Below are 63994 nucleotides of genomic sequence, written 5' to 3'. Positions count from 1 at the left end.
ATTGGGCTCTTCTCCCTGGTAATGCATGACCATTTCCCTTTAAATGTAGGTGGGTCAAACTGTTGGTCTCCAAATCAGGTCCATCAGATCTCACTCGTTATGGTTTACACATGCAGCCTATTTTTGATACATAGCATTCAAAAAATAAACACAGCTCCATTTACTGAAATCTATCTCATTATTTATGATTATAGATCTCACTCCTTAATGTTTTTTTCAATTTTGGCTGCTCTGACAGTATAAAAAGCACTGTACTCATTCACAATTTTTTTCTGTGTATCTTTGCTCTTGTTTTAAGTTGATACTTGAAACCGCTCCCATTTACTTCACTGTGCAATGTGTCTGTGATGAAACACAGTTAGTTTGTCAGTAACACTAATGTGCTACTTCCTCCATTTCCCGCCCCTCATTGATTTTCTCTACTTTCCTTCTATTTTTTTTTGCAGTGAGTTGTAATTCTTCCCTTCCTAATTAACTCACCGGAGAATTGCAGGAGCTTTCTGTATTCCTTTTTACGTTTGATTTCCTTCAGTTAAAAGTTCAAAAACCAAACTGTACTAAGTAAAATGTTAATTAACACCGGTACAAAATAAAGAAATATCCCTCAAAGCACAGTAACAATTAATACAATTTGGGCAGCACTGTCCAGATATGAAAAATATTTGGAAAGAAGGTATGAAAGCTTTTAGTCACCCCTCCTAATAACTCCTTCTTTGGCTTGGTGTCAATTTTGTCTGATTATGTTTCCGTGAAGTCTCTTCGGACTATATAAATGCAAGTTGTTGCTGTTGTTACTCTCATAGGCCCAATAGTCTAAGCTGTAAACGCACAATGCTACAGATACCTCCTCACCATGTGTTGAAATCAAGTCTCATTGTATGGTTTCTATAACTCATTCTTTCCCGAATCCCAGTACCTTGCAATGCCTAAATATCCTCAGTCATCCTTCTTCTTACAATCTGCAGGCTTTTAAAAAATTGCGCACTTTTAAAAGAAAAGGCTTTAATATGGTTTTGTTGAATTGGTATACCGCATGTAGTCTACAAACAAAAATAATTGTAAGGAGTCTTACAACGCCAGGTTATAGTCCAACAGCTTTATTAGAAATCACAAGCTTTCGGAGGCTTCCTCCTTCGTCACCTGACGAAGGAGGAAGCCTCCGAAAGCTTGTGATTTCTAATAAAGCTGTTGGACTATAACCTGGCGTTGTAAGACTCCTTACATTTGTCCACCCCAGTCCATCACCGGCATCTCCACATCATACAAACAAAAAGCTCACTGTATTAGTTATCAATATAGTCTTGGATGAAGGGTGGTTCTTTAACCCATTTAATCACCCTTCCGGAAAGAAAGACTTGCACGACCTCAGAGTGACCCAAAGCTCTTTACAGCCAGTGGTACTGAAGTAGAAACATAGAAAACAGGAGCAAGAGTAGGCCATTCGGTCCTTCGGGCCTGCTCCACCATTCAAAATGATCATGGCTGATCGTCTAACTCAGTACCCTGTTCCAGTACCCAGTGTTGTAATATAGGAAATGTGTCCAACCGATCTCCACAAACAGCAAATGTGATAATGACCAGATAAAATGTTTTTTTTATTGATATTGGTTGTGGGATACATACTGGTCAGGACACTGGGGAAAATTCTCTTCTCTTCTTCGAAATGGTGCCATGGGTTCTTTTACGTCGAGCAGACGAGGCCTCAGTTTAACGTCTCATCTGAAAGTCGGCATCTCTGACAGTGCAGCACTCCCTCAGAACTGCACTAGGAGTTTCGGCCTAGATTTTGTGCTCAAGTCTCTGGAGTGGGACAACTTTCATAATTCAGAGGAGAGAGCGCTACCCACTGAGCCACGCTGATACTTACCCAATTATCTTAAAGCTGTCCCAAATATAGTGAAGCACCAGTGGTATTTAATTTTATAAAAGTAGGCTAATGGCAAACTATTTAAAAGGTCTGTTTTAACACTGGGACTACAATGCTTGCAAGGGACTAAAACGTTACTCCTGGGGCCTCAGATTCTCATCTCTCTGCAGGGTGTAATGGTTTGTAAATGGACTGAAACTGCTCCAAATGGGTCCAAGTCCACAGCACAAAACACTTCCTGGTGGCAGTCCTAAATTTGCCTTCCGTCAGTTTCCTTCTTATCCAGTTTCAATCAAATATGCTGCATTATCATGGGGCCTAAACCACATCACTAAGTTTGGGTTGGATGTGGCCTGTGGGGTTGTCGCTCTGGCTGCCTACCTCTCTTCCACGCCATTGTCTGCACCCGGGTGGCCCTGGGGGAGAACACGGTGTCCGCTGGTACACTTAAGGCCTTCCGCGACCGGTGGGCACCGCAGGGACTGGAGTGTGTAGGGGATAGTGAAAATAATATTATTTAATTTGAGAAGTTTCCTTTGTCTTTTGTATGATTTGGGTGTTTATTAGTTGTGCCCCTCTAGAAAGGGGGGCATTTTGTTAGATTTCTTTTACTTGAGTTGATGACATTGGGGTACCCCAGTGTCTCCTTAAGGGTTTAATTAAAAGAGGCATCATTAAGTTTGGACTTCTGCAACTAGTGGGCACCACAGGGACTGGAGGGCATGTTGAATACAGGTGACAGTATTATTATTTCATTTGATAAGTTTCCTTTGTTTTTTATGATTTTGTTTTCTATTAGTTGTGCTCCTCTAAAGGAGAACAGCGTCCACGACACCACACAACCCTGCCACGGTAACCTCTGCAAGACATGCCAGATCATCGACACAGATACCACCATCACATGAGAGGACACCACCCACCAGGTGCACGGTTCATACTCCTGTGACTCGGCCAACGTTGTCCACCTCATACGTTGCAGGAAAGGATGCCCCAGAGCATGGTACATTGGCGAGACCATGCAGACGCTGTGACAACGGATGAACGGACACCGCGCAACAATCGCCAGACAGGAGGGTTCCCTCCCAGTCGGGGAACACTTCAGCAGTCAAGGACATTCAGCCACCGACCTTCGGGTAAGCATACTCCAAGGCGGCCTTCGAGACACACGACAACGCAAAATCGTCGAGCAGAAATTGATAGCCAAGTTCCGCACCCATGAGGACGACCTCAACCGGGATCTTGGGTTCATGTCACGCTATACGTAACCCCACCAGCGAACAAATGTTATCTGTTTTTAATATAACGGGTCATTTGCTGTCTTTTCTATGTTTCTGCCTCTCTCTGTTTTTTTTTGGTAGTTTGTATATTTGGTGGCCTTTTAGGTAACACCTCTCTGTCTGAACACTGTGATTGCCTTGGCAACGGGCAGTTGGAAAGACTATCTGTAATCATCAGGTATTGTTCTGTGATTTATAAATGCGAAGGGTTCGAGGATTTCATTTCTACAACATTCACCTGAGGAAGGAGGAAGCCTCCGAAAGCTTGTGAATTTCAAATAAAATTGTTGGACTATAACTTGGTGTTGTAAAATTGTTTACAATTGTCAACCCCAGTCCATCATCGGCATCTCCACATCATCCTCTAAAGGAGGGCACTGTTGTTAGGTTTTTTTTGTTTGATGTCGCTGGAGCAACCCATTGTCTCCTTATGGATTTTATAAGAAAAGGCATCACTAAGTTTGATAATCAATTAGAAATAGACAGTTATGTGGAGAGACTAAAGAAGCTGGGATTGTTCTTCTTAGAGCAGAGAAGGTTAAGGGGAGATTTAATCGAGGTGTTCAAAAATTATGAGGGGTTTTGATAGAGTAGATAGGGAGAAACTGCTTCCACTGGAGGGTGGGTTGGTAACCAGAGGACACAGATTTACGATAATTGGCAATAGAACCAGGGGGCGATGAGAAGAAATGATTTTTTTTTTACCCAAGAAGTTGTTATGATCTGAGAAGCACTACCTGGAAGGGTGGGTGGAAGCAGATACAATATTAACTTCCAAAAGGGAATTGGCTACATATTTGGAAAGGAAACAAAAAAAAATTGCAGGGCCATGGGGAAATAGTGATTGAACAGAGCAGGCATGGGCACGATGGGCTGAACGGCCGGCCTCCCTCCCTCTCAGTGCTGCGAGACCCTTTTGAGGCAGGAAAACTACATCTCCCAGCGCGCACCGCGCCCAGAGTCCCGCCATTCCACAGGCCCCGGATGGAGGGTTGCCGGGGAAACGGCTGACGTGAGTGCGGGAAGCCCCGTAGCGCTGCGGTTGTTGCGCAGTTTCGGCGTCGGTTGGGATTTTTCCCCCCCCCTTCTTCTCTCTCTCTTTCGGCAGAAGCGCACGCGCCAGGAGCGAGGCAGAGCGCGAATCGAGCGAGCCGAGTGACCTCCAGCCGCTTACCGACCGGACCAGGAGCTCCGGAGGCAAAACCAGAGAAAACGGGCGACCCACACCAAGAAACCGTCGTACCATCAAGCCACACCGACAGCCCCGTTTCACCCCCACCCACCACCACCACCACCACCACCATGAACAACCAGGGCGGCGACGAAATCGGGTAAGAGAGCGGGCGGGCGGAAGGAAGGAGCGAGCGAGCGAGCGCGACTTAGGCCCCAAAAGCCTTCTCTTGAGTTTGGAGACGATCAAAGTTTTTTTTTGAAAAGATACCACCAAACGTGTGCGCGGGCGGCCGTTAAGAGTGCGGCAAGTAACGGCTTTGGTTTTGTACCGAGTTTTGACGGGAGGCCGGCGGGTTGAGGATCGAGGAGCGGCAATAAAACCGGAGGGCGCCGTGAGCACCCCGGGGTGGGGAATGGCGCCTGGAAAGGTCAATGTCCGACCGGGGAGGAGAGGGAAAGAAGGAGGAGGAGGGGGGGGAGATAAACTCGCGCTTTTTTTAAATTCCGTTTCATTTTAAACGTGAGATTCACCCCCCCCCCCCCCCCCCCACCACGCGGGCCTCGAGTCTCGGGGAGTTTCTTACGGGCGAGCTCGCCGGGGCCTCTTGAGGGCTTCTTGGCCTCCATTTCCCTCACCCCGGGGCCCCGCCGCTGAAAGTCTTTATCTCTGTCCCTCTCTCTCTCGAAGGAGTTGTTTTTAGATCGGGCCCGAGGCCGCGTGTTGGCGGTAAATTTAAACTACGGTGTGTGGGGGGTGGGGGAGGGGGTTGTGGTGGAGAGAGCATGGCGAGGGAGGCAAGAAGGCCACACACGTGTGACCCGGCAATAAGTTTACCCCGGGGATCGGGTCATCATCAAAGTCAACTTTTTACTTTTATCCCCATTTACGTCTCCACGCCACCAAAAATATAGCTAATATTTCAAAAAGTTTGATTTCTGGGAGGAAGAAATCATTTAAATCCTTTGAAATGTGCATGTTTAATTTTCATTGTGGGTTGGGGGGGAGCAAATTAAAAGTCGGCTGTCTTTTTTAAGTCAAAGAAGCAGATTTAAACGTATGATTTAAACCGAACGTGTATCATGCTGGACCAACCCGCCAGTTAAAAGTGCGTAGAAGCTAATTGATGTCTGCTAAAGCGTTTAATTTTAGGGCTGTGGCATTTTCTCTTTACGCAGTTTAATAGTCAGACAACTTTTTTTTAAAAAAATTGAGATTTCACTTTTTTTCCCCCCCAAAATTAAAATATGCACTTCTGCTAATTTACTTCCACCGAATGCCTGTTACAAAATGGCCCTCTATCATTCTGGTATGGGGTATTTATGCTTGGTGCTGCACGAATGAGTAATTGGTATAACTTCCAGAATAATTCTACACCCTCAGAGTCCACGTGAGTAAGAATGGTACTTTCTAAGCAGCTCTTCATTTTGCCCGCACATGAGAGAAATAGGTTGATTTGAGATGGTATGCAGAGTTGTCCTACCCCCAACTTTGTTGCCAGTGTTTAGGATGTGGATTTTTTTTGGCCTACCTGATTTAGGTAACCAAACGCCCTGCCAAGTAACCATGAGAAATGCTCAGCTCCCAATATTGGTGGGAAGCTGGGGCCTGGAGTTCCACATCTCTGGTGCAAAGCACGGATACACCAAAGTATTAGTGTTTTGCTATTGTGAATTTGAGGTGAGTAATTCATACTCAAGTGGACTCAATTTCTGGTTTGTCAAACAACCTTTTGTACTTTTACTGAGCAGATTAGTGTGTATTTTTAAAAGTTCATATTTCTCTGATTTGGTGCTGAGATCTGTAAAATTATGTTTTAAAAATTATTTTTCTTGTTTCCTAGAGTCATGGTGAACATGTAAAAGGTCCAAAAGATTCTTCATATTTAAGAGCATGATGTAACTCAACTTTTTGTAAAGTTACAAGATTATTTTGATTCAACAGTTCACCTGGCTTAATGGAAGAATTGGACAAAATATTCCGTGACTATCTTTTTAAAAAAAAAAGTGTTGCTAGCCTGTGAAAATAAATTTTCTGCAACAGCACAAACCCCAGTAGCTACCAAAGTTGCACCAATTGCACTTCCATTGCAAAACCAGTTCTGCAAAGCCAGTTACAGCTCCCAGTGCTGTAGACACTGCTGCTTTCTACAACAATAGTCTCAAACAATTGTATGTGAACTTTTAACATTGCTGTTTGTGCTGTTTTACTTGGGAGGGTGGCATACAGACCAGTGGAAGCAAAATAACCATGGTAGTGTGTACAAGGTGGGTACAAAGTATTCAGTCCTCTTATATAACATGGCTATCTCCAGCAACAACCTTTTATGTTGCCTTTGATATTGTGCTTCTGTCTGAGGCATAGACTGCTACCTCTTAGTACATGTGATGAATTGTATTTTTAAATCAGTTTAAATTGGATTTTCTGGAAGTCTGGGCAGGGGGAGGGGGTCAGTCTTTTTTTTGGGTGATTACAAGCATTCACCAACTGTCTTCATGGTTTATTTAAACACTTATGGCCCATGGTAGACTGTTAATTGGTCTGAGGGGTCTCCAATGCTAGTTCTAATTGACAATCTAAAATGGCTTTGTTCTGAAAACAGCACAGTAAGGTAACTGTCTTCAGGAAGGCATTAATGTGGAATTGTAACCTCGTCTTTGTGCTTGTTTTTATTTAGATGAATGGCCAGTTCAGTCATGAATTTTGCAAGTAGGTGACTGAGTGATTTGTCTCCAACACTCCAGTCCTTGAAATGCAGACATTTTGTCTTTAGGTTTCTGTATGCTTGGTAGCTTTTATTTTTGAAAATATTTTCAACTTCCTTTGTTTCTGGTTAAACTTCAGAGTGCCAGAGATATATCTTGGGGCACTCACTTGAAGTTCATTTTTTTTTTCAGGTTAGCGAGATGAAGGCAAGAGACTTTGTAGGGGAGAGACAGGGAACTTAATGTTTTTAAGGATCACTATCTCAAGTTTAATATTTGAAAATTAACTGAAGTTTGTGTCTGTTATTTTCTAAATTTGAGGAGCAATAGTTATGTCCCGGAAGCACTATTGTTCCTGTTTAATACACGAGTTCTCTAGTTTATAGTCTAATCCCGGAGCTGATGGTGTATATAAAAATCTACTACATTGTTTTTGAGGGATTTGAGAAGACCTGTGTCCTTCCCAGTAAGCTAAATATACCAACACGTTTATATTTGACTGCGCAGCAAGTTTGTATTTTATGATTCATGACAAAATATATTGTGTATATGAAGTCATTTTAGATCGTAGAGAATGATGGCTCGATAAGGGGCTGGTCTTTAGAGCAGAGCATGATCGAAAAAGGCTCAAACACATAACATAACCGCTTTTACTTTGTTGGTAATGGAGCTACCTGTAGCAGTGAAGTAACTTGGGTGCAACTTGAGCATGCCTGGTTACTTTGCTGCTACTGGCAGCTTCATTACCAACGAAGTTTTTAAATATGAAACATACCTTTTTTGCTAATAAGTAGATAGAAAAGGCTTTATTTGCTGTATTGCAATTCTGTGAAATAGATAATCAGGTTATATGGAAAAAATTGCTGTAAAATCAGTTTGAGATACCAGCAGTCTGGTGTAATTTTGTTTTTAAACCATTTTCCTAGCTCCATTGAAATTTCAGTTGTCTTTGAAACTCTTAATTGGTGCCACAAATCCAGAAAGCGCATGCATTATTGTTTGAGCTTTGAGCTCTTTGCGCATGGATAACTCATAAAATGAATTTATTTGATACTATACCAATCTTGGATTTTGAGTACTGAATAATTCATAAAATATTGCTGTTTTTAAGAATATGGTGATTAGCCTATCTCAAATTGAACTATGCTGGACAGTATCCCAGACTATAAAGATTATATTAAATTTCCTTCAGGCCTACTCCCTTGCTTGCTTAGCTGGACCCCAGGGGTTTGGGCCCCCCCCCCTCAAGCAATACAGAGTCTGACACAACTTTTTCTGCTAGCGGCAAAATGGTAAAGCCCAGTGCATCCAACCACATAGATTGTATCTGTGACAGCCTCCTCAAAAGGCTGGGAAAATGTAATGGTGGATGTTCTTCTTGGGGCTCTATACTCCCCCGTCATAGCTTTTCCAACAGCACAGCATTACTCGGAGATGGAGGGATAGACTGGTAAGAGGAAAGATGGTGTGACACTAGGTACTGGAAGATTAGTGACTCAACCCAACAAAACACCTTGCTTCTGAAGTAGTGCACCTGGAACATAATGTATATGTGCTTCTGTAAGTGCTGTGAGAAAATTGACTTGGTTGGTTGCTGTCTCGCTTCTTGTGTCTTGAGAGTTCAACCCTCACTCCAGGACTTGCACGTGTAATCTAGGGTGTCAGTTCAATGTAGTTTTTTTTGTGGGGGGGGTGCTACATTGTTGGATGTTCTGTCTTTTGGATCAGATATTAAACTGATCTTGTTTGGGTGGACTGTTTCAAAAAATAAGTTGATTGTCTTCACCAACATCACCAAAACAATTTTTTGCAATCCTCTCGTTTGCTGTTTGTGGGATCCTGCAGTTCATGCACTGGCTACAGTGGTTACTCACATAGCAGTGACTACACAAAGTGCTTTGGGACATCCTGTGGACATGATCAGATGCTATTATAAATGCAGGTTCTCTTTTTAAACAACCATCATTATTTAAACCAGTATAAAATTTTGAATTAAAAAATATTCTCTGCGAACATTGCTTATCTTCAGTGCTAGTGCAAAAACAGACACATTTTGCTTTGGGGCTCTGAATTCCCAAAGGTAGATGACTGAAATGTTTATATAATAGTGCTTTAGAATTGAAATATGCACCACTGCTTCAGATTAATTAAATGGCTACCTGGGCAACCACTTGGTTTGTCTGAGTATCCAAGAACATTTACTTGGTGTTGAAATAAAATCCTATTGACCCTGGGTAAACTAGAGTAGGGCAAGTGCAGTTCTATTCATTTGTTAAGGAAAGGGGTCAGAATTATTCTGCAAAAGAGCAGTTTGTTCTAACTAGTTAATCTCTTGTGATCATGCACATACAGAAATAAAGCTTGTCTACCTACTCGTATTTTCCGGTACCATTCTTTGTCTACCTCTCTGGCTCGCAGGCATGTATATCTCTTTGACTCTCTAAGTCTCAGTGTTTCACTGTTGATCTCCTATTTTTTGTATGAGTTGCCACTTACTGTCATATTCTTTCTACATCGGTATTTATTTGTGAACACAACAAATAATTCAAATTGAAGAACGAGATCACCAACCGAGGCAGCAACTATAAATATTGCCTAAGCTAACCTGTTGGTGACAATTTTCAAAATACTGGTCGACATGAGAAATCCCCAATGATTTGCTTGCACATTATAGAATGATAGGTTTGGAGTGTTGTTTTGTCTTACAACCTGTTTCGTGTCCATGCACAATAGAAAGAAAAGTTCCATTTTTATAGTGCCTTAGGATGTCAGTGTTCTACAACCAGTTATTTTCTTTTGAAGTGCAGTTACTTATGTAGGCAGATTTGGCAGCCAATTTGTGCACAGCAAGGTCCCACAAACAGTGAATGAATGACCTGATAGACTGGTTTTGGTGGTGATGGCTGAGAAATGTTGGCTAAAACACCGGGGGAGCTCCCTACTCCTCAAATACTGCTATAGGATCTTTAATATCACCTGAGTTGGAAAGGCCCCAGATTAATGTCTTATTCAAGAGATAGCACTTCTGATCTAGCAATCCTTAGTACTGCACTGTAGTGTCAGATTAGATTATTTGCTCACCTCTGTAGTGGGGGTGGAACCCATAACCTTTTTATTTGGCTACCAGCTGAGGCATACTGACAACTACTGGGTCAAGCAAAGCAGGTGTTTTCAGATTATTTTATATTCAAAAAAGTTACTGTATGGTAGAAAACTGCTTAACATGCATGCAAAAAGCATTTTTAGGAGCAGTATATTTATTACATCCAGTCGTGCAATTCGGGTTATTTAGTGTAGCAATCTGGAAAGTTTACTATGGCTGGGCAATCCCTAAGTTAGGGATTATTCCAGTACAGCAAAATAAAAGTACCAAAAAGTGAACGTCTGATGTGAATAGGATTGGGCTAGGCTGCTGTGATATTCAAAAGAAAATAACTGGTTGTAGAACACTGACATCCTAAGGACTGGTGGCCTTCTACTACCTGTAGAGTGTATCCCAGTACGATTTGGCACATGTGTGAGGTGAGAAAATGTATATAAAAAATGCACTCTCTAAACACAGTACAAGTTTGAAAAGACAACTGTGGAGGGAATTCCAGTGTGTGGGGCCTAGATGGCTGAATATATGACTACCAATGATGGGGTGAGAAATACACAAGAGGCCAGAGTCTGAGGAAATGAAAGTTTGGGGGGCTGGTGGAGGTTAGAGATAGGAGCACTAAGGCCATAAACATGAGGATGAGAATTTTAAATTGGCTTCCCCAATGCCAGTGGATCAGCAAAGACATGGGTGATAGTTGGACAGGACCTGGTGCAGGATAGGATACCTCTGGACTGGGACTTCAGTGCAGTACTAAGAGAGTGCTGTATAGTTGGAGGTGTCATGTTTTGAATGAGATGCTAAACCAAGGCCTCAATACCAGCGGGTACAGGGGGACATAAAGGATCCCGAGGCACTATTCAAAGAAAGGAAAGAGTTCTTGTTCTGTCTGACTAACATTTATCTCTCAATCAAGTTTGCCAAAGTAGATTAAATAATCTGTACATTAATTTTTTTTGTGTTGCTATGTTTAAAACTGGTCATTAACAGTAGCTTGGGAGCAGATATTTTTTGATATCTCTTAAAATAGTAGCATGCAATTTCATTCTAATAACTGGATTCGTTCTCATGTCACTTAAATTCAACGGAATCTTCCTAGGATGCTTATATAACGAGTAATTTTAGAATATAAAACTGAAATAACTAATGGCTGAGACATGAAGTGTTCACTGTTTGTGTAGAACAACTAGGTTTGTGATTGAATGTTTCTTCAGTTACTTATCATCTTTTATAAAATTATAGCTAATTATTGCTTAATTTGATATTTTTAGGGGAAAATTTGCTTAATAGAAATTGCATTAAACATCCAATCTACAGAGTAATATGAACTGAACATTACATTCTGTAGATTGAGACAGTTGGGCACATGGAATTAAGACTACTCGTGGAGGGTGAACATCACTAGTTGGTTTCAGTGGCCTGTTTTCGTGTTGTAATTTTTATGCATGCGTGTAATGGGAACAATTAATACGTAAAGTGAGAATGTTGATCATTGATCTGTCATATCTTGGCACCAATTTTAAGTGCCATATTATCATTTCTATACAGTAGTATTCCTGTCCTGAAACCCTATTGCATATAATCTCTGTATTAATGTTAAACTAGACATAGCAGGATTGTTTCTGGAAAATGCTAATGCTGTTATTTGTCTTTTTATTTCAGGAAGCTGTTTGTTGGTGGTCTTGACTGGAACACTACACAGGGTAAGTTGTGTGCTCTTCTCCTACTTGTGCTAATTCATTTACCGAGTGGATTGAAATCGAATTAACCCATTTTGTTAACTGAATATTGTGTTTATAGGGAGCTACGTTGCATTTGTAGCCAAGACTAGCAACACGTGTTAGCTCGTCGTACAATAATCTGATTTTTATAAAAATACACCCATATGTTTAAAATGTATATTTTGCTAGCTTATTTTATTTGTAGGTAAGGCAAATTATAATGCTCTTCCAAAGAGGAAAAAATGATTTTTATAGTGTCTTATAATGCCAAAATGTGTCTAGGTGCTTCACACGATTTCCTTTTGAGCGCAGTCCCTGGTATATAGGTAGACGTTGCATCATTTATGTGTGAGTATCGCCATTTGTTTGGAGTCACAACAACCAAAGTTAAAAGACGACTTTTAACCATGGTGTGAGTGGAGGAAAAAGAGTATGGTCTTGAAACAATGCATCTGTGATTCCTTTCTAGTCCAGTGGGGAGGGCTTAGCCACTCTTCTATTAATGAATGTTCCATGCTGTATGCAATGAAAATGATGCCGTATGCCAATGTTGGGTACTGTAGGTGAATCTTTTCCAATTTAGGTTTTTTTCTCCATGCGTATCTATGGATCTCTCTTCCCCCCCGCCCCCCCCCCCCCCCCAAATGTCTGGGCTGCTGCACTGAATGGTTGGAGTGACAGCTGCATTGCCTATTCAGAACCTTCAATTTGCAGTCCTGTGCTTGGATCTCAGAACTTGATGATGTGAAGTGAGCAACTTGAACACAACTACCCAATTGCTTTTACTCTGTGTCTTCCTATAATACTTTTATATACCAACTTGTAGATTATGAAAGACTTTCTTTGCTGTGAAAGCTATTGAAAATGAAGAAAAACTGGATTTATGACTTAATTTTTATATTTTTAACAGAGACTCTTCGTGACTACTTTTCCCAATATGGAGAGGTGGTCGATTGTGTAATAATGAAGGATAAGATGACGAATCAGTCTCGAGGTTTTGGGTTCGTGAAGTTTAAGGATCCAAACTGCGTGGGTACAGTACTAGCTAGCAGACCTCATAATCTTGATGGAAGAACAGTGAGTTGATTTTTAAATTATTTTGTTCTGGTTGAACATGAGAAATTTCTCATGGTTATAAATAGGATTTAAAATACTTCTTTAAAAATGCGAGCTGGTTTCCCAACACTTGATCCATCCACCCAAAAAATATTAAACCACTCATTTTCTTGTGGGCATCTGCCTTGTTTCCTTTTCTCAAGCCAATCTTTAATCATATTCCTGACAGTTATTCATATAATTTGCAAGTTGGAAACTTGGAAATTTCGCTGATATATTGAATTCTCTCCTGCTATATCTATTTTGTCTTGAAATAGAAATCTTGCTACATGAAGCTCATCATACAGATCATTCGATTGATGAGGTCCAGTAGTGTGTCTTGCAGCTTCAAACTTACATGTCTTGGGCTACTTGGGTCTAATGTTCTTTGGGAGAATCACGAGGATTGATTTGCAGTGACTACTGGCTAATTAGACAATCGTTTTGAAGTACTAGGGCTATTCATAGCAATTTTTATAGGATGATTTTAGATGAGCAGTTAGCCAAGCACTGTTATAAAGTTTCATAATGTGCAAGCTTAAAACACAATTGTGATGTACAGAAATTCAAATGTATTGCCTCATTAGGTGTAAAATACCATTCTCCCAATTTAACAATTGAAAGCACTAGTGAGACTTTTCTGCCCTTGTTACAGATCCCTAAGTTTCCTGGTTTTGAATATTCTAAAATTGGAGTGAGGTATAGTCGATGGCAGTGGAGTAAAATTGCAGTGCAAGTGTATTTGTAACAAAATTCTATACATACTTACGTATTCTGTCAGAAAATTTTTCAGGAAAGTTTCAAATTCTCCCCTTTTTGTGTAACGATAGAATTTTTCTGTTTGTGGTGATCTAAAATTAGTTTTTTTTTTCATAAGTAGATACAGCAACCAATTTCCACTCCTGAAAAAGGATCATATGACATAACTTCTATTGCATCATCATCAAATTTAATTCCATATCCTGAAGACTAATGTGTTTATCAGATAAAATATAGCATGGAGTAGTTGAATTGTTTTATGGGTTGAGATATACAGGTCACATCTCAAATAACCTTGAAAATTAGAGTTATACTGGCTAATCTCCCTAGAAATTATTTTCTATTGATTTTAAGGTATCTTTGGTAAGTCTGCCATGGTCATTTTTACTTACTAGAAATAAGTGACTGACTGTTTTTGTACATTTTTTTCTATTTGCATTTTCATGTAATATGTTTGTTTTTAATTTTTTTTGTAGATTGATCCAAAGCCATGTACACCTCGTTCCATGCAGCAAGAGAAACCGAAACCAAAAGAAGGTGGTGGATGGGGAGTAAGTATTAGGCAGGAAACACTATGCAGTGGAGTTTATGCTGTGGTCCACACTGAAACCGCCTGCTCTTGCTGTACTGAAAGCATTCTGATCTTTCCTGTTAGCTTGTGGGTTTCTTATAAATGGTTTTTATACATGAAGATGGTGTTTTGTAAACTGTCACACAATTGTTCTAGTAGAAACCCATTCATATGGTGTTCATCCTTTGGGGAGGGGGAAGAAAAGAGAAGATATCAGCTTGTGTTTGTTCATGTGTATATCTAGGTTTTAAAAACCAGCATGTTGGAGTCCCAGTGCACCATGCCACAGAGTAGGGCTGCATCCCTGGTTTAGCCAGTGAGGTTAAATGTCAAAAGGAAGCTAATTGCTCCTTAACTTGCAGGGAATGAGATAACCCAGGAGATCATCTGTACTTACTAGCAAATGGCTTCAGGGAGGCACTGAGAGGCCTGGAATTAGGCTGGTTTGGGAAGATATACAGTATAATAGTTTTGAGGAAAAGGAAGAAAATCTGATTGCTATCAACAAAGTTGCATTGGAAAGTTTTACTTTTAATACATTTTTTGCCTGATAGTGTCTTAATTAGTAGATATTTCCAGCCTCACTTTCGTGGTGTCAAAGGATGAAATATCAGCCAGAGAACTGACAGGAATGGCCAAGAACTGATACTTTCAAAATTCTAGTGAGAGCCATCACATTCGTTGGATATTTTAAATATGTATTTGCGCCACAACCATGTTTGGGTCACAGTTATATTGTCGCCATTTTGTAAATAGATTTTTTTTTGACTTTGCAGAAAGGTTCACAAAACCAGAGCAGCAATAAATCAAAGAAGGTATTTGTTGGTGGAATTCCTCACAACTGCAGTGAGACAGAGCTCAGGGATTACTTCAAAAGGTTTGGAGTGGTGAGTAATTTGTCATGTCAGCACTTGTCCCTAATTATTTGCAGCATGATGAAAATGTTTCTTTATATGGTCGATGTTGAGCTTAGGTTGTCATTTGAGTTCTATACTGCAGAGATTTTAAAAATATTTTCCACAAAGTAGCCACTTCAGTTGTTGCAAATTGGGGGCATGTTGAACGAATGGGTTGCTGTTTAATATTCTGTACCTTTGATATAAACATTGGATATTTCATGGTAGACTACAGGGCCCTAATCCAATTTCCTGGTTGGGAGGGAGTTGTTGAGGGAAACTTCAGATGACATTAAGGTTGTACCTTAATAGTCTCTCAAATCCCGAGATTGAATTGCTATCTGTACCCTCCAGTATTTTGTCATGTGGAATTTTTTATTGATCTTTTGATGGAAAGGAGCCATAGTGCAAAATGTGAACAATGGTCCATTAATCCAACAACTCCCCTTCTCAAAATAAGACATATTAGTAGGGCAAACCTTAAACTGAAAATCAGCTGGGCATGTGCAGATCTGTCCCATTACAACTTTTCTATAGAATTTTTAAGTATTGCATTTCTTTTACCAAATGAAATCTGCTGGCTCATTGTTTCTCTATTTAAGTGAAAAAGATGAACAAATATACCTAATTGCTATCTGCAGAAACTAAAATGTAGATGAGGGTTGACAACAGGGCCACGTTCAACTGTGACGTCCTGTGAGATTTGATAGCTTGCTGATGCTCACTGTTCAGGTTTGCACATGGTAAGTATGATCCTTGATGAGATGCTGAAGGACTGCCAGTACTTGTGGATCCGTACTTCAGTAGGAATCTATGCCAAACTTTGGGGCAGCAGAAAACATCTTTCAGAATAAGCTGCTCTGATGAATTGCATGATGTGATACAAACATTTTCTTGTTGCTGGGAGACATCATTTTGTGAATCTATGCTTGAATTATAAGTTGCAAAATGTCTATTTCTAGCAATTAGACTGCAGAATTATATGCATCTATAATGCAACTGTGCTTAACTTCAACTGTATAGTAAGGTGAGCACTTCGTGTAAATTATCCCCCATAGTTAAAATCTCCAGTATTTCTGCTGCCTGTTGAGGGAAATTTCCTAAAGGCCACTTGCTGGCTGCTGAATTTCCTATATCATTATCCAAGAGTGAGCTGGATCGTGATAAGTTTTAACTCTGTGGAGGTATTTGCTGACTTCAGGTGAGCAGATCCTTACCAAGTAAAGGGAGCAGCTCCCTGTCTTGTCTTGTTATCTCTTAATGTTTAATTTTCATAAGAATGCATCGGGCATATGTTGGAGGTAGTTCCTCTGAGTCTTTGGATGGAACACCACAGTGCAGTGATGGATTCCATTGTAGGTTTGAGGGGAAAGCCTGACATTTATTTCTGTTCAATGCATGAGCAATATACCAGGATCAAAAAAAGAAAACTGGACTGACTTTGGAAATTTCTTGACTGTCACTGCTCCATGTGTTTGCATCACTCGTGTCTGTCTTGCTGCTTTTGATATTATTTTCATTCTTTCTTTTAGGTCTCTGAAGTGGTAATGATCTATGATGCCGAGAAGCAGAGGCCCCGAGGTAAAGGCTGATCCACTTTGTTGCTGACCTTAATCCATCTTATTATATTCAGATGACAAACTGCCTCTTTTAAACCATACAGTACTTTTCGCTTTGGGTTCTCAAAAATGTTTGTGGCTCAATTTTCCAATTCTTTTTTCTTAAAGAAAAGCCATTGAGAAATAGTGTTAGTTTAAACTTTGACAAACACAAATTAGAAATATTTAACTCTGCCAATGGAGGAAGGTTATATGTAGTAAGTCACTTTCCTGGGAAAATCATGCATTTTATACAGCACTGTTTGATTTAGGAGTATTAGAAACATCAATGTATGTTAATTACAATAGATCCCGGATGGGTAGACTCCACATTCTGCCGTTTCCTGTAACTGCTTATTGCTATGCATTAAAATATTGAATTAAGTAAACGTCTCATCAGAGATTTAATGTGCCTCTGGAAGACCACTACGGCCTCTTAAGCTCTCCATCAGAAGCACTATACTTTAGTATGAGACTAGCATTTAAATTTATTTGGTAAATTATTGCTGTAGCAGAAAGCAATTTAATTTCTTGGGACAAGTGATGGGTACAAATGTGAATAGTTGTAGGGTTCTAAACTGTTAGTTTGGGTGACATCCTAAATAAGTAAAACTGGAGTCATTTAAAAGTGCTTGTATATTAGACCACGTATTTTAGCTTTCCCTGATGCGTTTTTGCATATAATGGTGTTGCACTCGGCTCAGTGGTGGCACTCTCACCTCTGAGTCAGATGGTTGTGGGTTCATGCCCCACTCCAGAGACTTAAGCACATAATTCAGGCTGAGACTTCAGTGCAGTACTGAAGGAGTGTGCAGTGCCTGAGGTACTGTCTTTTGGATGAGATGTTAAACTGAGGCCCTCGTCTGCCCCTCTCAGGTGGACGTGAAAGATTCCATGGCACTATTGAAGAGCAGGCGAGTTCTCCCCGGTGTCCTGGTCAATATTTATCCCTCAACCAACATCACTAAAACAGATTATCTGGTCATTTATCTCATTGTGGTTTGTGGGACCTTGCTGTGTGCAAATTGACTGCCATGTTTCCCTACATTACAAGTAGCCACACTTCAAAAGTGCTTCATTTTCTGAAGTAGTGAAAGGTGCTATATAAATGCAAGTTCTTTCTTATAATGTATATGAAATTTTACAGTAGAACATTTTACCCTTTTTGAGTTTATTTGCAGTCAGAACTGTTCCATTGTTCAGTGCAATGTAGCATGGCATTCATGGAAGGCTGCACTGCATGGCTTTGTAGGTTTAATGAAGGTCTTTTGGTTCATCAGAGGAATTTCATTATAGTGTGGGTAGTGAGCTGGTGTTGCAGGGTGTTTTAGAATGCCTCAGCTTGAATCCCAGTTCTGGCTGACCTACCCACTTGATGTGATTTCACTGGGCAAGAATTACTAGTTCTCGGCCATGCTATTAGATGGAAAACTTTGAAGAGGCAGTGCACTTGTGTTATGGGAGAGAGGAGACACATGCTCTTGTCCTAATCTGCAACTTGCAAGCCTATGATGGGAACTGTATTGTGAAGTCTACAGTTGTGTTTCAGCTAAAGAAAAGAACAATGCAGTATTCAAAAGGCTACAAAGCTGAAAGTGTTCCTCAGTTTTCCACGTTTGTGTGATCGTTGCTGACCCAGAATTTCTGTCAATTCTCCTATTTTAAAGTTGAGCCATAATGATACTGGTGTCTGCCCTTCCCTTTTGGCCATGGCACCATCTCTCCACTTTAGCGTTGTGGCCAGTGGCTTGGCTGAGAGCGGCACTTATTTGTGGTAAACTGGGATTTTTAACCCAATGCTGTACCACTGATGTCAAAATATGCAAATTTAGTAGAAGCTTTGCCACTGTTACATTATCAAAAAATTAGTACATTGAAAGGAGGAACTACACGAGTTAAAAGTGTGACAAAGTATTAATGATACCCTGAAGAAAGAAATTAAATTATTGTAACTGAGTAGATTTAACTACTTTCTGTGGAGGTGGTGATTGTATGAAATGAGCTTTCAAGGCAGGCAGTGAGGACTGATTCTAGACTTAGATAAGTACCTGGAGGGATATATTTTCTAGATGCAGGAACTGGTCAGGTGGACTGCTATGGTCTTTTTTTGTCCAGTATATTCCTATGATAGAATTTTTTTAGATGTTACAATCCAACATCACGATCATTTAAAGCCAAACTATCTCATTGGGAGGAAATTCTATCCAGCCATGTGATAGTTATATCGTGTACATTGGTGCAATATCAATAGTTTCGACTATCAGCTGAAACAAAACTTTCGTATGAAGTTGAGTAGAAACACCCAAGTTTTAAAGAGGTTGGTGTGGTTCAGAAATTAGCTGAATGTGGTGTGATCAGATTGGTATTATTGCAACCAGCTTAAAGCTTTTAAAGCTGTTAATTCTTTGAAATGTTATGTAGAATGAGATCGCTTTCATAGTTATCTATTGAACCCTAAATTGCTAAGAGTCCATTTGACATTTCTGAGAGCCCTTTGTGAAGAATCTGTATGTGAAAACTATCCTTTCTTTAAACCAGTAAGTGCGCTTGCTAAAGTAATAAATAGTTCAAGTTTTTGAGCATCGTGCTCCATTTTTATTGGAGTCAGTTAATAACCTAACTAGCAAATTGAGCAAACTTAATCAAAGCTGCTGTACTTCCCTAATTCATATGAGTGTTCCAACTTTATTTTTATCCCATATAGCTAGCTGTTAAATGACCAGTCATGGGTTAGAATCTGATTGTTCTGTCAACCATTATTTCTGTGAAACTTTTTTTTGCTGACTGTCAACTTTTAGAACCTAATTCAATAGACATTACCATGGCCTTTACAGTAGATAAATTCAGCGATATATTGCTTAGTTATTTTGTAATAGTTTGTCATCTGAATCCATTCATTTATTTTGGATACTCATTTTCAAAATATTTATGTCTAATATATACGTAAGTTAATTAGTTTTAAGTCTTAGTTTCTTTGCCTTGTTATTCAATTTAAGTATCATAATTTACATGTAAGTGTTTTATTTAGTTAAATCTAAGTGCAGTAATGTTAAGAAACATGAATGTGCCTTGTTTTAATGTAATTAACTTATCTCTTTAGATTTTCTTCTCTAGGTTTGTGATAAGTTGTATCACACAGGTACAGGCCAGTTCTACACACTCAGGAGGGATGGGATATGTCTGTCTGGGAACTGCAAGACTTTTGTCATTTGCTCTTGTTGCTGACAGCAGAATTTCCTGCTGCAAAACTATTTTGGCCTGTATCTTTGTGTAGCAAATGTTTTTAAATAGAACTTCTCTGGGCTGACCCAACACTGTTGGATAAGCTTGGAGGGTGCTGCCTGTAGTTTATATATATTTTAGTTTGGTTTATAAAGCTATAGCACTATGTTGCTGCTGTCAGCACTAGCTGCAAAGCAATGTGCCTACCAAGAGGAAAAACACAGGGTTTCAGATAAGACTGGTTGGCCCCAAAATTATTTTGGTATTTCACCGGTGGTTTTCTATAAATCAATTGAAAACAGCAAACCAATTTTTCATTTCATTTTAGTTTCTTTGTGTTTTGAATTTTGTTAGATATTTATTAGGTTATTCCTGCCATCTCCATTTTGTTTTATAGTTTTCAGCAATGCCCAACTGAACTGTAATGGTCAAATATTTGATGTCCATAGGCAAAATATAAAGTGGCTATGTATTGGACCATGAGCCCAGCACTGCATCTTAGCAATGTTGCTCAAGCCAAGTGCTTCCTTCGATTCCCTTGCTACTTTGTGCCACCTTCTGATGTGTAGTCTGCCTTTGGGTATCCCCAGTTTAGTTACACAAAAGTTCTGATTTGTTGTGAAGAAAGCAAAGTAATATTAGAGGTTTGGGGTTTATGATGAACATTAGCTAATTGTATAGTGTTTTTAATGGTAAATTCTGCATGCATTTCTGCCAACCACGGTCCATCTACTTTAGTCTGGTACTGTTCATATAGTCTTGTTCCACTATTGACTAGCTTGGTAATGCAATTATTTGATGTTAAAGGTTCCAAGCTGTATATATTAGCTGACTTGTTGCATTGCAGTGGTTATTTGCAGTGTTGTATTAGCATCCATTTGTAAAGCTCTAAAATGTCAGCTTCTGTAACTAGCCCCTTTGCAACATCGGAACCCATTTAACATTTTTTCTATATTTGAGGACCAACAGCTTGCATTCTTAAGTGAATTTTAATAGCCAAACATACCTAGGGAAGCTCTGTTGTAGTTAAAGTAGTTGAGTTTCATAAGTCCAGCTTGCTAACAAAAAAGGACACAAATTTGACTTAATGGCTTCATGTATTTTTTTTAAAAAAAGATAATTCCAAATTGAAGCTGAGGTTGGTAGACCTACTCAGACTTCTGCTAAGGCTACTCTTAATACGTCGGTAGGAGGCACAGAGGAGCTGCCCATGGAGAGCTCTCCATTTGATCTTTTTCCCCCTCCCTGCTTGGAGAAGCACTTGCCCTTACTTTCGAACCTCCTCATAGCAACTAGGCTGAAATTAGAAATCTAATAGTGACAAGACCTAACTGTCCAACATTTAAAGCTTCTTCATACATAGTCCTAGTATGAATGCTGCTTCTCCTTCCCTCTGCTAATACCCTATAAATGCATGCATTGCTTTGACTCTGGAGTTCAATGTTACTTTAAACCCTTTCTCACTTCCCTGTATTCAGAAATCACTTTTATTTGCTGTCGCACTGTTTACGCGAATTGATTTACGTTCAAATTTTGCGTTTTGAGATTAGAAACAAGGGCATATGTTCACTTGCCGTGTCAGTTTCCTTCAGACTTGATGCCTAGTCAGACCATAATGCAGCCTTTTTTTTTAAACCCCATCACTATGGAATACTTAAGTTAGTGGAACGAGGTCCAAAAACTGATACAACTGAGGCTTATAACTTGGTGTCTGACCCTACCCTGGAGTTTTGAAACAAAACTTCTCTTATGGATCACCATAAAATGGTTTGTGGACTTTTGTGGTCCATTCGGAGTTATCACTGTGGTAAATTACAGTATTTAAATATAATTGAAATCCTGACTGGCTGCAACTTGTCAGTGATTGAACAGAAGGGGCTTCCAATTATCTGAAACCCTGGGATATCCTTTAAATTACCCCGCCCTAATACTGTGCATCATCCTGTTTTGTGTCACTACACCCTGCTACCTTGATTCACTCTTCGTCGTTGGATAGGTTTTGGATTTATTACTTTCGAGGACGAGCAATCAGTGGACCAGGCTGTCAACATGCATTATCACGACATCATGGGCAAAAAAGTGTGTAGTTGTAGTTTTATTTTACCCTTAGACTGAACCGAGGCTTAGGTGACTGGAGATTTCACTGGGGTTATAGTGTGCAGTCTCTACATTGAAGAGAATCCTGTTAAGAGGTAACTTAATGTCTCTTAGAAGGACCCAGATTTTAATCCTATACTGTGGAAGAAGCAGTAAATCAGTTGTATTTCATGCTTTTACCCGTTTAATGATTATATACACAAAATCACTTTTCAAAACAGTGGAACTTAGTTAAATCAATTATGCCCATATGTAAGAAAGATGAGCTTGCATGCATTTAAGCAGAATTTATCAGCTGCTTGCACGTTAGTTTTAATTACCTGTATTGTAGTTAGCTTATTCATCAGAAGACCGGTGAAATCTGTATTAATCATTTAAGTCTCCGTTTAAGAAACCACTCCTTCAGATATGTTTTTAAGGACAGAATTTGTGACTAGCTAAGTTTTTTTTGAGTTGTAAGAAAACTGATAGTGTTCATATTAAGTGTCATATCTGTGTTGGCATGCTGAAGGACTGGTAGTCAATTTTATTTTGTTTTGTCAGAGGTCACTTGCTGTATACTTTTAGTCGATAATAACCTGCTTTAATGTAAAAACCCAGTTAAGTGGCCTCATTTGCTTGATCTTCATACTGTGTTGCAATACAGCATATGTGTAAGTGTTTAATTTTATGTATAGGGAAACAGCAGATTAAGCTGCTTAATATGGAATGGAGGGGGGGTGTTATGTTCTAGTGGCAGTAAAAAGTTGCTGTCTGGTTCTCGTTTTACATGAGCTGTGCAGTACAGGTTATGTAAAATAAACAAGTTAAAATATGGGTTAAATGCTTCTTGTAAATCAATTCCAAAAGAGATTGTTCCTTGAATATATTCAGTGCTTTGGGCAAAAGAGGATTATATTTAAATTCTGTCATAATTTAACTTTGCAGTCACTAATGAGCATTGAAAATTTGTACAGATTCTAATGACAAACAAGTTATTGCAGCTTGAGTATTGCCGTTTAGCCTTCAAGATTCCTTGAAGCTGTGCCATTTAACAGTGCTATAATGACCCAGTTGCTGATTGTTCATCGCTGTTGTATTCCTCAGAGGTATTTCCTGGCATGTTTAAAATTAGCTTGCCAGTCCCTAAATCCCAACTTGATAAATCATGCTACAAGATTTATGGGAGAGTGAAAGCATTTCTAGGTTTTGGTAAGAGATGCCTTCATTTTGCAACTTGGATTTTGAGTATAACCTTCCATGTTGAAAGCTAAGTTTATTTGATAAATCACAAATCTCTAAGTTCTGAGCAAATTAATAGGCGATCTGTAAAACTTTGGCTACCAAATTGTATAGGAGTTCACTTCATTCCAAACTGGGTAATGTAGTGGCTTAGACATTAGCCTTTCATCACCTCTGATCTGGGTTTGAATCCAGACCAGACTAATAGAATGAAAATCTGCTGGCTGTAAGAGTCCCTTGAAGTGAGTCTTAGCACTTGGGCGTTCTGAATCCAGTTCCTAGTCGGCACAAAAGTGTCCCTAATGTGGTACTAATTTGCAATCTGAGAGGCCCTAGGAAGGTTGGAGTGGGAAATAGAAAAATGTCATACTGATGCAGAAGGGAATGCTCATGAAGTTGGGCCTGAAGCACATTGGGGCAGAGTAGAGGGAGCTTTACTTTGCACCTGTCTGTTCTATATCTGACTACTTGCTGATCAAAATGGGACGGGACCCAGCACCAATATCCCTCCACTTGCTAAGTATAACACTTTTTTAAAAAAATAAATCAATTCAACTTAATTTCTTGTTTAAAGCACAGCAATTGATGTCCTTTTTGCTCTTTGTTGCTTCAATATGAAGGCAATGATTTGCTATCTTGAAGTATGCCCAGCAGTTAGCATTGATGTGCCTTGTTAATACAAGTTTATTCCCTTTGGTTTTTTCACATGGTGTTACGTAAAGGTGGAAGTTAAGTTTGGAGTAGATTTTGATCTTGGAGTGACTGTTGAAAGGATTGCTTATCCTTGCATGCCTTCTTATCAAGGCAGCAAATTATAGTTCAAGCTTTTGCCCAGAGTGCTGTACAGAATTAATGGAGTACATCTGTGCTGTGCAAGACTGAAATACTATAACTTTTAAGGTATTATTGAGGAGCCTTCCCTTATCTCTTTCCCCCTTTCCCCCCAACCCACTCCCAGAACATTCCAATAGGTTATGGTGCAGTGTCGTAAAGGGAGTTTTTTTAAACTGATAGTAATTAGAAATAGAACCATGCTTCTTTGCAGCTAAAAATTCATGTACCTATGGTGCTCAAACTCTAGCACAAATCGTGTCTGCATAATAGTACATTGAAAATATCAAGTGCATGAATGTCACAATATTGCACTATTTTCATCATTGCATTATAACAAGGTCAAGTCCTGAAAATTGAATAAAGTTTGGACCATCTTTCACAACCAGTGCTGTGTCAATTTCAGATGGGAATTGATTAACGAAACTAACGGGGGCCTATTTTATATAATCATTTGGAAGCGATGCAAGTATGATACATAGCCTTTTTAAAAAAATGTGAAATGAGGGCTCTGCATTAATTCTTTAAAGTATTGGTTATAGAATTTGTTGCATTAACCAGATGCAGTCCCTGTTCAGGAAAAGGGATAAGTACCAATCTTAGAACTTTGACTTGCTAAAATGGATAGCAATCTATCAGTTCAACAGCATCTTGTGTATTACTGTGAAAGTCAGACAATTAATCCATTTTATCAAACGGTTGAATGGAAGTCTGAAATTAGTTTTAATAACTTAAAAATATTGCCCAACTGGCATCATTGGGACTTTCTATTTCTACAAAGAGCCTTTATCTTGACGTCAGTGTAATGATTTAGCTGGTTTGGAGTAGTATCCAAAATACCTTTATTCCTTTTCCAGTCAGTTTTAAATCAAAGAAATGTAATTTCCTGGATAGACTAAGCAACAAAAAAAAATGGTTAAGTATCTTGAATGTATGGTAGTGCTCTCTGAGCCATGGGAATTATTACACTTGTCATCACCAATAACCTTTTGAGACAGTTTTCAAAATAGTAAATATTTGTGTTATTTTTGAAACTTGCATATGAAGTTGGTTTGTATATTCCCAAAAGTGACACCCTAATCTTGACTAACTTCAACTATTGTGCTTCATATTAGTTAAGTAGTGGTTGAGATGTCATTTATTTAAACACAGTATGAAGATTTGCTTCTAATTTACTTAACTGTCCATTTTTATCTGCATGTATTTCCTTTTTCTGTTAAAGATGTAATTTAAGACTCGATTAGCTCATCCATTCCCTTCTGACATTTTGTTTCAAGTAATTAATTGAGATTCTTTATGCATAGCCTGGGGAAGGTAAGTCATTATCTTCCATTAGATGTTTAAAAAACCTTTTTTTAAGTAAGGCCACAGCAATCTAAAGACTATGTTTCTCAGGTAATGTGGATCTGTAAAAAATGGTGATGGTTAGATTGATTTATATTACACTAGACTTTTGATCTTGTTACTTTCAAATGAACTAATTACAAAATTTAGATCTCTTTAATTTGAAATGCACCTAACCTGTAATGAACACTCGAGTGTAAAACATTAATTTATACTTGAGAAACATATATATATATTTATATATATTGGCCTATTTAAGCTATTTAAATGTAGTTGTAAGTTATAAGATGTAAGTGTAAATGTTAAGTTTAATAGATATGGGTGTGTGAAGGGAGAGGGGTATGGAAGAGTAGGTAGAGTGGCTTTTTTATCCTTCCCTCTGTTATCCTAATTAGGTTGAAGTGAAACGTGCAGAGCCTCGTGACAGTAAAGGTCCAGGGCCTGGCCAACCGGGAGCACCACAGTGGGGCAGAAGCTTGCCAAATGCAGCTAATGGCTGGGGAGGTCAACCCTCACAAGGCTGGCAGCAGCAGAGTTATAGTAGCCCACAAGGTAAATGGGTTAAGCATGCAAAGCAATAACCAAGAATGTGATTGAGGTGAATCTGATGTATTTCCAGTTAATGTGCCATGTAAACTGTTCACAAATGGTACGATTAAGGTCTAGAATTGTTCTTGATAAATTTATGTGTAGTAATTAAGTGTTGACCAATTTAAAATTTTGGTGGAAAGCTTTTAAACAAAAGCATCACTGAATGTTTGCCGTTAGCATTTTTCAGCAGCAAGATCCATTTTAACAACTCGGGGCGGGGTAGTAAGTGTGTTGATTCTACCCTAAATGTATACCACGAGGTTGGTGGTCCTGATTCCAAGATACAGGACGTATAGGTCATCTTTTGACAAATTAAAGTTTGAAACATTGGATGATCTTTTGACATTAGAATTTTCAGTCTAATTAACCTTCACAGACAAGAATTGTTTATTGGTAGTTGGTGGGGGGGGGGGGGTGGAAATAACCTAGAGTGAAAGTCCATTCCTAGGTGATTGGGGCATGCACATGCATATACACCTTACACTCTGCTGTTTATCTCTGCCTCATACCTTCTGAATATTTCCTATCCGTATCCAGTTTTAAACATTGAATGCAGGAATTTTCCCCCAGAGTTTTTTATTTTTGGAATTTTGTCTGTGGTGGCCTTGCATGTTTTTCTGTTGACCACTTTGTGTACGATCTTGTAGTGAACTTCCTCTCTTAGCTTAGCCCAGTAGTAGCACTCTCATCTGAGTCAGAAGGTTGTGGGTACAAGTCTGAAACTTGAGCACATAATCTAGGCTGACATTTAAGCGCAGTACTAGAAGATTGCTGCATTGTCAGGTGCCATCAACACAACATAAAAAACAAAATAACTGGTCCTTTATCTGTTTGTGGGATTGTGCTGTGTGCAAAGTGGCTGCTACAGTTGCCTACAAAATGTAACAATGGTTCAGAAGTAATTCATTAGTGATTAGATGCTATATAAATATAGGTTCTTTTGTTATTTCTTACCTGGAGCAATGTAGGTTGCCAGCTTATCTTTGCTGGGTTAAAGGTTTGTAGAGTAGAGGATCCTTCTCAGCAAAGTGTGGCTCGTAAGTCAGTGCCAAAATGTCTTGGCTTGTAAGTTGGTGTTGACTTGTTCTAAATTGGGTACAGTTGGCACCTTGCTGCTTCGGATGCTCTGTGTCAAACTAACCCCTCACAGACAAGGAAGGTTTCATCCCTCGTATATGCTGAGTTAGGTTGGGGAGGGGAGGATTGGTACACTTAGCTTCTGTGCCCCTGGGCTTGGAGGGTAGGTTGAAATGAGCCAGGGTTCTTGCTCCCATTTGCCATTCTGTGACCATATTGGAAAATGCACCTGAGCTTAACCCACTGTATCACTCGGTCCCTCCCACTTGCCTTCTTTGATCTTTTATGGCTCATGCTTTTTGCTGCATATTACAGTGCCCTTGCTTGGCATCTCAACACTGCCTTGAGGCATAGAATTGAAGGTATGCCCTGCAATGAGGCCTTGTGCACACAATGTAGTGGAATATCACTTGACTGGACGTGAAATTTCTTGGAGGCTATCCTGGGTGACATTTGCCATTGGGACGCGAGGAATTCCTTGCTGTATATGGAGGTTGAACTTTCACTAAGGGCCAGGGTATTAAATCCTATTAATTTTGGGGCAATTCCTTTCAAAAACAGGATGGTTAGGAAATGAAAAATGCAGAAGTGTAATTCTGCAGCTCTTTTTATCGGTCGACTTTGTCTCCCAAGATGCGCAGTGTCTGAGTATGTTAACCCATACAGGACAAATGTTGCATTTGTTCTGACAGTGGAAATTGACTAACTTTGTGGTACTTTCAATATTAGACGCTAAAATGCATAATTCTTACAAAGCTAACATTGTTTATAGCACTGTTGAATAGCAGGGTGGGAGATGGGAAGGGAGTTGCCTTTTTGTGTTGCCCACTTAATTTTTTTGTATAGATAAGTGCGGTGTCAAAAAAGGCATAAAGTAACTTAAGCTGTTCCAGGCATCCTGTTGCTGTTATGTTTCAGGATATTGTGATCCAGCTGAAACAGTGGTTTTGGAATATTTGGCATTCTGTAGAGTGGATTGTTTAAATGGGGGTTTATGAATTGGCACAATTCCTCTAGTTCAGAAATAAAAGTAATGCCATTTCTGTTGTATAGCATTAAACTAGTTTGAGTATAGATTCCTTTATGTTCTGCACAGTTTACAAAGATGTTGCTTCGGGCCTTTTGAGGAATAACTGTAGTAAATGAACACCAGCTTGCTTTAACTGCTGTATGTTTTTCAGGTATGTGGATGGCACCTGGTCAGCCAATGGGTAGGTTTTTTTTAAAGGTAATATGAACAATGCTTTGTAAAGCACCTTCTAGAATTTTGTTTATATAACAAAGAGCAATGTGCTTACAACTTTGGTTTCTTTTTGGATTTTCAGGTGGATATGGGCCACCACCTCCTCCAGGAGGGCGGGGTGCCCCTCCGCAACCTCCCCACTTTAATCCATATGTAGTTCCACAGCCGCCTCCAGGAGGATTTGCACCACCTCAGGGATTTGGACAGGGTTTTGGCGCACCTCCGCAATATGGTATGTTTTTAACCTTGCATTTCCACTGAACAAGAAAAAAGAAGCAATAGAATTGTTTATAATAGAGTTTTGGACTATATGTTGTAGAATGTTGATTTGGAAGTATGGGGTAACAAAGTTGCCTGTCAACTTTATTGCAATCATAGCGGAAAACATTAGCATGTCTAGCCAAAGCAATATTTTTGCTGAAATTCAGACAATGTATTTTATTATTTCATAAAGAAGTTCTTAATCTGTCAATACATGTGTTTAATTTTTTAGCGTGATATAAATTGAGATGGGAGTGCATATTACAACTGTAGTTTTAAGGTAATTAGGTGTACACTATCTGCCCAGATGTTTTTAGTAAGAGAGATACCAGTTATACTGTGTTAAGTTCTCTTGACACAGCAATGAAACAATCCATTTTTACCATGATCAAACAATCTCTGACAGCAAGTCTGGGAAGTGTTTTGTAATGGTGCTAAGAGGGAAATTATATAACATAATTAGGCAAGTGACATACCATGTTCAAAATAACTGTTTAGGACATGATGACAAGCTCTACCAACTTCCTTTTTCATCTGGGGCAAGCTATTAGTGAGATATTCAGGTAGGTATTATGACAAATTTTTATTTTAAAAATCTGCTCATTTATATGTTGCATTTAGATTTGAAATTGTTTCACAGTTCTGAATTTGATATCTAATTGCTTTTTAGTCGTGGCTTTTTGTGCCCCGACAGTGCAGCCTGTAGAAGCCTTGCTTTCATGTCTTCAAATGTACAATTCTTTTCTTTTAAAAAAAAAAAATCTCCTTTGTGAAAAATTAAATATCTTCTGTCAATATCTTGCGCAGTTTCTGCATTGCTGCTCTTGCTGACTTTAAAAGGGGCCAATTGAGTACCAAGCTGGGCTACACTTTGTTCTTGCAGTCTACCAGCCGAGCTGTTCTGTGCTGAGCTTGAACCTATAGTCGTCCCCGGTTGCCTTCAACTAAAAAGGTCCTTTATTATTTGACCATATGAATCTTGCAGTCTATTATTGATCGAAATAAGGAACCTCTATCCTGATCCCATGTGGCTCTAAACATGCCCTTTTTCAGCAGAGAGAGCAGAATGGACTTTGCCTAGCACAGTGCTGAATTTGTTTGTGGCTGACTACTTTCCTGCTAGTCAATTTACAAGCAGTCAAGAGTAAAACAGCTGGGTCCAGTGTAGCACAGTGGGATCCATGCATTATACACACACGTTTGAACACCTCAGTATGGCAGTTGCCCGATAAAGGTTTTATTCCTGGCCATACCTGGTGTTTTTATTTTTGTTCATAATCGTTAAAATCTGTCCCATTGGGACAAATATTTAAACGATGTGACCACCCCACTCGCCACTTAAAAAAAAAAAATATCTATCACCTGTTTGACCTGAGCTCATTCTTGTTGCTATTCAGGCTATGGAGGATTTGGCGCACCTCCAGCTGACCAGTTTGGCCCACCTGGAATACCAGCACCCCCTGCCACACCAGGAGCAGGACAGATGGGCTACCCACCAGCAACACAGACACCTCAGGATATGAGCAAGCCACCTGCTGGACAGCCCGAATTCCCTGGGTACAACCAGTATGGTAGGTAACCAGTAGTGTAGGATTTTGAGGTGCTGTAGGATTAGAGAAGAACACAAATAATCAACCCCATTCAGTGCATCTGACTTCCTGAAGTCAAAGGCCCCTCTACATGCTTGTATTCCCAGCAGCAGTACGTGAACACCAGAAGACAAGGAGGTAAAGAATGGTGGGTTGAATTAGATCATCCTTTTCTAGCATTTTATAACTGTTCATGGACATAAAATCTACTTAGGGACAGAGCAGCAGTCTTAGCTTACAACGTGCAAGTTACTAGCATACACAAGCTTATATAATGAGTAGTCATTTGCATTTTTTTTACATCCAGTGTCATAATTTTCCACATGACATATCTCTTGATTTTCTACATTATCTGTTCCTTTACCACCATTCCCCCCACCCCCCAAAAAATGTTGTAACTTTAAATGTTGGTAATTCCTAACCCAGCTGTTGGTCTCTCTACTGTTCTTAATGTGGGTCCATCTGCTTCCTCTTTTTTTACCTGGCTAAATGCGCCTCCCTGCTTTTTGTTCCAGATGTAAAGTATGAGTCCCAATGTCTGGATTAAGCAGGGAGACTGCTTCAGCCAGATTTTATTTTGAGGTGGAAAGTTACTGTGAGCTTTCAGGTTCTGAATAAATTGGAACTAGGCCATTTTTAAAAGAAAATAGTGATTTATCAAGGGCATAAATCTATGAAAAGGACTCGATATGCTAAATCTGCAATTACAAATGGCTAGCTTAATTCTCATTGTTAACTTAATATTACTGGTAGTGATGTTCAGTCCTAAAAACTTCGAATCTTAAAACTAATTACAATATAATGGAGTCCTTAAAGAAGGACGCTGTTTTTTAAATCCGGCAATGCATCAAGATTTTTTTTTAAAATGCTCATTTGGAAGTAGCTGAACCAAAGCATGTAATTCACTAAAATACTCTGCTCATTTAATCACTGTTATGGGGTGCATGTGTTTGTTATCTCCCTATACCCAAATACACTGTGCAGCTCAGTACCTTTTCTACAGGCTGTACTACATTCACTAAAGGTACTTGCCTAAGAGGCTCGATCCCTATTGCTAACTTAAACACAGTTTGTTTTAATTATATATACCAATAGTTTGTTGCCACAATTTACCTATATAGAATAACAAATTGACCAAACATCTGCTTTAAAAATGTATTTCTATTTCACTGGCATTTCTGTGCATCCATATGCCACTGGTGACCTGATGCATCTATGCCATGGATTGAAGCAGGCTCAGGCTTACTGGGGTAGTCATCCTGGTTTCCTCATCTCCCTAATAGGCATGGGTAACTATCCTCAGGATCCTTCAGGCTACGGACCCACGCGTCCTTCTCAGACTTACGGTCAGGCTGAGCAGGGATATAGTGCAGCAGGTAGGTGTTGCATAGACTTTGAACTGCCTTGCTTCAACAAAGATGAGTAGCTTAAGTAGGATGTAGTCCTTGCTCACTTAGTTTTTTTAAAATGGGAGAATAGTGCTAAAGCAGTTGAGCATTTGTTGTGCTGGTACAAGGATGATCTAATTGTGCAAATCAACTTTTTAAGTTTGATTTTTAAGTTGCATTCTGTTAAGTTAATGGTGATTTTTGTTTGCATTTTTCCTCTAAACAGTCATAACTTTTCTGTTCTATTTGTCTAATAGGTTATGGGCAAGACATGAGTGGTTTTGGCCAGGCCCCAGGTTTCTCGGATCCAAATCAGCCAGCTCCCTCATATGGAGGACCCTCAGCACCAGCACCTCCAGGGGCCCCACCATCCGCACCGGGTGGATTTGCCCGCGGTCAGAACCACAATGCTCAGGGGTTCCATCCTTACAGGCGTTAAAACCATGGCAGGGAAAAAAATAAAGGAGTACATTCTGGTGTAAACTTGGCCAGAAATTCCTTAATTTTGTGACTCTTTTGTGACAATCACTTGATTAAATAACAAAAACAACAAAAAAATTTAAAAGGAGTTTGAAGGATACGCTGTGGGCTTTGGACTGCATTTTTTTTGAATTTATTCTCCTCTCTTCCCAACAGCACAAATGACCTCTTTGCGCTCTGAGTGATGCAGGGTTTAGGAGAAATATTCTGCTGTACCATATAACTCTTGGTTTCTTTTTTTTGATTTGTTCCTTACTCTGAGCCTTTGTTTTACCCTAGTATACTTTTATGTTTAAATAAAATTGAAACATTTGAACACAGACGTTGCAATTTTTAGGAGAAATTTTGTACTATTTACATCTGACTTATTTTTTAATTTAAGATGTAGATTTCCCTTAAGAATGGCTGTAGAATAAACTGCAAATTAAAGACCGATGACCCCTGGTTTAAATAAAGAGAGCACATTTCGTTTAAATGACCTGGTCTCTGACTGATTTGTAGCTATGATTCAAAAATGAGGTTACAGCAATTGCTGCTTTGCTCTTGCATCGGAGTCTAGTTTTAAAACGGCTGGTGCTTGAGCAAGGTAAAGAAATAATAAGTGGTTTGAGAGAAGTTACCTAGTTCTCCAGATTCATATTTGAATTGATTCTACATATGATGTACATTTGCAAGTAATTCAGCAAAATCGGTAGGTTGTGTCTCTGAACAGTTAGAAAACTGGGGTGCCATCTTTCTGTTTACCTCCCAGCCCGAGGATTGTGACTTGTTCACCTTTCTGGCTTTGAGCACAGCGTACTCCTGTCAACTTTCTGAGACTGTTGTTGGTTTTGCTCTGAGACTTTGCTGAAGTTGCTTTGTCACCTGAAGCCATTGACTTTGGGTTGGGAACGGCTCCATGGATGTTGGTATCACCCCAAAGTGGGCATTTGTGTATAAGCCTTGACTGACTATTGGCATGCAGTCCAATCCTGTCCTCGTGTGTACTTTTCCAGCAGGAGTTGTTGAATAATCGTCCAAACACTGACAATTGTAATGTCTCTATTACTGCTCTGACTGAACAGTAGACACTCCATTTTCCAGCATAAGCAGCCCAGAAAATGTTCTTGATCAATTTCTTTTCCCCACCAAAACACAGGTACCACACAGATCCTCAGCGTCATCTGATAATTTAAATAAACATGCCTGCTGAGTTTGATGGGGGGGGGGGGAGAGAAAGGAAAGATTTGCATTTATGGAACACCTTTCATGTCCTCGAGAAGCCCCAAAGTATTTCACGGTCAATTAATTATTTTCGAAGTGTAGCTGCTGTTACGCAGTTAAGAATGGCAGCCAATTTGTGCACAGCCCAGTCCCATAAACAGCAATGAGATAAATGACCAGTTTTTGTGGTGTTGGCTGAGGGATATAAATAGCCTGACACAAAAAGAGCTCTCCTTTTAGAATAAAAAAAAATGCCATTTGATCTTTTACGTCCACCTGAACAGATGGTTTACATTGCAGAAACAGGCCCAGATGGTTTACATTGCATCTACAGCACAAACAGGCCATTCGGCCCAACTGGTTTATACCAGCATTTATGCTCCACGAGCCTCCTCCCTACTTCAACTACCCATATCAGCATACTCTTCCTTTCTCCTTTGTGGGCTTATCTAACCTTAAATGCATTTATGGTATTTGCCTCAACTGCTCCTTGTTGTAGCGTGTTCCACATCCTTACCACTCGTTGGGTAAAGAAGTTTCTCCAGAATTCTCTATTGGATTTAATAGTGACTATCTTATATTGATGACCTCTTGCTTTGGACTCCCCCACAGGGTAGACAGAGAAAATGTTTCCACCTATCATACTCTTTTATTTTAAAGACCTCTATCTGGTCACCCCTCAGCCTTGACTTTTCTGGAGAAAAGAACCCCAGCCTCTTTAGTCTTTCCTGATAAGTATATCCTCTCTGTTCTGGAATCATCCTTGTAAATCTTTTTTGCACATTCTCCAATGCTTCTCTCCTTTTTATAACATGGAGACCAGACCTGAACTGTGCACAGTATTCCCTGGTGTGGTCTAGCAAAGTTCTATACAGGTTTAACATAACTTCTCTGCTTTTCAATTCTATCCCTCTGGAAATTAACCCCAGTGCTTGGTTTGCCTTTTTAATGGCCTAATTAACTTTTGTTGCTACTTTTAGTGATTTGTGTATCTATGCCCAGATCCCATTGCTCCTCTACCCCATTTAGACTTCTTATCCAAAAAAAATGTGGCCTCCTTATTCTTCCTACTTCTCAGCATCTATCCTGTCAAGCCCCCTCAGAATCTTGTGTTTCAATGCGATCACCCCTCATTCTTCTAAACTAGAGAGTGTAGGCCCATTCTACTTAATCTCTCCTCATAGGACATCCCTCTCATCCCAGAACTTGGGCTTTTCTGAGCTCTCTGACTCCAGAAATTTCATGGCCGTCAACTTAGCTCAGCACTCCTGCCTGTCAAGAGGTCATAAATACTGAGAGGTTGTTTCCCCTGGCTGGCGAGTCTATAACTAGGGGGGCACAGTCTCAGGATAAAGGGTTGGCCATTTAAGACTGAGATAAGGAATTTCTTCACTCAGAGGGTTGTGAATCTTTGGAATTCTTTACCCCAGAGGGCTGTGGATGCTGATCTTACTGAATGGCGCAAGAGGCTGTATGGCCTACTCCTGCTCCTATTATGTTCTGCCCAGGGAGGCCAGGAATTTGGGACAAAACTGGTTCCACGAAGATTCCGCCCCATTTAGACCATCCCATTAAATTTGCGTCAATGTGGCATATTTGGGGGAGTTTCCAAGGAAATTATATAATTTCTGTTAACTACGGGCCTCTGGATCTAACTTTCTGTGATTTATAAGGCAATGAATCAGTGTGACTGGTCTGTTCAGTTAGGAAGTGTTCCATTTTTTTCGGAAGTAATGTTTTTAGAACGTTTTATTTTCTAATTTAGGAATATTTTAAGTATATATTTTAGTAATAAAGCTATCTCAGCATTATTGCATGTAGCATATATAAATTGCCAGAGATATAGGGAAAACAGAATGTTAGACTGCAATCTCATGTGAGGTGTGCCTCATCATAGAGCTAACACAAATGATACTGAGGCTGAGTGAAAGACTTTGCTTTATGCAGTCTACAAAGCCACTGCCATCATACTTGGCTTTCACAAAGTACAGGTACTAAGATTGGTTTGAGAATTACAACACTGCTTGAAGAGAAAGAGGGCATGCCACTGTCTACTCTCATCCCAACTCTTGCAAAGAAAGCACACAATAAGAACTCTGGTTAGTCCTCTATTTCAAACTAGGTTGCAGCAGATAAAAGATCTTTTATGAGGCTAAATAAACTCATCCAATCCCATGCAATTTAAAACAGCACAAAATGCCTACAATATGCTAAATGAGATGTATTACAAAACTGCACCTCAGTAGAGCTTGGTACCAGTCTTGTCACTGGCAAGGCTGAGATCCATTTGAGATGGCATAAGCATTTTGATAAACTATTGAAAATAACATCCAAAGACAAAGACGCCCTTGACTGAGTCATACATTGGCCACAACAAAATATCACGGATGCGAGCTTAACATTTGCATGGTGAAGCAATCAATGGAATGAAAGTCCAGAACCGGATGGAATTCCTGCAGAGATTTTCAACTATAGGGTTTTCACTGACCACTTAGAAAGACTTCAAAGTAATTTTGCAGATTAAGCCAGCCTGCAAGGTCTGAGAGATTACAACAACTAACATTGAATATTGTTCTTTTAAAAATACTAGTCAGCTTCTTAGTCACGCGCTTGAGAATGGTATCGACACAGTCTTCCCAGAGGCACAATGTGACTTTGGAGCAATGTGCAGACTATTGATACGGTTTTCCTCACTCAGCATATTATGGAGCTCATAAGGACCTGACCTAGGTTTTTGACTGGATCAGTCAACTAGGCCTGTGGAATCTGCTCTTCAAGTATGGGTGTCCAGAGAGTTTAGTCTAAATGGTGTGTCAGTTCCACAATGGAATCATTGTTACGGTGGGTGTCGATGCAGTACTCTCCTAGCTTTTTCCTATTGCCAGAGGAGTCAAACAAAGGTGTATGCTTGTACATAGCCTCTTAGGATTTTTTTTGTAGCTGTGCTTGATAATGCAATAAAAAAGCTAAAACGTGGATGAAACATTTACTTCCTCCCACTGAGGAAGCTAGTCAACATGAGCAGACTACAAAGCTCACAGAGGTGGCCATGCATGAAACTTTGTTTGCAGGTGATCGTTCGAGATGCACTAATAGATGATGAAGTGCTCCTATCTATCAGAAAATTCAGATCTGTGTTCGGAGGACTAAAAATACTTAAACCTGTGTGAATTCAAGCAAAGTTAAATGCGTACAAATATGTTGTCATCTGCCCTCGTCTCTATGGATGTGAGCCCTGGATGTGTTTCCAATGTCATGTTCAGCAGGCAACAAGTTCCTACTCCCAACGCCTGAGGATGATTATGCATGCCAACTAGTATGAAAAGTGATCAAGTGTGAAAGAAAGAACTTGGATTTATATAGCGCCTTTCACGATCTCAGGACATCTCAAAGCGCTTTACTGCTAATAAAGTACTTTTGAAGTGTAGTCACTGTTTTATTGTAGGAAATGCAGCAGCCAATTTGCATACAGTAAGATCCCACAAACAGCAATGTGATAATTACCAGATAATATTTTTTGGTGATTTTGGTTGATGGATAAATATTAGCCTGGACACCTGGGAGAACTCCCCTCTTCTTCAAATAGTGCCATGGGATCTTTTGCGTCCACCTGAGAGGGCAGGCGGGGCCTCGGTTTAACATCTCATCTGAAAAACGGCACCTCTGACAGTGCAGCACTCCCTCAATACTGCACTGAAGTGTGAGATCCTGAAGTGCACAAGTACCATCAGTATTGAGGCCATGCAGATAGGAATCTAAATGGAAGACTTAAAGGGTGTGGAAGCAGATTCAATATTAACTTTCAAAAGGGAATTGGATAAATACTTGAAGGGGAATAATTTGCAGGGCTATGGGGAAAGGGCAAGGGAGTGGAACTAATTGGATAGCTCTTTCAAAGAGCTGGCATAGGCACGATGGGCTGAATAGCCTCGTTCTGTGCAGTATTCTATGAATCTACGAATCTGGACTGTCACTTCAGTGCATAACTGGGAGTGCTGCACTGCAGGAGGTGCCATCTTTTGGATGATGAGATGTTAACCCAAAGCTTGGTCCGCCCTCTCAGGTGCACGTAAAAGATCCCTTGGCACTTTTTGAAGAAGAACATGGGAGTTCTCCCAATGTCCTGGCCAATATTTATCCCTCAACCAACATCACAAAAACATTATCTGGTCATCTCTGCTGTTTGTGGGGCCTTGCTGTGTGCAAATTGGTTGCTGTGTTTCCCTTCATTACAACGCTGACTACACTTCAGAAGTACTTTATTGGCAGTAGAGTGCTTTGAGACGTCCTGAGGCCGTGAAAGGCGCTATGGAAATTCTAGTTCGTCCTCTCTTCGTGGTCATATCTGTATCTTGACTATTATTAATTTCCCTATAGCATGCCTTATTACCCTTTAATTTTTTTTTACTAACTTTCTCTCATACTTCCTATTTACTTTTCTAATCTCCATATTTGTAGCTTTTCTATATTTTTATATTTGTCCTGGCTTTCATAATCTAATCTGTTTAATCAACTTATAGAACCCCAGCCTTCACAATACTGCCCTTTTCACCTTACTGGAAAGTACTTGACTTGTAACCTTTCCAATCCTATTTACATATTTCACATTGCTGTTCTATAGTTCTATTTGCCAACTTTTCTTTCCATTTAATCTGGGCAAGGTTACTTTTTATCACCCTATAATTAGCCCCCCCCCCCAACTTTTGTGCTCTGATACTGAACCTAGGGGGTCTCTGTTTCCCATATGTTGCTCTACTTTGAGGCCACATATTTACTGTACTACTGAAAGATTTGTGCATTCTCTACTTTACATAGATGCCCTGAGGTTTTTCTTAAATCATCTTTGATTGATAGCGAGCTTTATTCCACTGGTTACATTTGTCCAATACACTGCCTGCAGTTCACTGACCCAGATTTATCTACGCATGCGTAGTGTATCAATAGTTTCCCCATAAAAGGCCGGGTTTGACCTTTGACACCCAGCGTCGAAATCCCGCGATATTTGCCGCATCGGAAAGGAGCTAAGTCCTTTCTAGCGAGATCGGGGGAAAATGGTGGGTGTGTGGAAATGGCGGTGCTGAGAGTGAAATATAATCCTTGTCAATCCGCTTTCAGATTGACACCGGGGTTACCGTATCGCCCATAGTATTATAGACCGAAGCCTAAACTATAATATTAATACGTTATTTAAAGTTTTCTTCTTGAATAATTCAATTTTTATCAGTTGAGCGGGTAGCAGGATTGTGTGGGCCTCAGGCAGCCTCTTAATGTGTGATGTGCGGCTGCAGCGGTTACTCTATAAAAATTAAAAAGGCTTATTTTTAAAAAAAAACACGTTGTAGCCGGGTTTTTATGGGGATTTGGAGTCGTTGCTGTAGTGGCCTTAATGTTAGAACCAGGTTGCTTTGAAATTGTGAATTGAGTTTAACGCTGGAATCCAACCCCTAATGAAAGATCGAACTGTACTCCGACTAGTGAATGTTTCGATTCTGAGAACGTTGTATAATTTTGAAGAAATATAATCGAGCTGTCAACATCAGCGAGCTGTTTGGGGGGAGTGAGAATTGTATATAGAGATTGATTGCAAAGCCGTTTAAATGAGGACCTGTTTAGATGCATCAACATTCTTAACAAAAAAATGGGAGAGGTAATATTTTCGTTAGATTAGATTGTATTTTACAACACCATTCATTAATTCCTTCCAGAAAAGTAGATTGTCCCCACTAACCCAACTAAATGACTATGTTTATGTGTTGTAAACTTGAGAGCTTATGTTTCTGTAGTAGTGTTTTTTTTTTGTAATTTTATATATATTTTTTTAACATAGGCTGACCAAGTAGAACAGAAGAAGAAAAGGACCTTCAGGAAATTCACCTACAGAGGTGTTGACCTGGATCAGCTCCTTGATATGTCCTAGTAAGTTACACTGTTAAATAAATTTATGTTGCACCAGATTTATACAGAGGAATATTCTGTGGCCTTGCTATGTTTTGCATGTCTGGTGTTCAGAATGCAGTATCTTTAGTCTGATATTGATGTGTTTTCAAATTTGCTGGTGTAATCCAATAGGTTTTCAAACTTTGGGGGTAAGACCAAAGTTTTTTTTTACCTGAGGAAGGAGGAAGCCTCCGAAAGCTTGTAGATTTCAAATAAAAATCGTTGGACTATAATTTGGTGTTGTAAAATTGTTTACAATTGTCAACCCCAGTCCATCACCGGCATCTCCACATTTGGGGGTAAGGAGGCTGTAACTATTGATAAACTGCAGCACCCCCATCCCACATCTTAACTACTGAACAATTGTCTTTTACCAAAGGAAATCAGTGCTATTGTAACAGAATGTTTTACTAATGTGTGTGTGTATATAGATATATATACACACAGCAAGATAAATAGTTATATAAGTCAACAAATAAAACCAATCTGATATCAGATGGACAGAAATTTATCAATCATAGGGTCTAGGGGATGGTTGCCAGATGGAAAATGAGATGTACATGCTAGTATTCATTGCTCTTTGTGGAATCTTGTGCAAATTGCCTCACATTTGCCTACAAGCCCCATATTTCAAAGTAATGTTAAATGATTTGAGAAATATATACAGCACTTTATTTTACCAGCTCTGATATGTGCTGATTATAGCAAGTTTATATCTGACCCAATTGTATGATGCTGCTGTGTGCTGAATTTTGAAATTACATCAACACTTTTAAAAAAAAATAGCAGCTGCTTGTACAATTGTTCAGTTATCACATTGGTCACTGTTTCTAACTGGACCTTCCTACACAAGGGGGGGAAGACATGGCAGAAGAGTAAAGACTGAGTTCAGCATTTTTCCTTCTCACCAAGGAGAGAAAAACCTAGCTACTGTGTGGAAAATCATGAATGTGCACCCTCTTCATTCAGTGTGTGCCTCCATTTTTCCTCAAAGGCATCTGCAAGTACAGCTGGGTGAGCGCTAGAAAGACAGCTTGGAAAAAAAAGTAACAATTTACACATGAGGTCCCGCAAGCGGTAGATGGCACCTCAGACAAAGTAGTCCCTTAGTACTGCATTGAAGTGTTAGTCTAGATTACATGCTCAAATTCTAAACTGGGGCTTGAGCCCATGGTCTTCTGTCTCAAATGAATGCTACCACCTGATCCTGGTTCTCACTTAGTACCAATGTATGCTGTGCTCCTGAGGGGTTATATATTCTGGTTTCAGTGAATTTTAAAATGATTAAATGTGCAGAAGTGCTTAATCCTATTGCAAACCACGCTAAACCGTAGTTCTGTTTTGTGAACCTATAGTCTGGAATTCGACAGTGCCTCAGTGCTTCTGGTTTTCTTTTCAGTGAACAGTTGATGCAGTTATATTGTGCCCGTCAGCGGAGGCGTGTGAACAGAGGTCTGCGCCGCAAACAGCAGTCCCTCCTGAAAAGGCTGCGCAAGGCCAAAAAGGAAGCTCCACCCATGGAGAAACCAGAGGTCGTCAAGACTCACCTTCGTGACATGGTTATCCTCCCAGAGATGGTTGGCAGCATGGTTGGGGTGTATAATGGCAAAACCTTTAACCAGGTTGAAATCAAGGTAAGGCGAGTTGGCCCGTGACTTTCTTTAATCATCTAGCAATTTCTTTTTTTCACGTTTTAGATGTGTAAAGTACCATAGCAAAAGGTTGTAAGTGCCTTGTGATCTTTGAGAGCTGGTGCTGCATTATATTGACGTGCGCAGCAATTGGTGGCAGTGCGCTAGTGTACATGATGTGACATTGGTGCCTCCATTGATGTGCAGTCCCTTGAGGTGGTTATTTCCTGTGCTGCAGATGGGAAAATTTTTTGCTTTGATGTATACAGGCCTTCTGACGCCCGGAAAGGTCCACAACCAGAAACCTAATGTTGCTGTTGCACGTACCCAATTACTGGCACCAGGAGCCGAAATACACCTCCAGCATTAAAAATCTTGTGCTCAGATTTCTGAATGAATGCTTCCATTTTCCATTGAGGTGGAACTGTGATTTTAGTAATGAATCTTTACTGCTTATTGAACCTTTTCATAGAGTCATAGAAAGTTATGGCACGGAAGGAGGCCATTCGGCCCATCGTGTCTGCCGGTCGAGAAGAGCTATCTGGCATAATCCCACTTTCCAGCATTTGGTCCGTAGCCCTGTAGGTTATGGCACGTCAAGTGCACACCCATGTACTTTTTAAATGAGTTGAGGGTTTCTGCCTCTACCACCCTTTCAGGCAGGCAGTTCCAGAACCCCACCACCACCTGGGTGAAAAAGTTTCTCCTCAGCTCCCCTCTAATCCTTCTACCAATTACTTTAAATCCATGCCCCCTGGTCACTAACCTCTCTGCTAAGGAAATAGGTTCTCCCTGTCCACTTTATTGAGGCCCCTCATAATTTTATACACCTGAATTGAATCTCCCCTCTGGTTCCTTTGTTCCAACGAAAATCACCCCAGCCTATCCAATCTTTTCTCGTAGCTAAAATTCTCCAGCCTTGGCAACATCCTGGTGAATCTCCTCTGTACCCTCTCTAATGCAAACACATCTTTCCTGTAATGTGCTGCCCAGAACTGTACGCAGTACTCAAGCTGTGACCTAACTGGTGTTTTATACAGTCTAGCATATCCTCCCTGTTCTTATGTTCTCTGCCTCGGCTAATAAAAGAAAGTATCTACCTGTCCCACTACCTTCAGGGATCTGTGGACATACTCTCCAAGGTCCCTCTGTTCCTGTACATCTCTCAATATCCTCCCATTTATTGTGTATTCCCTTGCCTTGTTTGCCCTTCCCAAATGCATTATTTCACACTTCTCTGGATTGAATTCCATTTGCCACTTTTCTGCCCACCTGATCAGTCCATTGATAACTTCCTACAGTCTACAGCTTTCCCTCTCTATCCACCACGTAGCCAATTTTTGTATCATCTGCAAACTTCTTGATCATGCCCCCTTCATTCGAGTCCGAATCATTAATATACCACAGGAAGCAAGGGACCTAGTACTGAGCCCTGCGGAACCCCACTGAAAACGACCTTCCAGTCTCCAAAACACCTGTTGACCATTACCCTTTACTTCCTGCCACTGAGTCAATTTTGGATCCAACTTGCCACTTTCCCTTGGATCCCATGGTTGTTTACTTTTTTGACCAGTCTGCCATACGGGACCTTGTCAAAAGCCTTGCTAAAATCCATGTGGACTATATCAAATGTGTTACCCTCATCTACCCTCCTTGTTAAATCCTCACAAAATTCAATCAAGTTAGCCAGACATGACCTTCCCTTAACAAATCCATGCTGACTGTCCTTGATTAATCTGTGCCTTTCTAAATTATGATTTATGCTGTCCCTCAGAATTGATTCCAATAGTTTGCCCACCACCGAGGTTAGACTGACTGGCCTGTAATTACTCGGTCTATCTCTTTCTCCCTTTTTAAACAACGGTACGACGTTAGCAGTCCTCCAATCCTCCGGCACCACGCCTGTAGCCAGGGAGGATTGGAAAATGATGGTCAGAGTCTCTGCTATTTCCTCTCTTGCTTCTCTCAACAGGCTGGGATATATTTCATCTGGGCCTGGCGATTTATCTACTTTCAAAGATACTAAACCCTTTAATACTTCCTCTCACTGTTCATCCCATCCAATATTTCACACTCCTCCTCCTTAACTATAATCTCTGCATTGTCCCCCTCTTTTGTGAAGACAGACGCAAAGTATTCATTAAGAACCATACCCACCTCTTCCGCCTCCACGTATAGGTTACCTTTTTGGTTTCTAATAGGTCCTACTCTTTCCTTAGTTATTTTCTTGCTCTGTATGTATTTATGAAACATCTTTGGGTTTTCCTTGATTTTACTTGCCAGTATTCTTTCATGCCCTCTTTGCTTTCCTAATTTCCTTTTTTAATTTCACCCCTGCATTTTCTATACTCCTCTAGGCTTTCTGAAGTATTGAACTCTGACATAAGCTTCCCTTTCTTGCCTTATCTTATCCTGTATGCTCCTTGTCATCCAGTGGGCTCTCACCTTTTTTTTTCTTTGTGGGAACATGTTTGTTCTGAACCCTCACTGTCTCTCCCTTGAATGCCTCCCATTGCTCTGACACTAATTTACCTTCAAGTAGCTGTTTCCAGTCCACTTTTGCTAAATCACTTCAGCTTAGTAAAATTAACCTTTCCCCTATTGAGAACTTTTGCTCTTGTTTGTCCTTTTCTATAACTATGCTAAATTTGACTGAATTTTGCCTCTGGGCTACCATCTACAGTTTGCTTGGACAAGATATTGTGTATCTCTGATAACCTTCAATGCAAATGGCCCCTCAAAGAGCATGGAAATGATTGAGATTCATTCAAGCTACTTGATGATAATGAGCTCCGACCAATATGCCTGTTCACTCCGTATAACTGGACTGTAAATGCAATGGATGACAGTAACTTTGTCTCTTAAAAAAGATTTATTTTTAAGATAAAATGGCTGCCAGCAAATCAAATAGAAATTTGTACAATGTAATGCTATAATTTACCTAAACATTAAGCCCCACTCTCTCCACAACCAGGACACCATGGCTGCAGTTTGTGTCCTATCTACAGAATGCACTACAGCAACTCGCCAAGGCTTCAACAACAACAACTTGCATTTATAGCGCCTATAACATGGTAAAATGTCCTAAGGCGCTTCACAGCAGATTTACAAACAAAATTTGACACCGAGCCACATAAGGAGATATTAGGACAGGTAACCAAAAGCTTGGTTAAAGAGGTAGGTTTTAAGGAACGGATTAAAGGAGGAGAGAGAGCTAGAGAGACGGAGAGGTTTGGGGAGGGAATTCTAGAGCTTAGGGCCTAGGCAGCTGAAGGCACGGCCACCAATGGTAGAGTGATTAAAATCGAGGATATGGAGCAGCGCAGAGATCTCGGAGGGTTGTAGGGCGGGGGAGGCCATGGAGGGATTTGAAAAAAAGGATGAGAATTTTAAAATCGAGGCATTCCTGGATCGGGAGCCAACGTAGGTCAGTGAGCACATGGGTGATGGGTGAACGGGACTTGTTGCAAGTTAGGGTACAGGCAGCAGAGTTTTGGATGAGTTCAAGTTTATGGAGGGTGGAAGATGGGAGGCCAGCCAGGAGAGTATTGGAATAGTCAAGTCTAGAGGTAACCAAGGCATGGATGAGGGTTTCAGCAGCAGATAAGCTGAGGCAGGAGCGGAGACGGGCGATGTTACGGAGGTGGAAGTAGGCAGTCTTGGTGATGGAGCGGATATGTGGTCGTAAGGTCATGGCAGCACCTACCACCTCCACCACCTAGGGCAAGGGCAGCAGGTGCATGGAAACACCATCACCTCCCAGGTTCCTCTCCAAGTCTCACACCATCTCAACTTGGGCATATATGGCCGTTCCTTCACCACAGACTGCAGCGGTTCAAGAAGGCGGCTCAATACCAGTTCTCGAGGACAACTCTGGATGGGCAATAAATGGTGTCCTTGCTAGTGCCATCCACACCCTGAGAGTGTTTTTTTAAAAAAAAACCCGGTCCGCATTATTTTTTTTTGCCTCCTTGTGCTTTATACGTCTTTTTAAAAAAAAAAAAACTAGTGACTTCCGCCCTGGCCTCTGCCAATCTAGACCAGTGGCGTTCAAAATTTTCCATGCGGTGTATTGCAATTAAGACACTGGCAACTTTCTGCAAAGTAATGTCTGTGCAGCTATCCCAAAGGAAAGATGCACATCATTTCAGGAAAAGTTTTTTTATTAGCATACAGCAACAGAAATAATGTGCTAATGGATGGACAGAAATCTAAGCTAGGAGCACAACGTGGAATTCTCTGCCGCACACCATTATTATAAACCCATAAGTACTTTAAAAGGAATAGTTGTTGATAAAAAGGAATTGAGTACGGGGAAGTAGCGTGGGGGTAATCTAGGTGGTTTATGTAGAAAAATTTAGGTGCAGATTTGATGGGACGAACGCCATGTTTCTGTGCTATAGCGTTCCATGACTGATGGGAAGAGCTGCCTGCGTGATTCTCCTTTTTCCCTGTTTGCCCAATTACAGCATGGCTGGCAGTTACTGCTGTGTGGGGTAGTTGCTGGTGTAATTCTTTGATCTGCCAGTGGGTGGTGCGGTGTATAGGAATTAAAACCTAATACCTTGCTGACAAAAAATGGATTCCCTCCCGATCTTTGCCGGTTACAGTTAGTGTGAAGGGCTGATAAGTGGCTAACCGGTAATGTGCATTACACTATAAAAGCTCTCCCTTGATGACTTGCTCTTTTTGATTTGATTTCATTATTTAGATGGAATAAGCTGCTGTATTTGCTGTTCTTGATTGCAGTGTTATGCATTGGTTTTAGCTTTGTGCTTGTGAAATGTAAAAGCAACATATGAATGTTTCAGAATACAAGTAATTGAAACTGACTTGCTTTGACTTACTTTTACTAATGTATAATTCCCCACACATTGGGTAAAACTCAATTATGCAGCAGGTTAATGAAATGGGGGATGAGGCCCATGTTAACAAGTTTATTAAAGGTGAAGGTAAATAAAGGGATGCTGGGACTTTTCCATCATGTCATTTAAATTTACGACACTATTGTTTGAAATATTCAGGATCCCTGCAGTCAGGAATGTGTCTACTTCAGTGGGTGATTCCGTAGTGAGTAATGTGGATCAGCATCCCAGTTGCTGAACGAAAGGCCTCCTTTTATTGGAGAAGGAGATATTTGTATTCTAGCATAGAGTGTACACTGTGCTGAAAACGATTTCTCCTGCACTTTACTAGTTAAAAGGAAATGGTTATTTTTTTCTGCAAAGACAAGTAAAAGTTTCAAAAATCTATTAAATGTAACATCAGATAGAGCAGATGGGTAGTAAATCACTCATGGCCTTGTAAATCCAAAATAAGTTAATTGCATTCAGTTGAGAAACTTGACTAAACAGCACTGGCTATTCGTGACTACACAAATTTTACCTAACTTGTGGGATTTTTATATTTGTCACATAACTATAATTGGCTTTTGTGTCTGCTTCCCCTTCTTGGAAAAGTAGGAGATCATGAGCAACAATTTACTCAATATTTTGTTTTGGACATTGGAAAGATGGGGAATGTATAAAAATCATAACTGGTGCATTAGTATCTTGATATTGAAACAGTTTGCCTCTTAAAAAGAAAGGAATCGATCAGGCTAACAGGAAGAACCTTAAATGTTAGTCCAACTTCATCTAGTTGTGTGATGCATGAAATTCTTTGGTTTTGGCATGTTAGCTTATTTGGTTAATTTTGCTACTTTTTTCCTTTTTCAGCCTGAAATGATTGGCCATTATCTTGGAGAGTTCTCCATCACCTACAAGCCTGTCAAGCACGGCAGACCTGGTATCGGTGCCACTCACTCCTCCAGGTTCATCCCTCTGAAGTAAAACAGTTTACGATGGAAATGTTGTGTAAATAAAACTCATTCCAGTACAGTTTGGCTTGGAGTGTTTGTTCTTTAGATAAATGATTTACTAGTTTTCCAATCTCCAGCATTGCTATGTGATGGGCTGGAACCTAATGTTTGAATGCATTTGTCAGTTTTCCTCTTGCATGGGTTTGATGCAGATGATTTAAATATATTTTGCTTTGATCCTTTTACATCCTTTTTTTGATCCTTTTGAGGGGTTCAGGGCAACTTGTGATGTTTAAATTATTCTGAAACATGTCATCTCACTGGACCTTCAGGTCTTTTGTGCTAACTGGAACAGGCTGATGACTTCTATCAGCTTTGCCCTTCACATAACGTGAGTTGGGCACTCAGCCAACAGCCCAATTCTGTCCCACTTTATTGACCAGATCCGTAGGGGTTAGATTTGATGAATTGGTGAGATTGGATGGGAAATCTCATGGGGTTTGCTGACATCAGTGCCAGAATTCCTCTTGTGCTGTCCTGTCATTTGGAGCTGTGCACCGGGGTTGCTAACTTGTAAAATCTTTCAATAAGTAACAATTGCTGCCTAAAGGAATTTGTCTCTGGTGGGAAATGTGAGGACACAAAGGAATAGTGGAAGGAAACAATGTGCAATAGGGCTTGGTACCAAGGAAGTTTGAAAGCAATAGTCTGACACGGACCTAAACGGTTGAGTGAGCTATGTGCTAAATGGCATTTCCTTCCAACTGTAAAACTCCTTGCATTGCCTCACCCAATGCTGGAAGTAATTCAGATGCCAGTTGGTCTGATCTCTCTCTTCCAGGTGGAATGCCATAATACCTAGGACACCCTGAAGGCTGATGACTTATTCCCAAGAGAATGGATTGTGATTTTTTTTTTGGAAGGGGGAGGGAGGATGAAGAGAGAACAGGATAATCCCTATCCAGACTAATATAATTTTAATGTTCTCATTCCTTGAGTAGCCATTTTTCTGGTTTGGATGTCAAGTTGGAAAGGATGCTGGGTTTCCAGTGGTGCTGTTTACTGACTGTGCCCCTGTAGCTGGGATTCTGGCAAAAAAAAAGTAGAGACCTATACTGCCAACCCCTTGGACCCTAGTATCTCAGAGACCTCTTCCCACCTCTGTTCCTTATGGCTCCTTCCCACTACTGCCAGCTGCAAGACACTATGTCCACACCCTTTGACCTCTTCACTCATCTCCTGCTGCTAACCAACTAGTGCTCCTATACCCTGAAAATGCTGTGCTCTCAGATCTAGGGAGCCTCCTTTCAAATGCTTGCACTTCCTGAATCCCTGCTCTTTCCAGCCTATGTCCAAATATCTGGAATGAGGGTTTACTGTTCACTAGAACAAAGCTTAAAGAAAGGATCTAATAGAATTTCCAAACTTAACATTTTAACATTGTTGCCAAAGTGATGAGGCAGTTTTATTATCGCTAGAAGAATGAAGGGTGAAGTTTGTATTAAACATTGAATGCTTTATCCAGTGGAAATTGAGACTATTGTTCAAAAGGGAAATGGATAAATATTTGAAAAGGAACAATGCAGTAGAATATGGGGAAATAGGCAGGGAAATCTGATTTGAGTAGATAAAACCTCCTGTGCTGTCGTTTCTATAAATATACCCATATTTTTGTACTCTTTCCTCAGCTTTCATTGCTGCCCTAACTCCTAGCCTACTCTCTGATCATTCCATAAACTTCTTTCCTTTCATCACCACCAATCACTGCAGCCCTGTGCTTTCCTCATTCCTGGTGTAGCATTCCACAGCTTCCTTCCACTCAACCCAGTCTCCCTAATCACCATCCTTAATACATCACCCTCGTGTGACACACTCTTACATAACCCTGTTCCCCTTTGAAAATGGCGAGTCCTCCCAACTAAGTCCAATGCCATGGTTTCTTAGCTAGTAATACACCAACTATCAGACTCTAATTAGTTTAAAGACCATCTGGCTCACCATCCAAACTGACAAATATAAAATTATTTTTCTGTATCAGCATGTAAGTTATCAAATATATTTAATGTTCACATTATTTATATACACACGTCAACATAACTGCCTATACTTTTAAAGGATAATACATTGGTTAAAAGTAATACATTGGATATGATTGGATTCCAAAATATAATTTCAGATTTTCAATTCATTTCAATTTCTAGCATCCCAGTGTTTTTTATTTCAATAGTGGTTGCTTATTGAGGATTCAGTTACACTTAAACATGTTTCAGTTGACCTTGAGTTGAGTACACGTTATCTTGTATAAACCAGCGATAGAATCCCAAGATCAGTATAATACTTATGTGTATTTAGGAACAGGATTAGGTCATTCAGCCCCTTGAGCCTGTTCAATTAGATCATTGTTGATCTGTGTCTTAATTCCCACCTGACTTGCTTCTATAAACTCCTAATACTCTTGACTAACAAAAAATCTTTTAAATCTCAGTTTTGAAATTTTTAATTGACTCCCAGCCTCAAAAGTTTTTTTGGGGGAGAAGGAGAGAGAGAAAGTTCCAGACTTCCCCTACCCTTTGAAGAAGTGCTTTCTGACAACACCCCTGAACTGCCTAGCTCTAATTTTAAGGCGAAGCCCCCTTGTCCTGGGCTCCCCCTTGTCTTGGACTCCCCCCACCAGAGGAAATAGTTTCTACCCTATCAACTCCTTTGATCATCTTAAACACCTCAATTCAATCACCCCTTAATCTTCTATTTTCAAGAGAAAACAAGCCTTTACCCATTGAGCTAGGGTGTGAATGGGAGCTTAGGTGTTTGGTAGTGGTTATATGTAAGATCTCCTAGCTGCACCTTTTTAGAAAACTTTTTCCACAAAGAGTACATTTCTATTACACTTATCAACACACAAGCAAAGGAACAAGTGTACATAAGTATCATAAAGGCATCTTTCTGCTTGCTTTTCAGCATAGTGCAAACCACTATCTGCTCACAGGGGGTTAGATCACATTTAAATGTGTGTTGTCTCTGTCCACCTGGGTAGAGTGTATTACACAGATAAAGGAAGCTTCCCTCAATCAGTATTTTGGCAAGCATGTTGAGAAAGCTGATCTTCCATCTTTGATTGTTAGCTGCTTGATTGAAGTTGTCTCTCAGCCTGTCTATGTTGTATAAAGTTCTTACCAGCGAGAGGGTGACAATGAATATAATTTGCAGTGTGAACAAGATAAAGGGTGATAAAGGCGAAAGTTTGGTATAACATTGGTGGCGACATCCCACCTGGGTGGAATTACAGGACAGATCTTGCAGGTCATCTTCCCAAATGGTTTCTGCGCTGATGACAAATGTGAAGAGACGAATGGCGAAGAATGAAGCCAGGCAGATTCTGGTGTGAGGGGAGACATCGGCTCCAGTGCCACTCAAGACTGCCATGATCATCTCCATATCCAGACCCATCTATAGTCACATATGGGGGAAAAAAACACATGTTGATTAGCACTGGCACCTTCCCAAGTGTTCTTCTGCATTGATATTTCACCAACAACACACAAATCTTACAATTAAATATTCTCTATATAACCAATCCAGTTGAAGTTAGTTTATCCAGTTCATCCCACCTCGTAAACAAACACTTGTTTTCATTATATAGGCACCCAAACAAGTAATCAATTATTTAAATATTTTAATACAACAACTTGAATTTATAGAGTGCCTTTAATGTAATAAAATGTGCCAAGACGCTTCACAGGAGCATTATCAGACAAAAATTAACACCAAGCCACGTAAGGAGATATTAGGACAGGTGACCAAAAGATTGGTCAAAGAGGTAGGTTTTAAGGAGCGTCTTAAAGGAGGAGAGAGGCGGAGAGCTGTAGACAGCTGAAGGCACGCCTGTTAATGGTGGGCTGAAGGAAATCAGGGATGCAGAAGGCCAGAATTGGAGGAATGCAGAATTTTTGGAGGGTTGTAAGGCCGGAGGAGGTTACAGACATAGGGAGGAATGAGGCCATGGAGGGATTTGAACGCAAGGGTGAGAATTTTAAATTCGAGGCGTGGCTGGACTAGGAGCCATTGTAGGTCAGTGAGCACAGGAGTGCTGGGTGAACTGGATTTGGTGCGAGTTAGGATATAGGCAGTAGAATTTTGGATAAGCTTAAGTTTACGGAGGATGGAAGATGGGAGGCTGGCTAGGAGAGCATTGGAATAGTCGAATCTGGAGTTAGCAAAAGCATGGATGAGGGTTCCAGCAGCAGATGGGCTGAGGCAGGGGTGACAATGGGTGGTAATATGGAGGTGGAACTAAGCGTTCATGGTGATGGAGAGGATTATGGAGTCAAAAGTTCAGTTCAGGGTCAAATAGAATGCCGAGGTTGCGAACAGTCTGGTTCAGCCTCAGACAGTGGCCAGGGAGAGGGATGAAATTGGTGGCTAGGGAAAGGTGTTTGTAGCAGGGGTCGAAGACAATGGCTTTGGCCTTCCCAATATTTATTTGGAGGAAATTTCTGTTCATCCAATACTGGATATTAGGCAAGCAGTGTGACAAATCAGATGCAGTGGAGGGGTCGAAAGAGATGGTGAGGTAGAGATGGGTGTTGTCAGTGTACATGTGGAATCTGACATGGTGTTTTTGGATGATGTTAGAATCATAGAATCATAGAAGTTTACAACATGGAAACAGGCCCTTCGGCCCAATAGGTCCATGTCGCCCAGTTTATACCACTAAGCTAGTCCCAATTGCCTGCACTTGGCCCATATCCCTCTATACCCATCTTACCCATGTGACTGTCCAAATGCTTTTTAAAAGACAAAATTGTACCCGCCTCTACTACTGCCTCTGGCAGCTCGTTCCAGACACTTACCACCCTTTGAGTGAAAAAATTGCCCCTCTGGACCCTTTTGTATCTCTCCCCTCTCACCTTAAATCTATGTCCCCTCGTTATAGACTCCCCTACCTTTGGGAAAAGATTTTGACTATCTACCTTATCTATGCCCCTCATTATTTTATAGACTTCTATAAAATCACCCCTTAACCTCCTACTCTCCAGGGAAAAAAGTCCCAGTCTGTCTAACCTCTCCCTATAAGTCAAACCATCAAGTCCCGGTAGCATCCTAGTAAATCTTTTCTGCACTCTTTCTAGTTTAATAATATCCTTTCTATAATAGGGTGACCAGAACTGTACACAGTATTCCAAGTGTGGCCGTACAAATGTCTTGTACAACTTCAACAAGACATCCCAACTCCTGTATTCAATGTTCTGACCAATGAAACCAAGCATGCCGAATGCCTTCTTCACCACCCTATCCACCTGTGACTCCACTTTCAAGGAGCTATGAACCTGTACTCCTAGATCTCTTTGTTCTATAACTCTCCCCAACGCCCTACCATTAACGGAGTAGGTCCTGGTCTGATTCGATCTACCAAAATGCATCACCTCACATTTATCTAAATTAAACTCCATCTGCCATTCATCGGCCCACTGGCCCAATTTATCAAGATCCCGTTGCAATCCTAGATAACCTTCTTCACTGTCCACAATGCCACCAATCTTGGTGTCATCTGCAAACTTACTAACCATTCCTCCTAAATTCTCATCCAAATCATTGATATAAATAGCAAATAACAGCGGACCCAGCACCGATCCCTGAGGCACACCGCTGGTCACAGGCCTCCAGTCTGAAAAACAGCCCTCTACAACCACCCTCTGTCTTCTGTCGTCAAGCCAATTTTGTATCCAATTGGCTACCTCACCTTGGATCCCGTGAGATTTAACCTTACGTAACAACCTACCATGCGGTACCTTGTTAAAGGCTTTGCTAAAGTCCATGTAGACCACGTCTACTGCACAGCCCTCATCTATCTTCTTGGTTACCCCTTCAAAAAACTCAATCAAATTCGTGAGACATGATTTTCCTCTCACAAAACCATGCTGACTGTTCCTAATCAGTCCCTGCCTCTCCAAATGCCTGTAGATCCTGTCTCTCAGAATACCCTCTAACAACTTACTCACTACAGATGTCAGGCTCACCGGTCTGTAGTTCCCAGGCTTTTCCCTGCCGCCCTTCTTAAACAAAGGCACAACATTTGCTACCCTCCGATCTTCAGGCACCTCACCTGTAGCTGTCGATGATTCAAATATCTCTGCTAGGGGACCCGCAATTACCTCCCTAACCTCCCATAACGTCCTGGGATACATTTCATCAGGTCCCGGAGATTTATCTACCTTGATGCGCGTTGCCGAGGGGCAGCTTGTATATGAGAATTAGGAGGGGGCTAAGGATAGATCCTTGGGGGATTCCAGAGGGAAGAGAAGCCTAATTACACTGAACTATAAACATAATTCCAGAAAATAAATAGTGGGTGAGGACTTGAAATCGAGAAGTTAACGAAAACAGAAAATGCTAGAAATACACAGCAGGTCGGTCACCTTGTGAAAGAGAAGGACCCGAACATTAACTTTTCTCTAAATCAAAAAGCAAAATACTGCAGATGCTGGAAATCTGAAATGAAAACAGTCAATGCTGTAAACACTCAGCAGGTCAGGCAGCATCTGTGGAGAGAGAAACAGAGTTAACATTTCAAGTCAATGACGTTTTGTCAAGAGCAGAACTTTTCAAGGTGGGCATTCCTGGAAGAGAATTGACCTTAAACACGACCCCTGCTCCACAGATGCTGCCTGACCAGCTGAGTGTTTACAGCATTTACTGTTTTCATTTCAGATTTCCAACACTCACAGTTTTTCTTTTTACCACAAATATACACTTTATTGTGGGCTATAATATTTAGTCCATATTATAAATGTTGATATTTACTGATTGTCGAAAGTTAAAACGGTTTGTTACAGTATTTAATCTTATCACAGTGTTACCCGGAGTTAAAACGGATTGTTACAGTATTTAATGTTGTCACGAAGATACCCGGCGTTAAAACGTTTTTTTTTGCGGCATTTAATTCTGAGGATACAATTTTTCCAGATCCAAGTCTGAATATTTCCACGTACCTTTCGATCCTGTGATTTCAGATTAAAATGTTCTTACTCTTCTAATAACTCAGACTCAGCGTGTCTATGTGGTTCTCCAGTCGCATGCTTTGTTTAATAGTAATTAAAGTCCAGGCAGCAAATGTGTTTACATATGTGTATAACCAGCTGGAGACGGACACAGAATGAAACGGACGAGGAGCTAAGATTGGAAACTCCCTGCTGCTCCCTGCTACTTCCCAGCAATCATCCAGGTATCTCAATATTGAGGCAAACTGAAACTGAAGGTACCAATGCCACAACGCTATAAAGGTGTTTCAGGGTCTTTAATCTAAATACAATTTAAACTGTATCAGCGAATGCAGCAGAAAAACTTTTCAATTTAATAACGCAAAACTTTAAATAGCTCTTATTAAAAAAAGTTTAATTCTTACTATTGACGTTCAAAGTACCAAACGCATATCTTGGGTTGTATTCAGTTTTCTTGTCACACTCAGGTGCACCTAGGATCTATTATTGAGGGATGTGTTGTGTCACATCACGTGCATTCCGGATATTCGCCCTTGAACATTCCCGTAAAAGTCCAACTGTAACTGCACAATAAACAAGGGGTCGTGTTTATTGGACCAACATTTATGATTACAATATTTCTGCTCAGTGATAAGGCAGATGTGTTACGGGAAACTGAATGCAGCACTTCAGCAAAAATTGTTAAGACTTGGACAACTTTCATTTATGTAGCACCTTTAACATAGTAAAACGTCCCAAGGCGCTTCACAGGAACTTTATCAGATAAAATTTGACACCTAGCCACGTAAGGCGACATTAGGACAGGTGACCCTTATCAAAGTCACAAGTGACATCCTATGTGACTGTGACCGCGGCAAACTATCGCTTCTCGACCTGTCTGCAATCTTTGACATGGTTGACCACACCATCGTCCTTCTACACTTCTCCGTCATCCAGCTGGGTGGGACTGCGCTCACCTCGTTCCATTTTTATCTATCCAGAGAATCACCTGGAATTGCTTCTCTTCCTGCTCCCGCACTGTTACCCCCGGAGTCCCCCGTGGCCCCCACCTATTCCTCATCTACATGTTGCTCCTCGGCGACATCATCCGAAAACACGTCAAGTTCCATATGTACGCTGATGACACCCGGCTCTACCTCACCACCATCTCTCTCGACCCCTCCATTGTCTCATTTGTCTCACTGCTTGTCCGACATCCAGTACTGGATTTGCAAAAAGTTCCTCCAACTAAATATTGGGAAGACATTGTCTTCGGTCCCTGCCACAAACTCTGTTCCCTAGCCACCGACACCATCTCTCTCTCTGTCCATTGTCTGAGGCTGAACCAGACCATTTGCAACCTTGGTGTCCTGTTTGATGCTGAGATGAGCTTCTGACCACATATCCACTCCATCACCAAGACCGCCTACCTCCACTTCCGTAACATTGCTTGTCGCTGCCCCTGCCTCAGCTCATCTGCTGCTGAAACCCTCATCCATGACTTTGTTACCTCTAGACTAGACTATTCCAATGCTCTCCTGGCTGGCCTCCCATCTTCCACTCTGCATAAACTTGAGCTCATCCAAAAATCTGCTGCCCGTATCCTAACTCGCACCAAGTCCTGTTCACCCATTACCTCAGTGCACGCTGACCTACATTGACTCCTGGTCCAGGAACGCCTTGATTTTAAAATTCTCATCCATGTTTTCAAATCCCTCCATGGACTTGCCCCTTCCTATCTCTGTAACCTCCTCCAGTCCTACAAGCCTCCGAGATCTCTGTGCTCCTCCAATTCTTGCCTCTTGCGCATCCCCGGTCCACCATTGGCGGCCGCTAAGCTCTGGAATTCCCTCCCTGAACCTCTCCACCTCTTTACCTCTCCCTCCTCCTTTAAGACGCTCCTTAAAACCTACCTCTTCGAGCAAGCTTTTGGTCACCTGTCCTAATATTTCCTTACGTGGCTTAGTTTCAAATTTTGTTTTATGACGTTCCTGTGAAGCGCCTTGGGATGTTCTACTATGTTAAAGACGCTATATAAATGCAAGTTGTTGTTGTTGTTGTTGATGATGATGATCTGGAATGCACTGGTTGAAAGGGTTGTAGATGCAGATTCAATAATAACTTTCAAAAGGGAATTGGATAAATACTTGAAGGGGAAAAAATTACAGGGCTATGGGGAAAGAGCAGGGGAGTGGGACTAATTGGATAGCTCTTTCAAAAGGCTGGCACAGGCACGATGGGCCAAATGGCCTCTTTCTGTGCTGTATCATTCTATGATTCTATGACTTTTATGTTGTTTAAGGAATAAATGTTGACCAGGACATGGGGAGAACTCCCCTGTTGTTCTACAAATAGTGCAGTGTTATCATTTACAAGCACCTGAGAGGACAGGTGGGGCTTCAGATTAACATCTCATCCAAAAATAGAACTTCGTCTCTCTCTTTCAGTCAAGTCTGTCTTCCTGCCTGCCTGCAAGGGGGCGGATGAAATTGTTGGCTACGGAACGGTGTTTGTGTCCGGGGCCGAAGACAATGGCTTCGGTCTTCCCAATATTCAATTGGAGAAAATTTCTGCTCATCCAATACTGGATTTCGGACAAGCAGCTTGACAAATCAGAGATAGTGGAGGGGTCGAGAGAGGTGGTGGTGAGGTAGAGATGGGTGTGGTCGGTGTACACGTGGAATCCGATGTGTTTTCGGATGATGTTGCCAAGGGACAGCATCTATATGAGAAATAGGAGGGGGCCTAGGATAGATCCTTGGGGGCTTCCAGGGGTAACGGTGCTGGTGCGGGAAGAGAAACCATACTTAATTATACTGAAATATAAACAGATAATTCTGGAAAATACACAGTGGGTTACGACGATTGAGAAGTTAATGAAAACAGAAAATGCTGGAAATACACAGCTGGTCTGTCACCATGTGAAAGAGAAGGACCCGAACATTAACTTTTCTCTAAATCAAAAAGCAAAATACTGCAGATGCTGGAAATCTGAAATGAAAACAGTCAATGCTGTAAACACTCAGCAGGTCAGGCAGCATCTGTGGAGAGAGAAACAGAGTTAACGTTTCAGGTCAATGACGTTTTGTCAAGAGCAGAACTTTTCAAGGTGGGCATTCCTGGAAGAAAATTGACCTGAAACGTTACCCCTGCTCCCATGGAAACGTTTTTCAATTTAATAACGCAAAACTTTAAATAGCTCTTATTAAAAAAAGTTTAATTCTTACTATTGACGTTCAAAGTACCAAACGCATATCTTGGGTTGTATTCAGTTTTCTTGTCACACTCAGGCCACCTAGGATCTATTATTGAGGGACGTGCTGTGTCACATCACGTGCATTCCGGATATTCGCCCTTGAACATTCCCGTAAAAATCTAACTGTAACTGCACAATAAACAAGGAGTAACGTTCACTGGACCAACAAAACCCATTTGTGATTACCAGTTATCTATCAGGGTTGGTATATTTCCACTCAGTAATAATGCAGATGTGATACGGGAATCTGAATGCTGCACTTCAGCAAGAATCGTTAAAACTTAGAGGTGCAACCACAACAACAACTTGCATTTTTACAGTGTCTGTAACGTAGTAAAACATCTCCAAGACGCTTCACAGGCATGTTATCCGACAAAATTTGACACCGAGCCACATGAGGAGATATTAGAGCAGGTGAACAAAAGCTTGGTTAAAGGTGTATTTTTAAAGGAGCAAAAGATGTCAAGGCCTTAGAGAGGGTGCAGAGGTGATTTACGAGAATGGTACCAGGGATGCGGAACGTCAGTTATGTGGAGAGACTGGAGAAGCTGAGGTTCTCCTTCGAGCAGAGAAGATTAAGAGGAGATTTAATAGAGGTGTTCAAAATCATGAAGGTTTTCATAGAGTAAATAAAGAGAAAATGTTTCCAGTGACAGATGGGTCGGTAACCAGAGGACACAGATTTAAGTTACTGCAATTGGCAAAAGAACCAGAGGCGAGATGAAAATTTTTTACGTGGCGAGTTGTTAGGATCATCCTGGAATGCAAAAATAACCCCCGGCTTCTCTTCTCCATTACAAACCGTCTTCTTAAACCCCTTTCCTCACCTCCTCCTCCCTCACCTCCAACAACAAATGCGAGGAGCTTATGGCCTACTTTGTCACTAAGATTGAGACCATCTGTTCAGCTGCCTCTGCCGCTTCCCTCCCTTCCCCTAGCTCATCAAGCCAAACTTCCCCTACGGTTCCCCCCTGCCCTAGCCCTGAACTCACATCTTTCTCTAGTTTTTCTCCTATCTCCCCTCATGCCCTCTCCGAGCTCATCTTGACCATGAGACCCACCTCCTGCTCCCTCAACTCTATTCCCACCAAACTACTGACCACCCAACTTCCCTTCCTGGCCCCCATGTTAGTTAATATTATTAGTGGTTCCCGCTCCTCAGGTACTGTCCCCATCCCTGCTGTCACCACCCCACTCCTCAAGAAACCCACTCTTGAGCCCTCCGTCCTTGCAAACTACCTCCCCATCTCTAACCTCCCTGTGTTGTCGCCTCCCAAATCCGTGCCTATCTTTCCGGCAACTCCATGTTTGAATCCCTCTAATCAGGTTTCCGCCTCTGCCACAGTACTGAAATGACCCTTATCAAAATCACAAATGACATCTTATGTTACTGTGACTGTGGTAAATTATCCCCCCTCATCCTTCTCGACCTGTCTGCAGTCTTTGACATGGTTGACTACACGATCCTCCTCCTAAGCCTCTCCTTCATCGTCCAGCTGGGTGGGACTGCGTTCGCCTAGTTCCATTCTTATCTATCCAATCATAGTCAGATAATCATCTGCAATGGCTGCTCTTCCTGCTCCTGCACTGTTACCTTTGGAGTCCCCCAAGGGTCTATGCTTGGTCTCCTCCTATTTCTCATCTACATGCTGCCCCTCGGCAACATCATCCGAAATCACAGCCTCAGGTTCCACATATACCCTGACGATACCCAGTTCTACCTCACCACCACCTCCCTCGACCCCTCCACTGTCTCTCATTTTCACACTGCTTGTCCGACTGGATGAGCAAAAAGCTCCTCCAACTAAATATTGGGAAGACCGAAGCCCGTATTTGACACTGAAATGAGCTTCCGACCACATATCCACTCCATCACCAAGACCGCCTACCTTCACCTCCGTAACATTGCTTGTCTCCGCCCCTGCCTCAGCTCATCTGCTGCTGAAACCCTCATCCATGCTTTTGTTACCTCTAAACTCAACTATTCCAATGCTCTCCTGGCCAGTCTCCCATCTTCTGCTCTGCATAAGCTTGAGCTCATCCAAAACTCGCACCAAGTCCCGTTCACCCATCACCCCTGTGCTCGCTGACCTACATTGACTCCCAGTTCAGGAATGCTTCGATTTTAAAATTCTCATCCATGTTTTCAAATCCCTCCATGGCCTTTCCCCACCCTATCTCTGTAACCTCCTCCAGCCCTACAATTCTCCGAGATCTCTGCCCTCTTCCAATTCTTGCCTCTTGCGCTTCCCCACTTTTCATTGGTACACCATTGGCAGCCGTGCCTTCAGCTGCCTAGGTACTAAGCTCTGGAATTCCCTTGCTAAACCTCTCCGCCTCGCTACCTCTCTCTCCTCATTTAAGATGCTCCTTAAAACCTACCTCTTCAACCAAGCTTTTGGTCACCTGTCCTAATATAAAAGATCCCATGGCACTATTTGAAGAAGAACAGGGGAGTTCTCCCTGTTGTCCTGGCCAATATCTATTCTTCAACCAACATCACTAAATTAGTTTAACTGGTCATTATCACATTGCTGTTTGTGGGACCTTGTTGTGGTGCAAATTGGCTGCCGCGTTTCCTACATTACAACCGTGACTACAATTAAACTTAAAGTGCTTAAGAACGTCCTGAGGTGATGAATGGTGCTATAAAAATGTAAGTATTTCTTTCTTTCCAATCCCAGGAGTTTCAAGATCAGTATGTTTGCATTACAGTATAATTCTTAAACTTGCGCCTTATAATCTTTGATGGGCTTGTCAAACTCTCTCTTGAACTGAAAGACCGTGTTGAAAGTCCACAGGGTTTGCAGAATAATTTGATTCCCATCCAGTTTGATGATTGTGGTGGGTTTAGTAACATTACCCACCTGTCAGGTTGCAAAGTCCACTCCCATCACCTTTATGTAAGTGTTGAAGTTCTAGGAATCTACCCGCCTCCAAATGGCCATGAACATCACCACCATGATGCTGGACTAATGGGCAGAGTCAGGCTGGTCAGACTGGGCAAATCTACAATTCTGACTTTAACGACATAAACACACAGAGAGATGGCGCACGTATGTTGCTTCACCGCAATCTGAATTGAACCAGTGCAAAATATGCGCGTGCCTACTAGTCTGTGACCAGTAACTAGACAGTGTAAAGATCAGCTGATGCTACCTCGGGGCTGTGAATCACACTCTGCTTACCAGGAACTGCTCCACGTAAACATAGTTAAAGCACGCACAGAGTTCCAGTCCCATTTTTTAATGTCTGCTTTCCCAAAGCAGTTTAAGAATATGTTTATGATGTAGCCAAGAGGTCCAACTTTTTGAAACCTAGCTCTACACCAGACTGAAGTTATACTCCATATGGTGCCAAACCCTCACAAGTAACATGAAATGGGGTCTTAGGGGGTCTTGCACCACTTAAGTTTTAGTACATTCTGAAGTTGGATGGGGTCTTGACTTTCACATCAAATCAAAATACTACACCTTGACCATCTTAACATGACAGTGGTAGTGTAACTGCCCCCTCACACATTTGGGCTTTGCACCTTCTGCAGTATAACTCCAGTCCAGGGTGAGGTGGAATTTAAATAGTTTCCACACATTCATTGGATAACATGCTTTTTAAATTTAATTTTATTAAACTTTTTTGTCTCATCAATTTTCTACCCAAGCTTTACTTGCTGGAGTATGATTCCACGTGTGCTGGTATTTTGTCAAAAGAAACCAAAGTATCTTGTCGTCTCTGGTATTTTGTCAAAGTGACTATTGTGCATGTGTGAGCCTTGACCAGTGAGTGCCATTAGGCTGCTGATGGTGTTGTTGGTTGAAGGATGACTATTAGCCGGGACACCAGGACCCTCAACCTTTAACCCCACCTCCACACCTTTAAGATTTCAGCTAAATCCAATCCTGTCCGTACCTGATGTGCAGATGATCAAAAAAGAAAGACTTGCATTTATTTAGCATCTTTCATGACCTCAAGATGTCCCAAAGCTCTTTACAACCAATGAAGTACTTTTGAAGTGTAGTCACTGTTGTAATGTAGGAATGTTGTAACACAGCAGCCAATTTGCGCACAGCAAGATCCCACAAACAGCAATGTTGTAATGATCAGGTAATCTGTTTCAGTGATATTGGTTGAGGGATAAATATTGGCCAGGACACCAGGGAGGACTCCCCACTCTTCTTCGAATAGTGCTATGAGATCTTTTATGTCCACCTGAGAGCAGACGGGGTCTCGGTAACCTTTCATCCGAAAGTCAGCACCTCCAACGGTGCAGCACTCCCTCAGTACTGAACTGGAGTGTCAGCCTAGAATATGTGCTCAAATCTCTGGAGTGGGACTTGAACCCACAACCTTCTGACTCGGAGGCGAGAGTGTTACCGGCTGACAATCAAACTGAAGTACGATCCATTTTAAGGCTGAATGGTGACTGTTATGCTCTAGACTAACTTGTCTCAGTTGAAAGCACTCTCACCTGAGTCAGGAGGTTGTAGGTTCAAGTTCCACTTCAGCAGCTGAGCATATAATGTTGTCCGATACTTCAGTGCTGTACTGAGAGAGTGCTGCATTGTTGGGGGTACCATCTTTCAGAAGAGATGTTAAACTGAAGCCTTGTCTGTTCAGGTTGTGAAATATCCCATGCCACCTTTTCAAAAGTGAGCAGGGAGTTCTCCCAGTGTCCTAGTCAATGTACAACACTCAACTAACACCACCAAAATTGATTAATTTGTCATTTATCTCATTGTGGGACCTTGCTATGCACAAATTGATTGCTGAATTTGCTTACATAACAATAATAACTGCACTTCAAAAAAAAGCAATTCATTTGCTCTGGGCCATTTTGAGGAAGTGAAAGGCACTATATAAATGCAAGTTTGTTCGTTCATTAACACATGAACAGTGATTAAAGTGGAATTTGTTAACAAGGAGTACTTATTCATTTGTGTACCCTTGACTCCTGTCCCTCAACATAGTTTTAGTAATTAAGGACCCGGTAGGGACTATCAACCACTTCAATCCCAGGAATTGGAAAATCTGAGTCTTTCTGAATCCAAAATTCAGTATTTTTTTTTCAAAATATGGGCAGATTTCTGTCACAAATAAGTCACGAATCTCCTCCCTGCCTGTTCAAGGATTATCCTTCTGTCTTCTCTCTACCTTCCCGAATTCTTGGTTGTGACATATGAGCCATGTTGTCCAGTTGGATTCCCATTTGTATCATTCATTGGTAAGGTTTATCTCTGGTCCCGTTGCTTCCATGTAAGATGTTTGGCACAAACCTGAGTTCTTCATTTAATTGGGCTGGACCTCTTTCCCTCAGGATGTTCCTATCCACTGAGACTATCAGTTCTCATTGACTGTCAATTAGTTTTGAATTGTGGACATTTGTGTGTTGTTAATGTTTGGCAATTTGGACCATTAGCATTTCAGGCAGCGAACTTTCACTTCTTTTATAAACTTGGAGTGGATTTTGGATGAGTTTTTAAAAAATTGTTCTTGGGATGTGGGCGTCAATGGCAAGGTTTTTATTGTCCATCCCTAGTTACCCTGAAGGCATTAAGAGTCAATCACAAAGTGGGACTGGAGTCACATGTAGGCCAGACTAGGTAGGGGTGGAAGATTTCCTTCCTTGAAGTACATTAATGAACCAGTTCGGTTTTATGGTTTTTTTTTCTGTCACCAGTTTACAAATGACCAGATTTATTTAATTCACTTTCACAAATTGCCACAGTAGGATTTGAACTCATGACCCCTGGCTTGCTGGTCCATCACTATAACTATTACACTGCTGTTCCTGTAACGTTGTGCTGTATATAACGGAGTGATGATATGCTCTGTTCCGTTCAGACATAGAACCAGAATCGACGTAGGTGGACAAAAGACTGCAACAAGCTCAAGAGGCCCATTGAACCTTTTCCTAATCTTGGAAGGCCACCAGTGTCCAATGAAAGTTGAGTTCAAGAGCAGCCATTATAAGGATTGATTGGGACAAGAACCGGAATGGTGTAATGGATTTTGTAGCTCATTTTAATCTCTGCAGAAGAGTTGGCGCTTTCAGGAGAGAAGAGACAACATTTGTCCTTTGCCAGCACAAGCTAAGAGCAAAACAACATTGGCAGCAGGCTGATGGAGGGGTATATGAACATCTGATCAATGACAGACAGGAAAAGGCCCTTTGGTCCACCCGGCCTGATCCACACAATTATGATGCCTTTTGCATCAAAATATATACACTCTCCACCCCACTCCACCCAAAACCATGTGATCCATTTATCTACTCAACCAGCTTCAATCCCTTCCTAACCTCAGTCCTCTTTTTCTAAGCATTATGTCCAAGCCTGTACTCTATTCCTCCAACTCGGGATTGTTGCTTGTCCTCCACTCTCTGCGTTCCACCACCATGGACCAACCTTTCAATCAGTGCTGCCTTGCTCTTTGGGACTCTGTCCCCTAACCACTTTGCCATCTCTCCCTTTTCCTTCAAAAGCTTCTTAAAAACCTGTCTCTTCAACTACGTTTTAAGTCAGCTGGCTCCTCCTTAACTTCCTACCACCTGCTCGGAATGCTCCTCTCGGCCTCACAAAATGACCTCAGATTTTCTGTATGAGAGATACTACAACAACAACTTGCCTTTATACAGCGCCTTTAAGAACATAAGAACATAAGAAATAGGAGCAGGAGTAGGCCAATCGGCCCCTTGAGCCTGCTCCGCCATTCAATAAGATCATGGCTGATCTTATTTAACGAGGTCAAATAAGACATTTGACCATTTAACGTGGTCAAATGTCCCAAGGCGCTTCACAGGAGCATTATCAGACAAAACTTGACACCGAGCCACATAAAGAGATAATAGGACAGGTGACCAAAAAGCTTGGTCAAAGAGGTAGGTTTTAAGGAACGTCTTAAAGGAGGCGAGAGAGGTAGGGAGTGAGAGAGGTTTAGGGAAGGAATTCCAGAGATTAGGGCCTAGGCAGCTGAAGGTACGGCCGCCAATGGCAGAGCGATGAAGGCACAAGAGGCAAGAATTGGAGGAGAGCAGAGATCTCGGAGGGTTGTAGGGCTCGAGGAGGTTTCAGAGATGGGGGTGGGGGG

The 63994-nt window shown here is 41.0% G+C and overlaps 3 protein-coding genes and 1 non-coding gene across 8 annotated transcripts; 3 read left to right on the top strand and 1 right to left on the bottom strand.

The window, feature by feature from the left end:
- The first annotated feature begins 4359 nt into the window (after positions 1–4359).
- Positions 4360–32579, top strand: dazap1 (DAZ associated protein 1). Of its 5 annotated transcripts, XM_067968402.1 has the most exons (13): positions 4360–4475; positions 11783–11823; positions 12752–12918; positions 14172–14246; positions 15043–15153; positions 16695–16743; positions 21979–22061; positions 25871–26027; positions 28325–28354; positions 28469–28618; positions 30045–30218; positions 31520–31612; positions 31882–32579. In XM_067968402.1, the coding sequence occupies exons 1-13, from the start codon at positions 4447–4449 to the stop codon at positions 32061–32063; spliced, it is 1341 nt and encodes a 446-aa protein (XP_067824503.1). In that variant the 5' UTR covers positions 4360–4446; the 3' UTR covers positions 32064–32579. The 5 variants fall into 5 exon arrangements, with proteins under 5 accessions (XP_067824503.1, XP_067824505.1, XP_067824504.1 ...); XM_067968404.1 differs by lacking the exon at positions 30045–30218; XM_067968403.1 differs by lacking the exon at positions 31520–31612.
- Positions 27953–28087, top strand: LOC137299817 (small nucleolar RNA SNORA13). Its single transcript, XR_010957993.1, has one exon. It is a non-coding gene; the product is annotated as a small nucleolar RNA SNORA13 (small nucleolar RNA).
- Positions 32580–38930: 6351 nt separating the features above from the next.
- On the top strand, positions 38931–46754 carry rps15 (ribosomal protein S15). Its single transcript, XM_067968400.1, has 4 exons — positions 38931–38954; positions 39135–39223; positions 40644–40878; positions 46593–46754. Exons 1-4 carry the CDS (start codon positions 38946–38948, stop codon positions 46704–46706), a joined length of 447 nt encoding a protein of 148 aa, XP_067824501.1. The 5' UTR covers positions 38931–38945; the 3' UTR covers positions 46707–46754.
- Positions 46755–48767: 2013 nt separating this feature from the next.
- Positions 48768–50110, bottom strand: LOC137299786 (gap junction beta-3 protein-like). The gene has a single exon (XM_067968724.1). It carries the CDS (start codon positions 50108–50110, stop codon positions 49457–49459), a length of 654 nt encoding a protein of 217 aa, XP_067824825.1. The 3' UTR covers positions 48768–49456.
- Between the last annotated feature and the right edge of the window lie 13884 nt (positions 50111–63994).

The sequence above is a fragment of the Heptranchias perlo genome, chromosome 29 (assembly GCF_035084215.1).
Source record: "Heptranchias perlo isolate sHepPer1 chromosome 29, sHepPer1.hap1, whole genome shotgun sequence".
NCBI lineage: Eukaryota > Metazoa > Chordata > Chondrichthyes > Hexanchiformes > Hexanchidae > Heptranchias > Heptranchias perlo.
The sequence above is the reverse complement of the archived record's forward strand: the minus strand, read 5'-3'. Positions and strand labels throughout refer to the sequence as shown.

Excerpts from the sequence above, each read along its gene's own strand:
- LOC137299786 (XM_067968724.1), bottom strand. The coding sequence starts at position 50,110 with ATGGAGATGATCATGGCAGTCTTGAGTGGCACTGGAGCCGATGTCTCC.
- rps15 (XM_067968400.1), top strand. Across the intron at positions 39,224-40,643 it reads CAGCTCCTTGATATGTCCTA|TGAACAGTTGATGCAGTTAT; the intron begins GTAAGTTACACT and ends TTTTCTTTTCAG. Across the intron at positions 40,879-46,592 it reads TTAACCAGGTTGAAATCAAG|CCTGAAATGATTGGCCATTA; the intron begins GTAAGGCGAGTT and ends TTCCTTTTTCAG.
- dazap1 (XM_067968402.1), top strand. The coding sequence starts at position 4,447 with ATGAACAACCAGGGCGGCGACGAAATCGG. Across the intron at positions 14,247-15,042 it reads AAGAAGGTGGTGGATGGGGA|AAAGGTTCACAAAACCAGAG; the intron begins GTAAGTATTAGG and ends TTGACTTTGCAG. Across the intron at positions 15,154-16,694 it reads ACTTCAAAAGGTTTGGAGTG|GTCTCTGAAGTGGTAATGAT; the intron begins GTGAGTAATTTG and ends TCTTTCTTTTAG.